Genomic DNA, 72,089 nt, shown 5'->3' with positions numbered 1-72,089 from the left:
CACCGCAGTTCGAAAGCATCAATTCTTTGGTGCTCAGCCTTCTTTATGGTCCAACTCTCACATCTGTACATGACTACTATAAAAACCATAGCTCTGTGATAACTTTCTTAAAAATAGGCAGAGAGCTGAAGGCATTTATCCCCTTTGAAAATGAGTTCACAGGTCAAATCCAGTGTCTTTCAGACTAATTTTCAATCACAACTCAGAATTTGTAGTCAGAGTGGATTCCGAAGGCCTAGGAAGAGTAAATGACTAGGGTGTGTGATCAACTAACTGTGAGCAGAACATACTCTGAGAATGTTCTGCATGTGGTAACATGTTTCCTAGATTGTTATCCACGTGCTGAAGACAAAATGAGGGTTTCCCTCATAGCTTAGTCGGTAGAGAATCTGCCTGCAATGCAGGAGACCCGGGTTTGATTCCTAGGTTGGGAAGATCAACCCAGGGGGACGATCCCCTGGAGAAGGAAATGGCAACCCACTCCAGTATCCTTGCCTGGAAAATCTCATGAACAGAGGAGCCTGGCAGGCTACAGTCTGTGGGGTCGCAAGAGTCAGACATGACTTAGTGACTAAACCACAACCACCAAGACAAAATGAACTGAGCTGGAACTTTTCAGTTCTGATCCTGACTGCTCACTCATCAATGTGGGTAAATCTTTGGATAAAACTTGGATAAATATTGTAATATCTTGAAAAGATTTCTGAAGTTCAGTGATGTTCTAAAATGCCATAATTCATTGATTATTTCATTCTCTAGGGATGGATAGAATATATTTTCAGGGTGGTTTTTTGCTTTTGAAAGCAGCCCACTGATATGAAACTGAATGCAACTAACTAGTGCTTACAGAGAATGAGACCATGATTCTGTCACTATGCTCTAACAGATTGTTTTCAAATATATCTGATAGTTCAAAGAAAGTCATTAATTGACTCTCAGATTTGTACCATAATCTCTGATTCCTCAGGCAACAATACTGTGGGTTGCTCAATTTTAAACTGGGGTGGGCAAAAAAGATGCCTTTGGGAAATTTAGTATTGTCATTTTTATGAAACTAAACAAAAAAATTTTTTTGTGGTATTAAATTTACAAACTGAACGTTTCATGCTCAACTCCAAATGCATTTATACTTGGTTTCAATAGATTCAGAGCCCACATGTGTCTCAGAGATAATTTAATACCATATTTCATTTAATGTTCGCTTACGCGGTCAGCTTTTGCCACACTTCCAAGTTAGCGTTCTAAATTGATTCAGAAGAATTAATCTTCAAACACTCTTGCCTCCTTCTGCCAGCTGGTCCCTTTGTAGGTTCTTTGGAAGATATTGGGCTGGTAAAGAATAAAGGTCTTACTTTGTTAAGTGGTTATCCTATCATCAGAAGATCAAAACAGACTGTAGTCAATTTTCAGACCAATCAATGGAAACTCCTTGGGTATAAATGGGCAATATGATAGCTATTTGAGAGTGAGAAAACTAAGGAATAATTTGTTTGGTTAAAGTTTCTTTACTTGTGAAAATGATTGTTTTTTCTTAGGCTATGAAATCAAGATAATATTTTTAAACATGTTTGTAAGATAACTGTTTACTCTGCTGGAAAAAGAATCCTTCTAAATCATCTTGAGTAGAAGATGTTTAGCATTAAGCATTCAGCATGGGTGTTCTCTTTTCTCTTTATATAGTCAGAACTACCATGCTAGGTCATGTGGAAAAAAATGTTCAAGATTTTATTTGTGCTCTAAGTGGCTCCTTTGAAATGAGTTGAATATTTTTCTTTTTGTGGAAAAAAGTTAGAATGAAGAATAATTCATCAATTTGTCTCCAACAAGCTCTTCCAGTCATACTGTTGCATATAATAAGACGTATTAACACTTGTACTCCAATGACAAATGTTTCTTGGAGAAAGGATTGGGAAATTATGTAATAAGGGCAGGCTTAGGCAAATGTGCCTGTCCTCAATTCTTTAAAAATTTCCTAGGAGTCCTGTTTTGTTCCTATTAAATTGGAACAAAACATTTAATTTGTAAATTAACAAAATATGAGGAATAAATGAGGGAAAATGAGCTTTGAGGATAAATATTGCCTGTGTTAATTAGGTCCAGTCAGGAAAACAGAAACCAACTTAGGTATTTCAAGTAGAGAGGAATTAATGCAGGGAGTTGGCCACAATTACAGGTTGGAAGGATGGACAAGCAAATAATAAAAGGGCATGTTACCCAGACTTCAGGTGCCACCCCTGTTAACTGCTAATGCAATGGCTGCTGGTGGGACCCTGATGCTGAACTGCTGCTGTTAATTCCAGAGATACTAGCAGGAGGTAAGAAGAGCTGCAATGTCCTAGTTGGGCATCCAAAGATCCACCAAAAGGCATATGTGCAGAGTGTGTTGGATGAGTTCTCTGATGAAGGACTAGGGCATGATGGCTCCGAATTTCTTATAGATGAGAAATACTAAAGGAGGTAGACTCAGTGGTGACTGAGTTCAGTTCAGTCGCTCAGCTCAGTTCAGTTCAGTTCAGTTGCTCAGTCGTATCCGACTCTTTGCCACCCCATGAACCGCAGCACGCCAGGCCTCCCAACTGGTGATGGAAGGATGGCCAACTGTTGGCCTCCATCACCAAATCTTGGAGTCCACCCAACCCATGTCCATCGAGTCGATGATGCCATCCAACCATCTCATCTTCTGTCATCCCCTTCTCCTCCTGCCCTTAATCTTTCCCAGCATTAGGGCCTTTTCAAATGAGTCAGCTCTTTGCATCAGGTGGCCAAAGTATCGGAATTTCAGTTTCAAGATCATTCCTTCCAATGAAAACCCAGGACTGATCTCCTTTAGGATGGACTGGTTGGATCTCCTTGCATTCCAAGGGACTCTCAGGAGGCTTCTCCAACACCACAATTCAAAAGCACCAATTCTTCAGTGCTCAGCTTTCTTTATAGTCCAACTCTCACATCCATACATGACCACTGGAAAAACCATAGCCTTGACTAGATGGACTTTTGTTTAAGTAATGTCTCTGCTTTTCAATACGCTGTCTAGGTTGGTCATAACTTTCCTTCTAAGGAGTAAGTGTCTTTTAATGTCATGGCTGCAATCACCATCTGCAGTGATTTTGGAGCCCAAAAAAGTAAAGTCAGCCACTATTTCCACTGTTTCCCCATATATCTGCCATGAAGTGATGGGACTGGACGCCATGATCTTCGTTTTCTTAATGTTGAGCTTTAAGCCAACTTTTTCACTCTCCTCTTTCACGTTCATCAAGAGGCTTTTGAGTTCCTCTTCACTTTCTGCCATAAGGGTGGTGTCATCTGCATATCTGAGGTTATTGATATTTCTCCTGGCAATCTTGATTCCAGCTTGTGATTCTTCCAGCCCAGCATTTCTCATGATGTACTCTGCATAGAAGTTAAATAAGCAGGGTGACAATATACAGCCTTGATGTACTCCTTTTCCTATTTGGAACCAGTCTGTTGTTCCATGTCCAGTTCTAACTGTTGCTTTTTGACCTGCATATAGGTTTCTCAAGAGGCAGGTCAGGTGGTCTAGTATTCCCATCTCTCTCAGAATTATCCACAGTTTATTGTGATCCACACAGTCAAAGGCTTTGGCATAGTCAATAAAGCAGAAGTCGACGTTTTTCTGGAACTCTCTTGCTTTTTCCATGATCCAGTGGATGTTAGCAATTTGATCTCTGGTTCCTCTGCCTTTTCTAAATCCAGCTTGAACATCTGGAAGTTCATGGTTCACGTATTGCTGAAGCCTGGCTTAGAGAATTTTGAGCATTACTTTACTAGCGTGTGAGATGAGTGCAATTGTGCAGTAGTTTGAGCATTCTTTTGCATTGCCTTTCTTTGGGAGTGGAATGAAACTGACCTTTTCCAGTCCTGTGGCCCCTGCTGAGTTTTCCAAATTTGCTGGCATATTGAGTGCAGCACTTTCACAGCATCATCTTTCAGGATTTGAAATAGCTCCACTGGAATGCCATCACCTCCACTAGCTTTGTTCATAGTGATGCTTTCTAAGGCCCACTTGACTTCACATTCCAGGATGTCTGGCTCTAGGTGAGTGATCACAGCATTGTGATTATCTTGGTCGTGAAGCTCTTCTTTGTACAGTTCTCCTGTGTATTCTTGCCACAGAATTGGCAATACATTCTTGTTAATCTCTTCTGCTTCTGTTAGGTGCATACCATTTCTGTCCTTTATCAAGCCCATCTTAGCATGAAATGTTCCCTTGGTATCTCTAGTTCTCTTGAAGAGATCTCTAGTCTTTCCCATTCTGTTTTTTTCCTCTATTTCTTTGCATTGATCACTGAGGAAGTTTTTCTTATCTCTCCTTGTTATTCTTTGGAACTCTGCATTCAAATGGGTATATCTTTCCTTTTCTCCTTTGCTTTTCACTTCTCGTCTTTTTGCAGCTATTTGTAAGGCCTCCTCAGACAACTATTTTGCTTTTTTGCATTTCTTTTTCTTGGGGATGGTCTTGATTCCTGTCTCCTGTACAATGTCACAGACCTCCATCCATAGTTCATCAGGTACTCTGTCTATTAGATCTAGTCCCTTAAATCTATTTCCGAGACATAATACATTTTTACTCAAACTGTTGAATCAACACTGTTGTAGCCCACCTGAAGAATTTGGAAAATTGATTTGCCTACTATAATCAAGATGTTTTCTTTCACCAGTGTGGGACTGATATATTTCCTTTAGTTACAGAATGCTAGCCTTCTCATGAATCCAAAGTCTAATCTTTTCTTAGAGTTTCAATCTTTATATAATTCAAAGCATAACTTATTGGTTTATGAATTAGTCCTTATTCATCTGCTGCAGCTGTTCAGGAGAGAAGAAACTCCAATACATCCTTGGAGACAAACAAACACATCTTTGAAGTCCTCATAACTGACTGGGCAACCTGCCTGCTGGTCCCTTCTGCCTCTAGAACCCTTTTCTATGAAAATCTCTCCTTCCTGGATTATTCCTTTTTCATTCCACGTATTGGTCCTGAAAAATTGGTGTGAACACCCCACATCCCTGCTCACACTTTGTAGAACTGGACCTAATACATCAGAAGTAAATGCTATGAAATGAACCCTTGCTTTCTTAATTTTTGGAGGTGGCCGAGAGACAGCTCTATGTAGAACAAAGGAATCAGCATTTAAACTGGCCTAATTAATTGAGCCAAATAACTACTTGTTTATTTTTCCTTTCAATAAATTGGCCAGATATTTGATAGAACTAAATGATAAATTCAGTAAAAATGCCCACTTCAACACATAACTTTTTTCTTCCCCTGTTTGTTACTTGAAAAGTATTTTTTATTGTAACCAGTGAATTGCTGGAAACTGGTTTGGAAACAGTTGCTTTATATGACAAGAGAACTACCTACCTGCCACTTAAACCACCTACCATTTAAAATGTATTCAAATATTTTTGCATCTCACAATAAAGTCTTTTAAATTTTGTTATTTATTTCCCATGTTTTATTATGTTCTTTTAAGTGTTCTTTTTAATTTTTCTCTATTTTATATTTTACAGCATAATTGCCTTTTGGCCAGCAAGTTACATGGCAAAAATTCTTGTGTCAAAGGTGCTCATGACAAAAGTACTGAGAACTACAGAGCTTGGCAGAAATCTACTTACTATGGAAGGCCAGGCATGGAGTCAGATGGAAAGTGGGGTAGTCTAATCAGAGGCTCAGTCAGACAAGTCTAAGCTAGTGATCCAGGAAGTTAGATTCTCAGCTGTGGTTTAAGCAAGCATTTGGCAAGTTATTTCCACACCAAAGAGGTAAGAGAAGCATGGTGATGGAGAATACATGTACAATCCCTAGTTGGTTGGTTTTTTTTTTTTTTGAGAAATTTATGTGAATAATTCACACTGAAGATAGGCCACTTCCAGCTAACTGAGACATGGCTATTGAGAGACAAAAGTTAAGAAGGCATGCTGTCACGTAGATGGTATTTTATGCTTTCTGAGTCTGTGCCTTGACCTGGGCTAAAATGTTATCATTGGAAATAAATTATTGCTGACATTTCATTTTTAGTCCCTACTCTGAAGTCTTACTCTATGTTCTTGAAACATCTTGATTTGGCAAATAAAAATTGGCAGCAAGCTCTTGTAGAAATCCATTCCCTTGAGGTGAAGTGTGGTGTTGGAGAAGACTCTTGAGAGTCCCTTGGACTGCAAGGAGATCCAACCAGTCCATCCTAAAGGAGATCAGTCCTGGGTGTTCATTGGTAGGACTGATGTTGAAGCTGAAACTCCAATACTTTGGCAACCTGATGCGAAGAGCTGACTCATTGGAAAAGACCCTGATGCTGGGAAAGATTGAGGGCAGGAGGAGAAGGGGATGACAGAGGATGAGATGGTGGGATGACAGAGGATGAGATGGTTGGATGACATCACTGACTCCATGGACATGGGTTTGGGTGAACTCCGGGAGTTGGTGATGGACAGGAAGGCCTGGTGTGCTGCAGTCCACGGGGTTGCAATGAGTTGGACACGACTGAGCGACTGAACTGAACTGAGCTAAGGTGAGGTTGACAGTGCCATCTAATACAAATCTTATTCTTCCATACAGGAGAGTTGTGAAGATTAATGAAGTCATTAAAAACATTTCTTTGATAGCATATGGTAGAAAACCTTTTTTAAAAAATATAATCATTTCTGGGTTGTGGTTTTATCAGTTGTATCAGTGTCACATATAGGGACAAAATCTATTCTTAAATGAGAATCTATCACTGTCTATCATCTATCTATCTAGTGTTTACTTAATCTATAAAAAATGTCTTTCAAACGTATTTGCTTTTGGGTTAGAATAAGAAATGTATTTTATATCACATACTGGTGTATGCATGTGTGCATACCACACACGTGTATATGCACAACTGTGGTATTTTCTAGACACTAAGGGAAAATAGAAAAACAACTCCTTGAGAGCTACTAACCTGGTTTCATGAATCTCTGATTATGTACAACCTGTAAAAAACAACCATTAAAAAACAATGTTAGTTCATATCCTAAATACACAGATGAGCATTAAAAAATCTGTTCCTCCAAACCTTTTATAAAAATACTTTAAAGCAGAGCACAAGACTCAGAAAAGTGTTTAACTAGAGCAAAATTTTTTGCGTTAGGGACCCAGAGATGGTAGTAAGTTCATCCTAATCCAGCACTGCTCTATGGAATTCTGATTGAAATTTCCTCACTTGATCATTGTGAGTGATGTAGAAATTAACAGGCTAATTCCCATATCTAGTCTCTATGTTATTTTTGGACAAACCACAAGGACATTATTTTAAAATAAGTATTTAAAGAGATAGAAGTTATTTCATATGTTTTGCATCCATAAGCATATTTATACTTGAAGATAGCTGCACATTCAGCCCTGCAGGCCTCACCCTCATTGCTTGATAGGAATCTAGCTGACAGTCCATTTTCTCAGTCACAATCTTGGGAGTATTTAGACGTTTGCTTGTGTTGGCAATGGGACATTTCTCCAAGTCAAAAAAGAGAATCTCTCTGCCCATGTGTTTAGCTTTGTTAAAATGACGGGACAGATTTGTAAAAATAGCAAGATCTTATGTCTTAATGATCACCTACACAGAAATTAGCTACTAGCCTTGTTTCCCCAAGTTAGGGGGTCTGAGCACTAGTACAGCTCATACTTTACAACATGCTTTTTGTAACTTAAATTCTGCCATGATCTTTAAGGAGTACCCTGTATTCAGAATCTCATAGTTTCATAAACCTTTCAGCAAGAATCTGTTAAGAGCAGCAACATGCTGTTTTGATTATGGCTCAGCTCATCCGTTTAAGGAGGCTGAAAAGTTGTTTCAGCAGATTTCCTGCAGGTGGATCCGATTACCTGGACTCCACTGTTTCAGTAAGATAAATGGAAAACTTAGATCTTCATGAAAGAAGGGCTGGAGGGAGAAATTCTGCAATGAATTGTCTCAAGAAGTAAAGAGTTCCCTCTCCCTAAAAATGTTTAATCATAGACTTGGTGATGGCTGTTGGAGAGATTTTTTGGAGAGGATTCTGATGTAAGACTAAAAGGCTTATAGGCTTGTAAGTTCTTAACCAATTGAGAAATTTTAGAAGTCTAGATTATGTTAAAAGGCTGACATAGGATTTATTGAATTTTTAATGACATATGCATGGGCTGGCATCCATGTAAGGCTGGCATCTGGTGTTCTAAGTTATCACTGGTAAAGTTTGGGTTCATCATGACAGCAACTTTAGTAAAGCTTGTGCTGAATTTATTCCTCAGCTTGAAATCTTCAGTCACTATTCTTTAGCCTATTCTTTCTTTTCATGGACTGTCAAGCTTTGGATTTGAAGGCAAGTCATTCAAGTTTAAAGACTGGGGAATCCAGATAGTCTCAGACATGAATGTTCTTTGACCAACTTCTAATGATTCTTAAGAATTTTAGAAGTACAAAATCCTCTCAGATCCTACCCAGGAAAGTGGAATATTAAATAGTATAGGCTCAGAGGATTCACCACAAATTAGGACTCCTTCTAAGGAAAAATGTATCCTCCCCAAAGTCTCACATTCTTACTTCTTAGGAGCTGGCAGAACACACCAAGTGATCTTTAAGTTATTCTCACTGGGCACTGAATCTCTTTGTGTAAGTTAAACACTTTAACAGATATAAAACCCATAACAAGGACCTACTGTACAGCACAGGAAACTCTACTTAATAGTGTATAAATGGCCTGTATGGGAAAAAAAAATCTAAAAAAGAGTAGGTATCTATATTCGTATAACTGATTACTTTGCTGTACATGTGAAACTAACACAATATTGTAAATCAAATATATTTTAATAAAATTTTTTTTAAAAAACCTCCATCACTTAAAAAAACCCACATTAACAGCAAGTAATAAATACCACGCCCCCAACAATAAAGGTGAATTATGTTTACATGAGAAAATCATCTCAGAATTGGTGACTCAGAGGTTAAAGCGTCTGCCTACAATGCAGGAGACCCAGGGTAGATCCCTGGATCAGGAAGATCCCCTGGAAAAGGAAATGGTAAACCACTCCAGTATTCTTGCCTGGAGAATCCCATGGACAGAGAAGCCTGGTAGGCTACAGTCCAGGGGGTCGCAAAGAGTTGGACACGATTGAGCGACTTCACTTTCATAAAACATAAAAGCAATGGATGAAGGTACTCTCAGAACTGTAAATAGAAATAGAATAAAAGAAAGTAAAAAGGCCAGTGGGCAATTACATAAAAATGAAAGACTGTTCACAAAAAAATACCATAAACAACATTAAAAGGAAAATGAGAAATTGGGGGAAAATAATTGCAATAAACATTTAGGATGAAAAAGGGTTTTAGAAGTCAGCAATAAAAACATTAAAAACCATTGTAACAAATGCTCAAAGTATATAAAAATATTATTCTTATAGCAGTTATTGAGTAATTATGATGTGACAGACAAGGGGTACCTTGGGACAGACAAACACTCTTGTTTTGAAGGAGCTTGCTGCTGCTAAGTTGCTTCAGTCGAGTCTGACTCTGTGTGACCCCATGGATGGCAGCCCACCAGGCTCCGCCGTCCCTGGGATTCTCCAGGCAAGAATACTGGAGTGGGTTGCCATTTCCTCCTCCAATACATGAAAGTGAAAAGTGAAGTCGCTCAGTTGTGTCTGACTCTTCGTGATCCCATGGACTGCAGCCTACCAGGCTCCTCGGTCCATGGGATTTTCCAGGCAAGAGTACTGGAGTGGGGTGCCATTGCCTTCTCCTCAAGGAGCTTAATTGACAATAAATAAAGAGCAAATGGTCAATTAACATGTGAAAAAATGCCCAACTTCACTTCATAATAAAAGAAATCACAAAACTGTTCAGAAACAACTTTGGCCTCTCATACTAAGAGAGATGAAAAATAATATTACTGAATATTATTGAGGAGATGGGAAACAGATGCTTTTATCTTTTGTAGTAGGATAGTCCATGGTGGCAAGTTTTTGGAAAGTACTTTTGCAACACGTGTTAAAAGTCTTCAAAAGTAAGTGCTTTTTTGATCTATTTATTTCTCTTCTATATCTGTTCCAAAACAGTAGTTGAAAACTCAAATACATAAAAGTCCACTGCAGTATTAATTATTATCTCAAAAAACTAGGAATAACCTAAATTCTGTTTACAAATATATACTATGGTACAAATTGTGTTAAAATAACATGCATACTTAGAAAATAATGTAGTAAAATTATCCTATGTTTTATTTTTTGCTTTTGTATTTCTAAATTTTTTATGTATATTATTTTTCTAATGAAACATTATTATGATAAAATATTAGCAATAATTACCTTAGACTGCTGAATTTGGGGTGATTTTTATTTTCTTTTAAAGAAAATTATTTATTTATTTTTCAAGAATCTCTACAATGAATGCTTTTATATCTTTTATAAGTTTAGAAAAAAACTAAATTTTATTTAAAAATACATCTTGACTGGAAGAATGTATTTAAATCCATCTTCAAATACCCATCAAATTATAAGAATTCTATGGAAGCAGGAAAGAAGTTACATAGAGAAAATACCAGGTAGAACTAGCTGTCTTTAGAAATTGTGGTTATTTGCTTGATTACATTTATGGGATTTTGATTTAAAAAGAAAAAGACAGAAATGAGTATTTTCCACTTGATACCTGATGTAATTGTATAATTTTGAAAAGGTCACTTGATCTTAAAATGTAGTAGACATTTTTGAAGTTTAGAAATTGGTTTGCAGGGTGCAAGCTTTAAGTTAAGCACTTATATATTTATTAAATATTATTCTCATAGATTTGCAGTAAGCCATTTAAAGTCACATTAAATCTTTTAATCTTATTTTTAAAAAATATTTTCCACATTTAATCTTGAGGGGTACAAATTAGTTGCTTTTTAGAAAACCCCTGCTAAGACCCAGCTAAAGATAAAATCTATTTTAACTGGAAGTAGTTTAACTCACAAGTAATATGGCAGTGTTTTATTACTATGTTCAGTTCAGTTCAGTCACTCAGTCATGTCTGACTCTTTGTGACCCCATGAATTGCAGCACGCAAGGCTCCCTGTCCATCACCAACTCCTGGAATTCACTCAAACTCATGTTCATCGAGTCGGTGATGCCATCCAACCATCTCATCCTCAGTCGTCCCCTTCTCCTCCTGCCCCCAATCCCTCCCAACATCAGAGTCTTTTCCAATGAGCCAACTCTTTGCATGAGGTGGCTAAAATATTGGAGTTTCAGCTTTAGCATCATTCCTTCCAATGAACACCCAGGACTTCAGAATGGACTGGTTGGCTCTCCCTGCAGTCCAAGTGACACTCAAGAGTCTTCTCCAACACCACAGTTCAAAAGCACCAATTCTTCGGCGCTCAGCTTTCTTCACAGTCCAACTTTTACATCCATACATGACCACTGGAAAAACCATAGCCTTGACTAGATGGACATTTGTTGGCAAAGTAATGTCTCTGCTTTTCAATATGTTATCTAGGTTGGTCATAACTTTCCTACCAAGGAGTAAGCGTCTTAATTTCATGGCTGCAATCACCATATGCAGTGATTTTGGAGCCCCCAAAAATAAAGTCTGACACTGTTTCCTCATCTATTTCCCATGAAATGATGGGACCAGATGCCATGATCTTCGTTTTCTGACTGTTGAACTTTAAGCCAACTTTTCACTCTCCTCTTTCACTTTCATCAAGAGGCTTTGTAGTTCCTCTTCACTTTCTGCCATAAGGGTGGTGTCATCTGCATATCTGAGGTGATTGATATTTCTCCTGGCAATCTTGATTCCACCTTGTGTTTCTTCCAGTCCAGTGTTTCTCATGATGTACTCTGCATAGAAGTTAAATAAGCAAGGTGACAATATATAGCCTTGATGTACTCCTTTTCCTATTTGGAACCAGTCTGTTGTTCCATGTCCAGTTCTAACTGTTGCTTCCTGACCTGCATATAGGTTTCTCAAGAGGCAGGTCAGGTGGTCTGGTATGCCCATCTCTTTCAGAATTTTCCACAGTTGATTGTGATCCACACAGTCAAAGGCTTTGGCATAGTCAACAAAGCAGAAATAGATGTTTTTCTGAACTCTCTTGCTTTTTCGATGATCCAATGGATGTTAGCAATTTGACCTCTGGTTCCTCTGCCTTTTCTAAAACCAGCTTGAACATCTGGAATTTCACAGTTCATGTATTGCTGAAGCCTGGCTTGGAGAATTTTGAGCATTACTTTACTAGCATTACTACTTTCAAATAAAAAAATTGTATTCTTGCTGTTTCTTTACTATACACAGCATGTGGATGAACTTCTTGGGGTTGGCACTATTCTGCAGGTTACAACACATGGATGCCAGGGGCGGGGGGAATCACATTCTTGAGTACACAAGACTTTGCATTTGGAACCCCCTCTGTTCTAGATTCTGCTGTATGTATCTCTTCTTATGATTCTAATTTGGATCCTTTCAGTGTAATAAAACTATAGTAATAAAAAAAAAGAAATGAAGAGGTTTAAAGAGCCATCTCAATCACAGAAGTCATCATATAGTTTGAGAAATCTTCCTACTTGTTAACAACTAGATATATTTCTTTCCATGCTATGGCTATGGATATAGATAGAAATATACACACTTAACACATGCACACAGAGATACATACCCAGCATTCCTTCAAGTGTTTTCCTTTCTCATCAATTACTTCATTTATTTATTCCATCAGTTGAATGTTTCTTGAATACCTATGTGATAGATACTTCAGTTCAGTTCAGTCACTCAGGCGTATCCAACTCTTTGCAACCCCGTGGACTGTAGCACGCCAGGTTTCCCTGTCCATCACCAACTCCCAGAGCCTACTCAAACTCATGTCTATCATGTCAGTGATGCCATCCAACCATGTCATCCTCTGTCATCCCCTTCTCCTCCTGCCTTCAATCTTTCCCAGCATCAGAGTCTTTTCTAATGAGTTGGTTCTTCATAGCAGGTGGCCAATGTATTGGACTTTCAGCTTCAGCATCAGATACTTAAGCACCATCAATACCAAAGATGAGTCAGACACATCTGAGGGGCTTACAGTGTCTGACAGATAGTGAAAGTTGCTCGGTTGTGTCCAACTCTTTTTGTCTCCATGGACTATACAGTGCATGGAATTTTCCAGGCCAGAATACTGGGGTGGGTAGCTGTTGCCTTCTCCAGGGGATCTTCCCAACTCAGGGATCAAACTCAGGCCTTCCAAATTGCAGGAGGATGTTTTTACCACCTGAGCCACCAGGGAATCCCCACAGTGTCTGAAGAATTTACGAAATAGTGAGTAAGACAAAATCGTAAGTGTTATTGCTGGTTATGCTATAGTAAAGAGAGCCACAGAGTAGCAAGTACTAACAAGAGGATGAGTAATTTGGCTTCCTTGGGGTGAGCATATAAAGAGATAACACTTAAGTTGGGTCTAAAGAGTGGGAGGTTTTGAGGTAGAAGAGACTAGGATATTCTAGGTAGCAGGAATTATTCATGTTAAAAAACCCTGGATTTGTGAATATCTACCCTATCCATCTAGTCAAGGCTATGGTTTTTCCAGTGGTCATGTATGGACGTGAAAGTTGGACTGTGAAGAAAGCTGAGTGCCAAAGAATTGATGCTTTTGAACTGTGGTGCTGGAGAAGACTCTTGAGACTCCCTTGGACTGCAAGGAGAGCCAACCAGTCCATTCTAAAGGAGATCAGCCCTGGGTGTTCTTTGGAAGGACTGATGCTAAAGCTGAAACTCCAATACTTTAGCCATCTCATGCGAAGAGTTGACTCACTGGAAAAGACTGATGCTGGGAGGGATTGGGGGCAGGAGGAGAAGGGGACAACAGAGGATGAGATGGCTGGATGGTATCACTGACTCACTGGACGTGAGTTTGAGTGAACTCCGGGAGTTGGTGATGGATAGGGAGGCCTGGTGTGCTGCAATTCATGGGGTCACAAAGAGTCAGACACGACTGAGCGACTGAGCTGAACTGAACCCTATGTGTAGGCATTTCCCCTTATGGCACAAAGAGAAGAGGAATTAAAGAGCCTCTTGATGAAAGTGAAAGAGGAGAGTGAAAAAGCTGGCTTAAAATTCAACATTCAAAAAATGAAGATCATGGTATCCAGTCACATCACTTCATGGCAAATAGATGGGGAAACAATGGAAACAATGACAGACTATTTTCTTGGGTTCCCAAATCACTGTGGATGGTGACTGCAGCCATGAAATTGAAAGACACTTGCTCCTAGGAAGAAAAGCTATGACAAACCTAAACAGCATATTAAAAAGCAGAGGCATTAACTTTGCTGACAAAGGTCTGTGTAGTCAAAGCTATGCTTTTTCCAGTAGTCATGTATGGATGTGAGAGCTAGACAATAAAAAAGTGTGAACCCGGAAGAATTGGTGCCTTTGAACTGTGATGTTGGAGAAGACTTTCGAGAGTCCTTTGGACAGCAAGGAGATCAAACCAGTCAATCCTTAAGGAAATGAATCCTGAATATTCATTGCAAGGAGTGAGGCCGAAGCTGAAGCTCCAATTCTTTGGCCACCTGATGTGAAAAGCTGACTCATTGGAAAAGACCCTGATGGTGGGAAAGATTGAAGGCGGGAGGAGAAGGGGACGACCGAGGATGAGATGGTTGGATGGCATCACCGACTCAGTGGACATGAGTTTGAGCAAGCTCTGGGAGATGGTGAAGGACAGCGAAGCCTAGAGCGCTGCAGTCCATGGGGTTGTAAAGAGCAGAAAATGACTGAGTGACTGAACAACAACGTATGTAGGGCTGATCAAATGAATTCTAAGTGGGTAATGGCTGCTGGGGTTCAAAGGTGAAGGACCTCATACTCCAGGCTCCATTTAAGTCTCAATCACCTGTGGCCTGGCACAGGCCATTATCAACCCCTTCAAGGCCAAGGATCATTTTGTTATCTGCCTGATCAGTTATCCCAGGGTGGTCTGTTTGGGTATGCAAATAAGGCCCGTCTGTGCATTAAGCAAACCTCCATTCTTGCTGAAGCAGTGCTTTGCTTAATTAAGCCCCTTTGTCTCTTCAGGTGTACTTCTTTCAGAATCTAATAGTTAACAACACCCAGATTGCTTCACAAGACCTCATTTGCAATGACCTAGGAAACCCAACTTTGCTAATCAGCAAGGAATAACTCCTCAGGCTGGCAACTGGGTCAAAATGTTAATTACTCCCCAGTTGTCACATTTTTTTTTCTTTTTTCATTTGCTCTTTCACCTTTTCAGAGACTTTAATGGAGTTTGAATTTTCCTTACTGCTGAAACTACTATGGTGTTAAAAATAAGTTAGCCCTTTGCCTGTCTCCTGGGCACCTATGATCTCAGCCATCCTTGTCTTCTCTTTCCAAGTTAATTATATTCAGTGTGAGCTTGAATTTTCAAATCCATCTGTTTTCTTCATATCTGTAGAAAATTTATTTATATCTACTCTTTTAAATAGAAAAGAGATGGAACAACAGTTTCCTCGTACTTTAAGCCTTTTGAGTTCTATGCCATAACCATTTCTTTTAGAATAAAATCAAGGGGAGAGAAATTATTTCACAGCTGCTCTGTGTCTAAGCACTGATGAAAAACTTCCCAATACAGCTAAGGTCTGTGTCTGTGATTCTCTTCTCTAAGCACCTATCACACTTTATAGTTAAGTATGTATTTATGTGTTAGCATTTTTAATGCTAGCTGGCTCATAAACATTGCAAAGGCAGGAAGATATTTTGTTTGTCAATCTATGTCTGAATCAATATATTACCTGGAATATGCTAGGTGCTCAATAAATATTTATAGAATGAAGGAAGAAAGGGAGGACTCAAGATTTATAATAACTAACACTTCAGAGACTCACACTTGTTTTTATCACCAAGTACCATTTTATTAATTTTTACTTTCATGGATGCTGTTTCGGTTACCTATTGCTTCAGAACAAATTGCCCCAAAGCTGATGGTTTAACATGTAAACAGTTTCTTATTTTTCACTGTTCTGTGGCTTGGCTGGATGCTTCCTCTGTTGCCCTCTTCTGGGTCACTCACTGTGAACGCTGGACAGTCAGCTGGGCTGTCAGATCCAAGATGGTTCGGTTGTGTCTGGCAGTTGGTGTTAGCTACCAGCTGGGTTATCTCAGTTGTGTTCTGGGTAGCCTCTCATCCTCCACTAGGCTAGATTGGCTCTCATACACAGTGTCTTGGTGCAGGATTCCAAGAGGGCAAATGTGGAAGTTTCAAGGCCTTTTGAGGCCTAGACTTTGGAAAACTTTTCCTCTAAGATTCAGTACAAGGATGTCCGCTCTGGCCACTTCTGTTTGACTTAGTACTAAAAGTCTAATTAGGCAAGAAAAAGGAATAAAAGACACCAACTAGGAAAGGAAGAAGTAAATTTTTTTCTGTTTGCAGATGACATGATCATATATGTAGAAAATCCTAGACTCAACAAAAAACTATTAGAACTAATAAATGAATTCAGTAGTCTCAGGAACATACAAAATCAATACACAAAAATGAGTGAAATTTCAATGCACTAACAACAAACTATCTGATGAAATTAAGAAAACAATCTCATTTATAATACCAACTGAAAGAAAAAAATAGGAATAAACTTAACCAAGGAGGTGAAAGGCTTGTATACTGTAAATTAAAAACATTGATGAAAGATATTAAATGAAACACCAATAGAAACATATCCTGGGTTCGTGAATTGGAAACAGTAATATTGTTAAAATATCCATATCACCCAAAGTGATCTATACATTCAGTGCAATTCCTACCAAAATCCCAATGACATTCTTTACAGAAATGGAAGAAACAACACTGAAATTCATATGGAAATACCAAAGATCCCCCATAGCTAAGGCACTCTTAAATAAGAACAAAGCTGGTGGCATCATAACTACTGATTTCAAAATATATTAAAGGCTATAATATTCAAAACAATATGGTACTTGTACCAATGAAACAGAATAGAGAACCCAGAAATAGATCTATGCATTTATTGTCAACTGATATTTGACAAGGTGCTGAGAATACACAGTGGGGAAAGGACAACCTCTTCAATAAATAGTATTGGAAAAGCTGGATACCTACATGCAGGAAAATGAAACTGGGCTCTTATCTCACACCATATACAAGTATCAACTCAAAATGGATTATAATTTAAATCTAAGACCTGAAGCTGTAAAACTAGAAGAAGAAAACATGCGGGAAAATTATCTTGACATTGGTCTTGGCATTGGTTTCATGGATATGACATCAAAAGCACAGGCAATTGATGACTGATTAAATAAAAATGCTTCTGCAAAGCAAACAAAATAAAAACAAACAAAAAACCACCACCACCAAAAAAAAAAAAAACACACAAAAAACAAAACACTCAAACCAACAAACCCAATCAATAGAGTGAAGAAACAACCTATTAAATGAGAGAGAACATTTTCAAACCATGTATCTAATGGGAGGGTTAATGTCCAAAATATATAAGGAATTCAAATAACTCAAAACAACCTGATTAAAAAATGAGCAATGGACCTGAATAGACATTTCTGCAAAGAAGACATACAAATAATTAACAGAGGATAAATTGCTCAACATCATTAGTCACCAGGGAAACCCAAATCCAAATGACAATGAGATAGCACTTCACACCTGTTAAAATGGCTATTACCAAATGATAAATGATAAATGTTGGCAAGAATGTGGCGAAAAGGGAACCCTTATACACTGTTGGTGGGAATGTTAATTGGTCCAGCCATTACGGACAGCAGTATGGTGATTCCTCAAAGTGAGATGGATGAACCTGGTGCCTCTTAATACAGAGTGAAAGAAGTCAGAAAAAGAAAAACAAGTATCATGTATTAACACATACATGTGGAATCTAGAAAAATGATACTGATTAATGTAGTAGAGAATGGACTTGTGGGCACAGTGGGGGAAGGTGAGGGTGGAATAAATTGAAAAAGTAGCATTGGCATATATACATGATCATGTGTAAAACAGATAATGGGAAGTTGCTGACTTACACAAGGAGCCAACCTGTTGCTCTGTGATGACCTAGAGGGGTGGGATGGGGAGAGGAGGGAGGCTTGGGAGGGAAGGGATATTTATATATAATTATGGCTGATCCACGTTGTATGGCAGAAACCAACACAAAATTGTAAAGCAATTTTCCACCAGTTAAAAAATAAACAAAATTTAAAAAAGAAATACAAAAAATAAAATTGTAATAAAGAAATAATAGAATTGCCACATGATCTATCAGTCCCACTTCTGAGTACATATCCAAAAAAACGAAGTGCTCAGGATTAATTAAATTTGTTAGCAAAAGATAGATATTTGCTTTGAAGTTTTTCAGGGAGGTAGCAAATGTATTCAGTTTTGTAAGTTAAGGAAAGCACCCCACTTTATTTAAGATGCTACAGAAACAAATGCATTCTCAGTAGAAATCAGGCAGTACTTTAGAATTGTTTTTTGCTTTTGATTAGGGGGTGACTTTACACTTTTAAATAGGATTTTGATAGAAGAGTATACCTTTAAAGCTGTATCCCAGAATTGCGTTCCTAATAATAGTGTGATGAAACCCAGGATAGCTTTTCATCCTCAAGAAACTCAAAGCTTTATTTTCAGGATGTAGTGTTAAGATTTTCAGTTGTTAAAGTAGCAAGTGCTTGTGGCTTTGTTGCTATAGAAATATAATTTATTTCAAAATTATTTACATTTTTTCCCTCAAACTTGTGCCTAAAAAAGTAAAACATTTTACGAGGTGTTTAAATCAATTTTGATCCTTTTATATGATTTATTTATGTGTTTGGATTGAGTATTTATTAGCAGCGAGGAAATCACTTGATGGACAGTTCTTTCATTGAGTAATAGAGATGAGCACACGTAATCTTAGAAGAAAATGCGTCAAATGTTAATTGTCAATCTTGTTTTTTTTCCCTCAACTTTGTGATGTGCGTTTTCCCATGTTAGTGTTTCTGATGGAGTGCAGTATACTAGTAATGTGAACATTTATTGTTGTATTTTAGTTTCCCAAAGGCACATCAATGGCACATTTTACAAATCCATTGAATTTTTAAATTTATTCTTGGCTGTGCTGGGACTTCACTGCTGTGTGGGCTTTTCTCTAGCTGCAGTGTGAGTGGAGGTTACTCTCTAGGTGTGGTGCACATGGGTTTCAGTAGTTGTGGTGTGTGGATTCAGTAGTTGCGGTTCCCAGTCTCTGGAGCACAGGCTCAAGAGTTGTAGCACACAGGCTTAGTTGCTCCACGGCATGTGGGATTGTCCCAAACTAGGAATAGAGCCAGTGTCTCCTGTATTGGCAGGGGGACTGTTCACCACTGAGCCACCAGGCATGCCCTTCCACTATAATTTAGAGTTGAGAAATTGCTGTAGATTGTTTTCTGGTTCACCCAGGAAGGTTGAGTTGATCTGCAGGAAACAGGAGACACTGGATATCCAGTCCTTGAGACTGGATGATGTCTTGCTGCTGCTGCTGCAACAAAGTCACTTCAGTCGTGTCCGACTCTGTGTGACCCCATAGATGGCAGCCCACCAGGCTCCCCCATCCCTGGGACTCTCCAGGCAAGAACACTGGAGTGGGTTGCCATTTCCTTCTCCAGTGCATGAAAGTGAAAAGTGAAAGTGAAGTTGCTCAGTCGTGTCCGACTCCTAGCAACCTCATGGACTGCAGCCTTCCAGGCTCCTCCGCCCATGGGATTTTCCAGGCAAGAGTACTGGAGTGGGGTGCCATTAAGCCATTACAAATTTTTTCATTTCATTGGAGCCCAACATGGGTGTAAATTGTTCTGTGAATGTTGTTGTTGTTTAGTTGTTAAGTCTATTGCAACCCCATGGACTGTAGCCAACCAAGTTCCTTTATACGTGAGATTTCCCAGGCAAGAATACTGGAGGGGGTTGCTATTTCCTTCTTCAGGGATCTTCCTGACCCAGGGATCGAACCTGCCTCTCCTGTGTTGGCAGGAGGATTCTTTACCACTGAGCTTCTAGGGAAGCCCCTCTGTAAATACATATTAAATGATAAATTTGCAAACACCAAAAATCAAAATACCAGTTTAGCCTAGTGTTTTGCATGGACTATAGCTGTGTATGAGCTAATAGCTAAAAGGGCAAATGAAACAATTTGCTACTATCCCTTGTGGGTGAAGTCAGAAAGGAGTTATAGCTGTAGGCTTAACCTTAGGTGAGGGAGGAGGCTACCTACAGAAGGAACCAAATTCTTGGGATAGAGAGGTGTCAACAAAAAATGGAATATTAAAAGAAAATATTGTTAAATTTTATATTTTGCTCTGGGCTTATTCCATTGAGCTCTTTGAAGTAAATGGAAAATTAATCTTTGCCTTCCTGACAAGAAGTCCAAAGCAATCAGGAAGACTTGGATATTTTTTAAAAAGTGTACAACTTCTAAAACATAATTCAATCCAGTCTTAATTCGCTCACTGAAGTCTCAGCAATTTGTTAAGCCCATTTGGTGTGGATTCTTTCTTACCAGTTCTGTGAAAATCTCAGGGCTGGTTTCTCTCTGCTCACATTAGGTACAGGCCTCTGGGCACACACTGCTGCTGCTGCTGCTGTGCCGCTTCAGTCGTGTCCGACTCCATGTGACCCTATAGACGGCAGCCCATCAGGCTCCTCCGTCTCTGGGATTCTTCAGGCAAGAACACCGGAGCTGGTTGCCATTTCCTTCTCCAATGCTTGAAAGGAAAAGTGAAAGTGAAGTCACTCAGTCGTGTCCGACTGTTAGTGACCCCATGGACTGCAGCGTTCCAGGTATCTCCATCCGTGGGATTTCCACTGTTGCTGCTACTGCTGCTAAGTCGCTTCAGTCGTGTCCAACTCTGTGCAACCCCAGAGATGGCAGCCCACCAGGCTCCCCCATCCCTGGGATTCTCCAGGCAAGAACACTGGAGTGGGTTGCATTTCCTTCTCCAGTGCATGAAAGTGAAAAGTGAAAGTGAAGTCCAACTCTGCGACCCCATGGACTGCAGCCTACCAGGCGCCTCCGTCCTTGGGATTTTCCAGGCAAGAGTACTGGAGTGGGGTGCCATTGCCTTCTCCAGAGTGCACTGGACTGTGTTAAAAATAATTTGATCTAACTGAGGTTCATTTGATAGTCTCTAAAATATCTTTCAGGTCCAAGGTTCCATGATCACTGTGATATCATACTTTTAAAAGGTAGGATTACTATACAGTAATTCCTGGGATGGCAAATGTAATGCAAGTGCCTAGGTTTCTGAGAATCTGGTGTGATGAGTGCCTTCAGACAATTAGCCATATTCTATACAGTCAGCAAAAACAAGACCGGGAGCTGACTGTGGCTCAGATCATGAACTCCTTATTGCCAAATTCAAATTTAAATGGAAGAAAGTAGGGAAAACCACTAGACCATTCAAGTATGACCTAAATCAAATCCCTTATGATTATACAGTGGAAGTGAGAAATAGATTTAAGGGACTAGATATGATAGACAGAGTGCCTGATAAATTATGGACGGAGATTCATCACACTGTACAGGAGATAGGGATCAAGACCATCCCCATGGAAAAGAAATGCAAAAAAGCAAAACGGCTGCCTGAGGAGGCCTTACAAATAGCTGTGAAAAGAAGAGAAGCAAAAAGCAAAGGAGAAAAGGAAAGATATAAGCATCTGAATGCAGAGTTCCAATAGCAAGGAGAGATAAGAAAGTCTTCCTCAACGATCAATGCAAGGAAATAGAGGAAGAAAAAACAGAATGGGAAAGATTAGAGATCTTTTCAAGAAAATTAGAGATACCAAGGGAACATTTCATGCAAAGATGGGCTCGATAAAGGACAGAAATGGTATGGACCTAACAGAAGCAGAAGAGATTAACAAGAGGTGGCAAGAATACACAGGAGAACTGTACAAAAAAAGCTTCAAGACCCGGATAATCCCGATGGTGTGATCACTCACCTAGAGCCAGACATCCTGGAATGTGAAGTCAAGTGGGCCTTAGAAAGCATCACTACGAACAAAGCTAGTGAAGGTGATGGAATTCCAGTTGAGCTATTTCAAATCCTGGAAGATGATGCTGTGAAAGTGCTGCACTCAATATGCCAGCAAGTTTGGAAAACTCAGCAGTGGCCACAGGACTGGAAAAGGTCAGTTTTCATTCTAATCCCAAAGAAAGGCAATGCCAAGGAATGCTCAAACTACCGCACAATTGCCCTCATCTCACATGCTAGTAATGTTCAAAATTCTCCAAGCCAGGCTTCAGCAATACGTGAACCGTGAACTTCCAGATGTTCAAGCTGGATTTAGAAAAGGCAGAGGAACCAGAGATCAAATTGCCAACATCCGCTGGATCATGGAAAAAGCAAGAGAGTTCCAGAAAAACGTCTATTTCTGCTTTATTGACTATGCCAAAGCCTTTGACTGTGTGGATCACAATAAACTGTGGAAAATTCTTCAAGAGATGGGCATACCAGACTCCCTGACCTGCCTCTTGAGAAACCTATATGCAGGTCAGGAAGCAACAGTTAGAACTGGACATGGAACAACAGACTCGTTCCAAATAGGAAAAGGAGTACATCAAGGCTGTATATTGTCACCCTGCGTATTTAACTTCTATGCAGAGTGAAAGTGAAAGTGAAAGTGAAGTCGCTTAGCCGTGTCTGACTTTTTGCGACCCCATGGACTGTAGCCTACCAGGCTCCTTGGTCCATGTGATTTTCCAGGCAAGAATACTGGAGTGGGTTGCCATTTCCTTCTCCAGGGTACATCATGAGAAATGCTGGGCTGGAAGAGGCACAAGCTGGAATCAAGATTGCCAGGAGAAATGTTAATAACCTCAGATATGCAGATGACAACACCCTTATGGTAGAAAGTGAAGGAGAACTAAAAAGCCTCTTGATGAAAGTGAAAGAGGAGAGTGGAAAAATTGACTTAAAGCTCAACGTTCAGAAAACTAAGGTCATGGCATCTGGGCCCATCACTTCATGGCAAATAGTTGGGGAAACAGTGGAAACAGTGACAGACTTTATTTTTTGGGGCTCCAAAATCACTGCGGATGGTGATTGCAGCCATGAAATTAAAAGACGCTTACTCCTTGGAAGGAAAGTTATGACCAACCTAGATAGCATATTGAAAAGCAGAGACATTACTTTGCCAACAAAAGACTGTCTAGTCAAGGCTATGGTTTTTCCAGTGGTCATGTATGGATGTGAGAGTTGGACTGTGAAAAAAGCTGAGAATCAGCAGAAAAAAGCTGATGCTTTTGAACTGTGGTGCTGGAGAAGACTCTTAAGAGTCTCTTGGACTGCAAGGAGATCCAACCAGTCCATTCTAAAGGAGATCAGTCCTGGGTATTCATTGGAAGGCATGATGCTAAAGCTGAAACTCCAATACTTTGGCCACCTCATGTGAAGAGTTGACTCATTGGAAAAGACTCTGATGCTGGGAGGAATTGAGGGCAGGAGGAGAAGGGGACGATAGAGGATGAGATAGCTGGATGGCATCACTGACTCGATGGATGTGAGTTTGAGTGAATTCCAGGAGTTGGTGATGGACAGGGAGGCCTGGCGTGCTGCGATTCATGGGCTTGCAAAGAGTCGGACACGACTGAGTGACTGAACTGAACTGAACTGACAACATATTTTACTAATTATTACATCTTTACTAATTCTTCATTTTTGTTCAGGAGAAACTATGTTAAGAAAATATGAAATATTTTTACGTAAGAAAATATTAAGAATAGAAGTGACAAACTACAAATAAATTAATACACAAGCAATTTTTATTCACAAATTGATTTGTATTAATCAAAATTTAAATGTTTCACCTAAAATAGAATAAGTATGGAGGAAGGATACAGTTATGAGTTTTTTTTTTTTACCTTTTTTTTCTAAGTCACTTCAGTCGTGTCCGACTCTGTGTGACCCCATAGACGGCAGCCCACCAGGCTCCCCCATCCCTGGGATTCTCCAGGCAAAAACACTGAAGTAGGTTGCCATTTCCTTCTCCAGTGCATGAAAGTGAAGTGAAAGTGAAGTCGATCAGATGTGTCCAACTCTTAGCGACCCCATGGACTGCAGCCTACCAGGCTCCTCCATCCATGGGATTTTCCAGGCAAGAGTACTGGAGTGGGTTGCCATTTCCTTCTCCAAGGTATGAGTTTACATAATGACAAATACCTAAATATTAATTAAATGAATGAAACTGATCATTGATTTCTCTTGAAAGGAAACATGTAAACATATCATGAACACAAATACAAAATACACAGAAAAATCTCTGTCAGACAATCTCTGCCAATCTGCATGTATATGTTTTTGCATAGAAAAGCTATGTAAATGCACAAAAATAAATTTAATAGTCACGCTTTTTCTTTTATACTTTGATTAAGTGCTCACTTTTTAAATATAATCATAATAAGTTTAAATTAAAATAATTCAGTGACCACTTTATATACTGGACTTATGTGAGGCATGTTGGTAATGTTATTAGAAAAATGTCTGTTGGTTTAAAGCCATTTACATTTTTAGAATCATATATTTTCCATATTAAAAAGACAACAGAGGTAAACTCTTCCATTGCTTTTCAGTCATCAAATAATAACTTCTGTTTATGGTGACAGACCCTGTCTATTTATAAGACCAATTGTGTTGGGTCTTCAGATGTCAGGGTTGTTCACTGAACCCTGATTGCTTAGAGAATGGGGAATGAAAGTTCCAGGCATTGTAGCCGTAGCACAGCTTTTGATGGAAACTATAAAAGAACACCCAGCCTTTGTGTGTGGCTCTCTAGATCTCAGTTACAGAACTGAAATAGCTCAGATATGACCTGTCTCCATTTGTAGTTCTCACACTGTTTATACAGCCTTTCATCCAGATATGCGTTTGGATATTGCCTTGTTCCAAAATGGTCTCTAAAAGATCTAGAACCAAGTACATTGGGTTAAAAGTCATCTGTCTTGATAACTGAGATATAAAAGTGGAGATCAGGTTATTAAAAATCTGGTTTCCATGACTCTTTTATATAAAGGGCTGATTATTATTAAAAATTAGCATCAGTTTTAAATGGCCATGAAGCAAGCAGTTTTAAGTATTTAGACAAAGGGGGTGGGCTTACAGATTCAGCCCCAAATAAAATAAAATATTTACCTTTGTTGAGAGTGTTGGCTTTAAAAGCATTTTTTCTTACTGTATCAAAGGACATATTTTATACAAATCAAAAAAGGAAAATACAGACATAATGAACATCTATGAGATTAAAAGCTCATTGCTTTCTGCAGTCTTGACCAAATATTCACTCTAACCTAAAGAGAATGTGCCTGAGTGGGCTTAATATCCTGAAAAGTGAAAGTGAAAGTTACTCAGTTGTGTCCGACTCTCTGCAATCCCATGGACTGTAGCCTGCCAGGCTCCTGTCTCCATGGAACTTTCCAGGCAAGAATATTGGAGTGGGCTGCCATTTCTTTCTCCGGGGGATTTTCCTGACCTAGGAATCAAACTGGGGTCTCCTGCATTGCAGGAAGATTCTTTACTGTCTGAGCCACTAGGGAAGCCCAAATATAATGCAGATGCTGGTCTCTATCACTTGTAGATAAGAGAACAAAGCTAAATACAAAATAATATGCATAAACTTATTTCTTTAAGAATATGAACTGATTTCTTTCAGACTTAGTTCTTTTCCTGTAGGGGTGTAGGAAAATGCAAAAAACCTAATAACAATAAAACCCAATTACTGGCTCTTTTCAAGATGATGGGTACAGGTTGCCAAGGGGTGCAGTAAGAAGAAACAGGTAGACTTGGATGTCAGTCTAGCTCTCATGTGCTGTGCAGTGTTACAACCATTGCTTAACCTTTCTGAGCCTGAGTAAACTGAGGTAATACTTAACTTCACAGGCGTGTCACATGTAATCTTACACATCAGGGTTTCCCAGGTGGCGCTAGTGGTAAAGACCCTTCCTGTCAATGCAGGAGATACAAGAGATGTGGGTTTGATCCCTGAGTCGGGAAGATTCCCTAGAGGAAGGGGTTGCAACCTGCCCCAGTATTCTTGCCTGGAGGATCCCATGGACAGAGGAGCTTGGCAGGCTATAGTTCATAGGGTCACAAAGAGTTGGATACAATTGAAGTGACTTAGCACAGATGCAATCTTACTTGTTATATGTGTTCATTACATGCTTATGGTCATGCTAACAGATACGGCTGATTATTGAAGGCATTAGATTAGACCACATGAAATTGACATTTTTATAGATTTTAAAAATGGCCAAATTTCAGGTCTCACTGTAAGGTGAGACCCTCTTAGGAACCTCAAGGGCACTGGTGCAGTGAGGCCATAGTGTACACGGCAAGGTCAGTTTCCTTGGTGAGTTTTCACCTGATGATCAGGGATGGCCATATCCATCAGTGACAAGTTTGTAAGATACTGGAAATAACGTTCACAGGCATGGAACTCTGGTCTCTTTGACTATCACACTTCCTAATGTCTACACAGACATTTATTTTATGTGTCACTAAGGTTATATTAAACTCACTGCATTTGAGTGGTTACAGCACTGTTTCTGAGTCGCAGGGACACAAGAATCATGGACCACAAGCACACTGTTTAACCTGCTCTTTCTAATAATACCAATGACACAGGCAAGCCTGTCTAGACTTTTTTTTTTCTATTTTTTAAAAAAAATTTAATTGGAGAATAATTGCTTTACAATATGGTGTTGGCTTCTGCCATACAACAGTATGAATCAGCCACAAGTATGCATATGTCCCTTCCCTCCTGAACCTCTCCCCCAACCCGCACCCCCATCCCACCCCTCTAGGTTGTCACAGACACCAGGCTGAGCTCCCTGCGCCTGTACAGCAGCTTCCCACTAGCTGGCTATTTTACACACAGCAGTACACATACGTCAGTGCTGCTCTCTCGGTTCGTCCTACCCTCTCCTTCCCCGGCTGTATCCAAAATCTGTTCTTTACATCTGTCTCTTCTCCTGCTGTGCAAACAGGTTCAACAGTACCCTAAAACACTAGGAATAAAACTACCATATGACCCAGCAATCTCACTACTGGGCATATACCCTAAGAAAACCATAACTGAAAAAGACACATGTACGCCAGTGTTCACAGCAGCACTGTTAACAATATCTGGGACATAGAAGCAAACGAGATGTTCAACAGCAGATGAATGGATAAAGCAGTTGTGGTACACAGATACAGTGGAATATTACTCAGTCGTAAAAAGGATGCGTTTGAGTCAGTTCTAGTGAGGTGGATGAAGCTGGAGTCTGTTATACAGAGTGAAGTAAGTCAGAAAGAGAAAAACAAGTTTTGTATACTAACACATATTACAGAATCTAAAAAATGGTACTGTCTAGACTTTTATGATCCATGTACTCTCCTCAAAACTCTGTTTCAAGATGTTTTCCATATTGTTGATTTCCCTCTCAGTCACTCTCCTTTGCAACTGAGACAGGCATTTCTGGAAATTTCCACTCAGAAGGATGTAGAGAAAAGGGCTGATGCTACTGCTGGCATAGCTGAGACAAATGGAGAGGTGATATTTCAGATAGAAAGCCAGTGAGGGCTGCTCCACCTGTAAGTTCGCCAGTTGTATCATGTGATAGGGGGCAGCACTCAGGATAAAGATCGCGGCCAGCACCATCGTGGCCAGCTTCGTCACTCTCTGCCTTGGAACACTGGGGTTGTAGCTGTAGAGGAAAAGTTTGGAAAGACAGAACATAACCATAGAAATTATGGGCAATGATTTCCCAGAACTCGTTGGACAGTCCATAGCAGCTCTGCAGTGAAATGCAAAGCTCGTTTTTCTTCCTACTTGTTCAGAGTGCTATAAAAATACCCTTTTTCATCCCATTAGAAATTTCCCTGATTTTCCAAAGCTGGAGAATTTTGAGAAACAAAATAAATAACATAGGACTTAATTATAATCCAAAGTATCAAATAAAGATGTATGAATCTACATTGATATAAATAATTGAATAATATGTGGGAGAAGAGACAAATCTTCTTTACAGAAAAATTCCAAATAATATATATAGATATTCCGCTTTCCAGGAGTCCAAGGTTAATTCTCTCCTTCCTTTAGGGTAGGCTATACTTAATGACTCATTTTCAAATAATAGAATAGAGGAAGAGATAAATACTAATTTTGTATCAGAGAAGCCTGGCAAATACCACCTTACCAGGTGATCAAGATTAACATCAACAGAGCTGTCGTGTAGTTATCACATACCCCCTGACATGTTGTGAGGAGACTTCTCCTAAAATACATAACTAAAGTCTGATCATGATACACTATCAGTCAAACCCAGATTGGGGGACATTCTGCAGAACACCTACTCAAGTGCTTACTTAAGATGATCAAGGTTATGAAAAACAAGGGAAGACCAGAGGAGACAGCTAAATGCAGTGTGATCTCTTGGATTGAGTCTTGGAGCAGAAAGAGGACTTTAATGGTAAAACTGGTGCAGTTCAATATAGAGTAGAGTTTAGTTAATAGTAACATACCAAGGGAGAAGGCAATGGCACCCCACTCCAGTACTCTTGCCTGGAAAATCCCATGGATGGAGGAGCCTGGTAGGCTGCAGTCCATGGGGTCGCTGAGTTGGATACGACTGAGCAACTTCACTTTCACTTTTCACTTTCATGCATTGGAGAAGGAAATGGCAACCCACTCCAGTGTTCTTGCCTGGAGAATCCCAGGGACGGGGGAGCCTGGTGGGCTGCCATCTACGGGGTCGCACAGAATTGGACACAACTGAAGCGACTTAGCAGCAGCAGCAACATACCAATGCCATTTTCTCTGTTTTGACAAATGCATCATGGTAAGATGTTAAAGGGGAAACTGGGTGAGGAATATATGGAAACTCTCTGTACTATTTTTGCAACTTTTCTGTAAATTTAAATTTATTCTAAAATTTAAGAATACTTAAAATTTCCTAATTTTGTCCTGTTCTGTCATATTTAGACATTTCATAGAGATTTCTCTGGGACATGACTGAAACAGATGACTAAGCCTGGAGAATATTATAAAATAAAAGCATGGTAGCTGAAAGCCATTCTAAGATAGTGATTCTTCTGCAGCTCATCAGAGTAGGCACCATTATTCCTCTAACTTATTGCATCTGAAGGGTAACTGGACAGTATGAACTTTGTTTCATAAGATGCTCTTAACATTTCTGAGAAAAGTGTTAGGAGCAAAGTGATCTGATTTGGAGAACTGTTTTAAAAGAGCTTGAGTATCCTCTCCACCTGTCAATGTTATAATATTCCATATGCTTCCATTTCAACCTTTTCACCAACTTAGCTCCCCATGATACATTTAGAAACTATTTTTTTTTCCTGTAACTGTGGCTGCTTCCTGTTCCCATTCTAAATAGTCTACTTATAAAATAATATAATATATCCAAAGAATTTAAAGAAGTCAATAAAACTGTCATGGGCCAACAGACCACCTAAACCTCTGGTTCCAGGTTCTGCCACAAATTTTGACTAATGGTGGTAAAATTGTTCACATATTCTTTTTTTAAAAAAATCTTCACCATGTTATGTATCGTGTAGGGGGAAACCCAGCAACTTGTCTTTTCAAAAGAAATACAATGATATATTCTAAAGACAAATTTTAATAATGATCTTTAACCTAACATACAATCACTGACTCATTTGAACAACTTGATATATACAATTTCAGTGGAAATAATTTAGATTTATTCGTATAGCTTTAGAGATAAGTTTATTTAAAGGTGGACTTCCCCAGTGGTTCAGTGGTAAAGAATCCACCTGCCAACGCAGGAGATGTGGGTTTGATGCCTGGGTTGTGAAGATCTCCTGGAGAAGGAAATGGCAATCTACTCCAGTATTCTTGCCTGGAAAATTTCATAGACAGAAGGAGCCTGGTGGGCTATAGTCCATGGGGTCACAAAAGAGCCAGACACAACTTAGTTATTAAATGGCAACAAATAATTAAAGATACTTCCTAAGTTTATTATCTTTAGGTTATCTTTAAGTTTTTGGCTTTATTTAGTCCTAATTGACTTTATTCTAAGTATTCAAATATTAATGCAATCCTGCTTCTCTACACTAAAAAGTCACAAAAGTGAAAAGGCTATAAATTATACACGATATCTAGGATCTTTACATATGTACACAAGTCTGTAAAATGTACAAAATAAAACATTTAAATAACAGTGCTGAAGACAAACATACATTTTAATGAAACCATTGCATCATTAATTTCAATATTTATCACTGAGAGATCCTCAAATCTCAGAACATGACTTATTTTCATGACTGAAAATAAGTCTTCAGAATATGACTTATTTTCTGCTTCAGAACATGACTTATTTTCTGAAAATGCCTTATATAGACATTAATGCCCGTATGTCTGAGCTTGGCATGTTTCAAGTGACTGTTGCTTGTTTCTTTTGTAGATATCTTAGATTTCTGAATTGTTCTTTTAACAAATAAGGCATACACTTACCATCTGACATCCTTATTCTGTTGATGTATGTCCCAAGTATAGATTAAATTAAAATATAAGACATCAAAATCAAGGGCCAAGGGAAAAAGAAACTTGTTATCATCAAATACAGAGTATACCTATAAAATGAGAGAGAGGACATGACAGTTACAGTCACAATGCTAGAACTGACTTTCACGGTTTATGATTCTCTGATTTTTCAGGGCCCAGAATAACAGTGCTTGGAGCAAAAGTTAAGGATCTCTGGGTCCTTTCATATCCAGAGGTGTGAAGTTATGCTTTTTATTATTCACAGACAATGACTCTTCCCTCGCCAGCCCTTCTCAGCAGCCAACGCTACTGAGTACAGAACTAGTGAGCGTGCTTATTGTTATTATATTTAGTGTTATTAACAACAAGAGGCCATAAGTGGCATTTGTTCTGTAGCAGGCACTGTTCTGGGTGCTTTACTTATTTGAACCCACTGAATCTGTGCATCCCCAAGAATACAATGCCAGTAACATCTTCATGTTGCAGAAGAGGAAACTAAGGCACAAGTTACTAGCTGAGTCAATTAGGTGGCTTGCCTAAGGTGACTCACATGGTAAGTGGCAGAGGTGAGATTTGAACCCAGTGGTAACTGAGGCTCCAGATGGCCTCTCCATGCTTACGTGCTCAGTCTTTCTTACTCTTGTGACAGCATGCACTGTAGCCTGCCAGGCTCCTCTGTCCACGGGATTCTCCAGTCAAGATTACTGGAGTGGGCTGCCATTCCCTTCTCCAGGGGAATCTTCTCTACCCAAGGAGTGAACCCAGGTCTCCTGCAGATTATCTTCTGAGCCACCAGGGAAGCCCCAGGAGGACCTGTTGTCAAATCCGCTGTTGCTTCCCTATTCTCCACGAGGGGGCGCTCTTGCGTGCGCCACTCCGTTTCTGCATAGACACCAGGTGTCCTTGCTGGCAGAACTCTAGTGTCCTGTGCTGTCTGCTGTGCTTGGTTGCTCAGTCATGTGCAACTCTTTGTGACCGCATGGACTGTAGCCCTCCAGGCTCCTCTGTCCATACAGGCATGAATAATGGAGTGGGTTGCCATGCCCTCCTCCAGGGGATCTTCCCGACCCAGGGATCAAACTCAGGTCTCCCACATTACAGGCAGATTCTTTACCGTCTGAGCCGCCAGGGAAGCCCAAGAACTCTGGGAGTGGATAACCTATCCCTTCTCCAGGGGATCTTCCCGACCCAGGAATTGAATCCTCCTGCGTTGCAGGCAGATTCTTTACCAGCTGAGCTACCAGGGAGGCTCTGGAAGAAGGCAACCCGGATTGGGTGGGTGTGGACAGGGTGGCAGAGAAAGAGCTCTGGGACCACAGGGCTTCTGAACACAGCACACTAGTCCCAGCCTTTTGTTCATCTTGAGGACTTAATTCTGAGAGAAACAATAGAGTCTGAAACCTCAGAATGTCCCTTACTATAACCAACATTAAGGAGCAGAAACAGCTGTAGGTGCAAAATAGTCTTTGTTTATTTGACATAGGCTGAAGTCTTGTAGTCGTATAGTGAGCTTCAGGTCCTGCCTTCCTTTTAGACAGGTGGGGCCCAGGTTAATCTATCAGCCCACCATGATTAAACATCACTTTACCTTGAGATGGGCTGATGGTTTCTGTCTGTGAGTGGAGCCAGTGCTGGTGTGAGAAATAGCAAATAAATAATCATGGTATTAATTTGACTGTTGCATTCCTCTGGAAATTTCTTGCTGCTGGATTCTTGGCCTTGTCAGGCCTCTGGCTCCATCCCTCTCAGGCTGTGTCTATGTGATGCAGAAATGACTTCTCTATTTGACAAGTGGTGGTATGGGAAAAAGGAATCTGCCAGGCTGACTTGCCATAATGTATGTAAAAAGCACCAGCACAATACCTGGCCCTTAGCAGGAGATCGAAACATTTCAGTTGGGGATTCCAAATGCTCTGTTAAAAGTTTCAACTAGAAAAATTTTGACCTGGGTTCGATCCCTGATGCAGGGAAATCCCACATACTTTGAAGCAACTAAGCCTGCTAGCCTCAACTATTGAGCCCTGTGCGTCTAGAGCCCATGGTCCTCAATGAGAAGCCACCACAGTGAGAAGCCTGCGCACCGCACCTAGAGAGTAGCCCCCACTCTCTGCAACTAAAGAAAGCCCGTGTGCAGCAACAAAGACCCAGCACAGCCAAAAATAAATACATGAATCAATAAAAAATTAACACATAAGAAGTGCCTATGGTGGTTGCTGTATTGGTTTCCTAGAACTGCCTGTAACAAATTACCACACACTGGATGGCTTAAAAGGACAGAAATTTGTCTCTCAGTTCTAGAAGCTGGAAGTCTTAAATCAAGGTGATGGCAGAGCTGTTCCTTTTTGAGGTTTTGAGCATGTGATCTCCCAGCCTCCCTGGAGTTTTATGGTCATGCCTGGTGTTCCTGGCTTACAGACACATCACTCCAGTCCCTGCCTCTGTCTTCACCTGCATGCTCTCTGTGTGTCTCTGTAAATCTTCCTCTCCTTATCAGGCCTCAGTCATTGTATTTAGGGCCCACCCTAATCCAGTAAAACGTCGTCTCAAATTGATCATATCTGCAAAGACCCCATTTCTATGTAAGATCATATCCACAAGTGCTGGGAATTAGCACTCAGATAGATCTTTTCCAGGGACCCAACCAAACTCCAGCTGCATGTTGACAAGGATTGAGTCTCAGAACTCTAGACGCTTTTGTGATGTCCACCTGTCCCTTGATTGCTATTTTCCCGCTGAAACTGGCTTCCATGGATCTTTAAAATGCATATTTAAATAGAGTTGCACCTATTGAGGTTACATGATTAAGTGCAAAATTTTTTTCTAAAGGTTGCTGCTGCTGCTGCTGCTAAGTCACTTCAGTTGTGTCCGACTCTGTGTGACCCCATAGACGGCAGCCCACCAGGCTCCCCCGTCCCTGGGATTCTCCAGGCAAGAACACTGGAGTGGGTTGCCATTTCCTTCTCCAATGCATGAAAGTGAAAAGTGAAAGTGAAGTTGCTCAGTCGTGTCCAACCCTCAGCGACCCCATGGACTGCAGCCTTCCAGGCTCCTCCTTCCATGGGATTTTCCAGGCAAGAGTACTGGAGTGGGGTGCCATTGCCTTCTCCGTTTTCTAAAGGTTACCCTATCCTTAAAAATCAAACTATCGACTTAATGGTGGGAAGCAGAGAACTTAAGTGGAGACACTGGCCCGGAGAGGCTCCCCAAGGACACTCCCCAAGGAACATGTGTGGCTGCTCACATGTTCACAAGGAGGATGAAGTACTTCACAACTTAATTCAACTCTATTTTTCTTAAGTTTTAACAGCCTACCAGAGTACATCATGAGGGGATGTTAAATCAAAAGCACAACTCTCAGCGCTGTCTTTAAATTTGATGACCTTCGAGTAGACCCAGACAGGCAACACCAGAATGAAGGAAGCTGCCCAGAGGCCCAGATTGATGCAGATTGTCTTGTACCTGGTTCTCTAGCTTGTCAGTTGAAATGGCTGGACAAGAGCCAAGTACCTGCAAAGCCAGTGGAGAAGGGTTTGGGAACAATCAATAAAAGCACTGAGCTCTAAGGATGAAAGGTTCATGACAAGAGTAAATTATTAGTATTATGATCCTCCCTGAAGCACACCTCTATCAGGGTGAAAGAAAGTTATATTTTTAAAGAGCTGGCCGGTACTTGTAGAGAAAACAATTCTTGATCCTGTAAGTCTGAATAAACCACTCACTGATACACAGCAGTCACTTCCATAAAGACCCTGAAAATGGTACATTGCTATGCAAACTTTTTTAGGTTTGCTGACCCTTTTATATTTATTTACTTATTTGGCTGTACTGGGTTTTAGTTGTGGTCTTAGTTGTGGCACATGGGATGTGGCATGCAAGATCTTTAGTTACAGCATCCAAAATCCTCAATTGCAGCATGTGGGGTCTAGTTCCCCGACTAGGGATCGAACCCTGGCCCCCTGTGTTGGGAGCACGGAGTCTCAGCCATTGGGACCACCAGGGAAGTCCCACAACCCTTTTCTTTACAAAGGTGCTTCCCTTGTGCAAGAGGCTCTGGAAAACTGTCTCTGAACGAGGGTAGGGAGATTCCCTCCAGATGGGAGTGGCCTACTTCCCAGGAGGGTGTATGGATATAGGACAGGAAGGAGGCTGGTGGGAGGATCCCCAGCAGCTTGAGGTTCGGGCACCCAGGACAGACATCCTGCTTAGATGTCATTAGAGTCAGGGCCAAAGGTTCTTAGAGGTTCAGGTCACAGAATTAACAGAATAATCAAACATGACTAGTACAGACAATGCAAATTCCTCAGAGAACTGAGGCTTGAGGCTGATGGGGGTGCAGAAATGGACTAATTTCATGGGGAAAGAGTTCTATTTTTCTTTCTTTCCCCCATTTTGATCCAGAAAAAAAGATAATCATTAATTAGACTTGAAAATCCTGATAGAACAAGCATGTTTAGTCCTCCGGCAAATCCAAGAATAATTTTTCAGAGACAAGCTAAAGCATGAAAAAGAGAGCTCAGACCCAAAGGAGGGGATTTGAGAAAGCACAGTTTTGAGGGGGCCGGGGGCTGTAGGAAAGCAGGATTAGTGGACGTTCAATAAATGTGAAATGTGGTCTATGGTCCATTAATTTTCTCCAAGATTTTGTAGAGCTACTTAATGAAGATTTATGAAAATGGAAAAGTCTCTGTCTCCTCGCTTTTCAGTTTTGCACTCAGTTAAGGGAGCCCTTGGCATGCAGGGACAGGCTTGTGGCCCCGGGTGCCTCAGTCACCCGCCTTCTCTACACTGCCCCTGCGTTACCAGCCACCTGTCGCTAACGAGACGAAGCCCTCTTCCCTCCCTGCTGAAGAAGGGAATAGGCAGTGATTGTGCGGCAGCCCCGCCATCTTTCTGTCTGGGATTAAAGACTGTGAGTCGTGGCATCAGTGGGCTAGGGAATCGTCTCTGATGACCTTCCCAGCTGAAAACCCTTCCGTGACTTTTCTTTGCCTTCAGATAAAATTCAGAATTCTCACCATGAGCCTTGAGGTCTTTTCCCACCTGGCCTTCCTGTCACTCAGGCTGAAGTTTGTGCTCGTCTCTGACCTTCCCCCAAGTTCTGTGTCTTTCAGTACCAGGTACCTGCTCTTCAGCCCATCTGGCAGGACCTGCCTCTAGTTCCTCCTTTCCTCTGATCCGCATTAGATCTCCCTCTTGGAGAAGCTTCCCCTGACCATTCACTCTATACGAGGGCCCACGACTATAAATTTGGATATTAGGGGACTCTACTTTTCCTTCCTAGGATGTATCATTGTGCGGAAATAATAATACACATTTACCCATGTGACTTTTCACAGAATGTCTGCCTACACCTCCAGAATGGAAGCACCACGAAGGCAGGAGCCTTGGCTATTAGTTTAATGCTGCTGTATCTCATGTGTCTTACATGGTTCCTGGCATAGGGTCCACGCTCAAGAAATATTTGTTAAATGAATGAATAGGGAATTTTGGCTTCTATTTACTGACTTGGTTGTTGGTCCAGAAAATTTAATTTAAAAAGTAACCACTAACAAAAGTCTAGGTAGCTTTCACCTGGAGGCAAATATTTTTAATATTTTGGGTGTCTAAAAATTTTTTCATATGGCTTTCAAGATAGGAACCCACTATTGAAATATTTCACATACTTGCAATTATTAACTAATCAGAGAAAGGAAAATGAAAGAGTTTGGGGAAACACTTGATATTTATGGTCTACTAAATTGGAGATCAAACCAGTCAACCCTAAAGGAAGTCAGCTGTGAATATCCATTGGAAGCACTGATGGCTGAAGCTGAAGCTCCAACAATTTGGCCATCTGATGCCAAGAGCTGACTCATTGGAAGAGACACTGACGCTTAGGAAAAATTGAGGGCAGGAGGAGAAGAGGAGAGAGGAGAAGAGGAGAGAGGACAAGATGGTTGCATAGCATCATTGGCTCAATGGATATGAGTTTGAGCAAACTCCAGGAGATGGTTAAGGACAGGCAAGCCTGGCACACTGCATTCCATAGGGTCACAAAGAGTTGGACATGGACTTAGGGACTGAACAAGTTGAAAATTAAAATAAATGTATAAATAATATCACATACTGATGCACTGACATTTAGCTTTGGAATTACAGAGAAAACTTCATTTCTGTTTTACAAAATTACACATTTTCTTGAGTTTTTATGAATTTAGTAGAGTTAGAACTACAAGAAATTCCAGAGGCTGGGAAAAAAGTCCAGTGTTACAAAATCTTCATTTGTCTCTGGCTATATGATCCTCTGGGAGAAAGATAAAGGCCTGAGTGTCTTTATTTGAAAGTAAAATTTTAGCATTTTGTGGCCGTAAGGTTAAAAAAAATACATGCTATTCAATTGTGTAAGATACACACACACACATATACACACTCAGAAAAACCCTGTGAAGATTCTGTGGTCTGTTCTAAGGCAGACAATGTGCTTTCACTTTAGTTGCAGTGAGAGGTTTACAGAAGAGGTTTGGTTTCCCCCTCTTAAAAGAAAAAGCCAGTACTCTTCTTCCTTCGTGGTACGTACGTGGTATGGAGAAGCTTTTATTCAGCCGAGAATGGGATCACAACAGTGAGGCTCGTATTTTAAGCTGCTTCTCTGCAGTGGTTCCTGCCCAGCACAGGGCCCTGGCCCCAGTGTTGGAACCCTAAACTTACCAGGCTTTATTCCACACACTGTGAGCTTTGGTGGCATCAGCTGAACTAACCAGATATACCTACCTAGCATGTAGATTAGAAAATGTGATGTTAATTATAAGTTGAGAAATATACTCTACATATTCTGAGAATTCTTTTGTAGAAAAGCAGCAGGATTTAAAAAATACATTAAACATTACCATCATTATTCATGCTTGAATAATAATGATCCAGCAAATTTGATTTATATGAACACTGCTATTCCTTTGTTCAGCTGTCTGATGAACTGCTCATCACTTCCCAACCCTAAAAGGCCCTGTTGGAAGGGTAAAAGAGGCAGAGTTCAAGAAAGAGTCCTCCATGGACTCAGAGGAATTCAAGACTAGCATTCATTCATTCATAATAGCGTTTAAGTGCCCATATGCCAGGCACTGTTACACAGACACTCGGAATGTACTGGTGATCAAAGACCCTGCTTTTGTGTAATTCACGTTCGATGCATGGGGAAAGTTAGACAATAAACAACACACACTTATCTCTGTATACCAAAGAAATTAAAGTCTGTAATATGTTTAAAGCAAGAGAGAAATAAAAAGTAGAGCAGAGCAAGAGGGACTAAGTGTGCTGGGTTGGGACTGGGGTGGAAAGAAGGTGAATGAAGATTTTACATGGGTTTTTCTCTGAGTGGGCATATTACTATTGTGCTTTTTACTGTTGTCTTCAGGATTTGTTTCTGTTTGGGGCTTGCTGCTAAGACCTGGTGTGAAAGTCCATACTATCTAGATGCCACAGGGAACATCCTAACATCCTAGTTCACATACTTCCTAAAAGAAGCCAGAGGGTGAGGTAGTTGCCAGCTACCTACCATCTCTAGAGTTGGACAGCCTGGCTCTGAACTGGTCTTCACCATTCACTGGCTCCATAAACATCTCACCATCACCATCATCTCCTTGAGTAACATTAGCTTGTGAGCTTGGTAAACATGGCTATGACATGTTCTGGGATTGTTGTTCAGTTGCTAAGTCGGGTCCAACTCTTGGCAACCCCATGGACTGCAGCAGTCCAGGCTTCCCTCTCCTTCACTATCTCCCCAACTTTGCTCAAATTCATATCCATTCAGCTGGTGATACAAGCTAATCATCTCATCCTCTGTTGTTCCCTTCTCCTTTTGCCTTCAATCAATGTTCCGGGATATGTCTGATGATGTAAAATGGCAGCATTTGCATTAATTGATCCTAACAGTGAGTGCAAAGGATGGTCTTCTTGTAACTCTGACTTCTCTTCATAGCGGTAAAGGAGCCCTCTTCTTCAGGTATTCTCTAAAGGTGCTAGGTGATAACAAGGGTATTGAGATATGAAACTTACCAAAAAGAACCCTGAACAGGGAGGGAGTGAGGAGAGCCACTTCAGTTCTCAGCTCTGCCACTGGCTCTGTGTCTTTAGCCCTTTCCTTTACTTCTTAGGACTTTGGCTTCCTTCTTGGAATAATGATGGGCAGGGGCTGGGGGAGTGAATTCATTCTGGTTTCTGGTATGTCATGAGTTTGTGGGCTTTTTTCTTGCAGTCAATTGTAAATAAAACTGAGTTGGAAAGAATGATTGGGGAAGAGGAAATGTTCAGTGTTTTAAGTTTTCCATTAAAAAATGGACCTCTGTGAAAGTTAGAAAATATTAACTAATTTGTCCTACAATGAAACAAATGAATGGAGAGGAGCTTTGCTATTACAAACCAGCACTGATGTTGCTGAAATTGGGCTGAGCTCGGGGAAGTACAGGAACCTCTAAATTAGGTTGAGATATTTCAGAATCTCTTCACTTACCTGTCCACACTCATGACAGTCATGATGGCAATACAGGCAAGCTGGTTGCAGGTATCCAGGGATGTGATGGTCCTGCAGAGAGGCCCCCCAAACACCCACTGTCCTCCTTGGGCCCACTGGTGAATAAGAAATGGCATTCCAGTGATGTGGACCAGACCAGCCACAGCCAGGCTGCAAATAAAAATGTCATGAATCGTTTATTTCCTGGACCCAAAAGATACGGAGGGAAAGCTGAGGATTGACATTGAGAGGGCACACCTTCAGTTTACGCCATCTGTTAACAGATTTTCAACTGCTAAACTTAAGTTTAAAAGTTAAAAGGAAACTGCCACATATGCACATATGAATGCCTTGTCTTGTGTATATTCAAAAGTTTTAAACTATTTGTTTGATAACTGCCCACCGTGGTTTAAAAATATGTCTACAAATCAAATTCTTTGATATTGCTTTCAGGACGGCATGGCCTAATTCCCTCCCTTTGAGTGTGGGTTGAACTTAATAACTCACTTTTAGTGAATAGGATATGGTGGAATGGACAGTATGACATTCGAAATTTGGACATAAAGGCATGGAGGGGTAGTCTCCTTGCTGTCTCTTGGATTGCTTTCTCTGGGGTAAGCCAGCTGCCATCTTGTGAGATAATTCAAGTATCACTATAAAGAGGTCCACGTGGAAAGGAACTGAGGTCTCCTGCCACCAACCAGCACCAGCTTGCCAGATCTGTAAGGGAGCTACCTGGGAATGGATGCTCCAGTTGCAGCCAAGCCTGTGGATAGTCATCTAAAGATGCACAGCTCGACTGCAACAGCAAGAGAGACCCTGAGCCAGAGTCAACCAGCTAGGTTGTTCTTGACCCTCAAAACTGTGTGAGATAACAATGTTGATTGTTTTAAGCCACTACGCTTTTTTTTTTTTTAATATAACCATGTTTATTTAAGAATGCATTCCAGTATCAAATGGCAAAGTTCAACAATGCAAAATTGAAATTATTTTTGCACCAACCTAATAATTTTACACATGGTAATACATATGTTTCTGTGCTACTCTCTCAGTTCTTCCCACCCTCTCCTTCCCCCGCTGTATCCATTAGTCCATTCTCTATGTCTACGGTCTCCACTGCTGCCTCGAAGATCGGTTCATCAGTACCATCTTCCTAAATTCCATAAACAATATTTGTCTTTCTCTTTCTGATTTACTTCACTCTGTATAATACGCTCTAAGTTCATCCAGCTCTTTAGAACTGACTCAAATGTATTCCTTTTTATGGCTGAGATATTCCATTGTGTATATATATATGTATGTATATATATATACACACACACACCACAACCTCTTTATTCATTAATCTGTCAATGGACATCTAGCTTGCCTCCATGTCTTAGTTATTGTAAACAGTGCTGCAGTGAACATTGGAGTACATGTGTCTTTTTCAGTTATGGTTTCTTCAGGGTATATGCCCCATAGTGGGACTGTTGTCATATGGTAGTTTTATTCCTAGTTTTTTAAGGAGTCTCCGTACTGTTCTCCATAGTAAGCCACTAAGTGTTGAAGTAATTTCTACACAGCATCAAATTATACCAACTCTAAACTTACTCATGCAATAGGCTGTCTTTACCTATCCCTAGCATCAAATACAACTAAACAGGAAAAATACATGTTTCCACTGTGCAATGCCATTTTTTTCCCCTCCACTGAAGCTGTTAAGTTCAAATCTTAACTGAAGCCATTGTTAAAAAAATTTCAACCATGACTTAAAAATATTCCAATAAAATCTAACTCAAAGAAAAGCCTATTAATTAAGATCTTGAAATGCAGACAGTGTAGAGAAGACATATGAAATGACTGAACTGGTGGAGGGCACTGAGAGAGATCTCCTCTGTCCTGTTTTGGGAAATGAAAGCAAAAGAATTTTCTGAGAGCGGAAATTTTAATGTAAAATTCACTTGATCCCTATCATCAGAGTTGGGACATTCAGTAATAAACATGTATCATCTTTATCTGGGAGATATTATTCATTAATTCAACAAATATGTTATTGAACACCAGTTATATGTCAGGCATAATATTGTGCTTTGGGATGCAAAGCTAAATAACCTATAAACCCTAATATCAAGAAGCTTATAGTCTGCTACCGCTAAGTCACTTCAGTCGTGTCTGACTCTGTGCGACCCCATAGATGGCAGCCCACCAGGCTCCCCCATCCCTGGGATTCTCCAGGCAAGAACACTGGAGTGGGTTGCTTATAGTCTGCTGCTGCTGCTGCTAAGTCGCTTCAGTCGTGTCCGACTCTGTGCAACCCCATAGACGGCAACCCACTGGGCTCCCCCATCCCTAGACATAGGTAAATAAATGATGACTTTACAGTGTTATGAAAGAAAGCTAGAAAAAGCACAAGGAGCACATAAAAATAGTCTCTCCTCTCTCCTCTGGGGGTGGTCAAGGCATATTTCTTGGAAGAAGTGGCATATGTACTAAGAATATATAAAGATTTAAATAGCACAGGAGAATTAGCCTTAAGATTATACCACAATTACTAGTTCTGGGGCTATTGCTCTGTTGTTTGAGAGCTAGTGGGTATCTTCGTTATTCAGGGACTGCAAATTCTACAGCCTGTGAACTTTATGTCTAAGCCGTCAAAGCCTCATGTGAGGCATCAGTCAGGGCCAGGATATTTTACCCAGGCCCTGGCCCCACACACCATGTGAAGAAGTTTCTGCCTTCAAATCCTTACTCAGCAACACACACTCTGGGCCTTGTTGAGTGACTCATATCAGGAAAGCCAAGAAGAGTGTTGAGGAAAAGACCATGTCAGCCGAAAGAGCTGCCAAGTGGCTTCTCTCAGTCTCTGCTTCTTTGTCCTCCCCAGGTCTTCCTCCAGGAGAAGCGTCAGTGGGGAGGAACTGACACTAGAGGTCAGCTGGGAAAAACAGCAGAAACACGATAATATAAAGTCCTATAAATCTTAGTCTGTTAAATAGATATTATTTCCATGTGAATTGGGATATAACCCATAAGTGGTGGCATAGGTCCTAATTGCAGCAATTAGACTTGTTACCCTTGCTCTCCTTCAGACAGGTGCCCAGCATTGACTGTTTAGGAATTATGGTAATTCCCTTGTTGAGGATGGTACAGGTCATTACCTGGCAATTCAAAAGAATTGAAGTGATTCTAGATGACACTGTCTATAGCAAAAGAGAATTCTGAAGCAAGTGATATATTTATCTGGTCATAGATACTAGGGCAACAAGTATAACATTCTATTATTGCTTTTTGTTTTTTACTGAAAGTAATAACATACAAACTAAAAGTAATTAAATAGGAACGGTAAATTTTCCAAGTATATAACTTGTATTCTCTTTTTAGGTCTAATTAATCTTCAGATTTCCTGTTGCCAGACTTCATTAGATTTTTGTTTCTTATGAACCAAACATTTAAAATAAAAAGATGTAAACCAATGATCATTTCAGCTAACACGTTTTCCATATGGTTATTATGACTGTGTCTAAATATGATGATACACAAAGGTATACCACAATACCACGCAATAAATGATATTGTTGTTGTTCAGTCGCTCAGTCGTGCCTGACTCTTGCCACCCCATGGACTGCAGCACTCCAGGCTTCCCTGTCCTTCACTGTTTCCCAGAGTTTGCTCAAACTCATGTCCATTGAGTCAAGGATGCCATCCAACCATCTCATCCTCTGTCACCCTCTTCTCCTGCCTTTAATTTTTTCCAGCATCAGGGTCATTTCCAGTGAGTTGGTTCTTCACATCAGTTGGCCAAAGGATTGGAGCTTCAGCTTCGGCATCAGTCCTTCCAGTGAATATTCAGGGTTGATTTCCTTTAAGATTGACTGGTTTGATCTCCTTGCTGTCCAAGGGACTCTCAAGAGTCTTCTCCAGTATCACAATTTGAAAGAATCAATTCTTTGGCGCTCAGCCTTCTTTATTGTCCAGCTCTCACATCCATACATGATTATGGGAAAAACCATAGCTTTGACAATATGGACCTTTGTTGGCAAAGTAATATCTCTGCTTTTTAATACACTGTCTAGGTTTATCATAGCTTTTCTAGCATGTGTCTTTTAATTTCATGACTGCAGTCATGATATAGTTGTTACAAATCATACTTTGGAAGAATATTTAATCAAATAGGAAAATGAAAATGAAAATGTTAGTTGTTCAGACATGTCTGACTGTGACCCAATGGACTGTAGCCCGCTAGGCTCCGCTGTCCTTGGAACTTCCCAGGCAGGAATATTGGAGTGGATTGCCATTCCCTCCTCCACAGATCTTCCCAACCTAGAGATCTAATCTGGGTCTCCTGCACTGCAGGCAGATTCTTTACTGTCTGAGCCACAGGGAAGCCCAAATGGGAAAACACTTATTGAGTAAAAAAAAAAAATCAACTATGTAACTAGTTATGACCCCAAACTTATTTAAATATTAGTTTAAAAGTACACTGAAATAGTATGTCTGAGTAATCACAGTAATTATCTGTTTGGTAGTAGTTGTATGATTGATTTTTGACTTATTCTTTATATGTTTAATGTATAAGAGAAATTCTATTAAAGACATGTTTTCTTTTTGCAGCCAGGAATAACCATATATCAGTTCAGTTCAGTTGCTCAGACATGTCTGACTCTTTGTGAACCCATGGACTACAGCATGCCAGGCTTCTCTGTCCATCACCAACTCTTGGAGTTTACTCAAACTCATGTCCGTTGAGTTGGTGATACCATCCAACCATCTCATCCTCTGTCATCCCCTTCTTCTCCTGCCTTCAATCTTTCCCAGCATCAGGGTCTTTTCAAATAAGTTAGTTCTTCACATCAGGTGGCCAAAGTATTGGAGTTCCAGCTTCAGCATCAGTCCTTCAGATGAATATTCAGGACTGATACCGGTTGGATCTCCTTGCTGTCCAAGGGACTCTCAAGAGTCTTCTCCAACACCAAGGTTCAAAAGAATCAGTGCTCCGGCACTCAGCTTTCTTTATAGTCCAACTCTCACATCCATACATGGCTACTAGAAAAACCATACCTTTGACAAGATGGACCTTTGTTGGCAAAGTAATGTCTCTGCTTTTTAACATGCTGTCTAGGTTGGTCATAACTTTTCTTAGAAGGAACAAGTATCTTTTAATTTCATGCCTACAGTCACCATCTACAGTGATTTTGGAGCCCCCCAAAATGAAGTCTATCACTATTTCCACTGTTTCCCCATCTATTTGCCATGAAGTGATGGGACCAGATGCCATGATCTTAGTTTTCTGAATGTTGAGTCTTAAGCCAACTTTTTCACTCTCCTCTTTCACTTTCATCAAGAGGCTCTTATTTCCTCTTTGCTTTCTGCTGTAAGGGTGGTGTCATCTGCATATCTGAGGTTATTAATATTTCTCTTGCAATCTTGATTCCAGCTTGTGCTTCATCCAGCCTGGCATTTCACATTATGTACTCTGAATATAAATTAAATAAACAGGGTGACAATATACAGCCTTGACGTACTCCTTTCCTGATTTGGAACCAGTCTGTTGTTCTATGTCCAGTTCTAACTGTTGCTTCCTGACCTGCATACGGATTTCTCAGGAGGCAAGGTGGTCTGGTATTCTCATCTCTTGAAGAATTTTCCACAGTTTGTTGTGATCCACACAGTGAAAGGCTTTGGCACTGTCAATAAAGCAGAAGTCAATGTTTTTCTGGAACTCTCTTGCTTTTTCGATGATCCAGTGGATATTGGCAATTTGATCTCTGGTTCCTCTGCCTTTTCTAAACTTGAACATCTGGAAGTTCATGGTTCACGTACTGTTGAAGCCTGGCTTGGAGAATTTAGAGCGTTACTTTACTAGCTTGTGAGATGAGTGCAATTGTATGGTAGTTTGAGATTCTTTGGCGTTGCCTTTCTTTGGGATTGGAATGAAAACTGACCTTTTCCAGTCCTGTGGCCACTGCTGAATTGTCCAAATTTGCTCTCATACTGAGTGCAGCACTTTCACAGCATCATCTTTTAGGATTTGAAATAGCTCAACTGGAATTCCATCCCTTCCACTAGCTTTGTAGTGATGCTTCTTAAGGCCCACTTTACTTTGCATTCCAGGATGTCTGACTCTAGGTAAATGATCACACCATCGTGGTTATCTGGGTCATGAGGAGATCTTTTTTGTACAGTTCTTCTGTGTATTCTTGCCACCTCTTCTTAATATCTTCCGCCTCTATTAGGTCCACACCGTTTCTGTCCTTTATTGAGCCCATATTTGCATGAAATGTCCCCTTGGTATCTCTAATTTTCTTGAAGAGATCTTTAGTCTTTCCCATTCTATTGTTTTCCTCTATTTCTTTGCACTGGTCACTGAGGAAGACTTTCTTATCTCTCCTCGCTATTCTTTGAAACTCTGCATTCAAATCGGTATATCTTTCCTTTTCTCCTTTGCGTTTCATTTCTCTTCTTTTCACAGCTATTTGTAAGGCCTTCTCAGACAACCATTCTGCCTTTTTGCATTTCTTTTTCTTGGAAATGGTCTTGATCAGTGCCTCCTGTACAGTGTCATGAACTTCCGTCCATAGTTCTTCAGGCGCTCTCTCTATCAGATCTAATCCCTTGAATCTATTTCTCACTTCCACTGTATAAGCATAAGGGATTTGATTTAGGTCGTACCTGAATGGTCTAGTGGTTTTCCCTCCTTTCTTCATTTTAAGTCTGAATTTGGCAATAAGGGGTTCATGATCTGAGCACATATATGCAAGTTAAATAAAACCAGAAAATCATGTAACATCACACATGTAGGATGATGCCTTGCTAATCAGCTTATTCTGCCCTTTATTTTTAGGTCTCCTTTGCTAACTGGCATTTGGTTTATTTGGCCAATAGGAAGCACTGTTGGAGGGAAACTGGAGGGTGAGAAGAGAGGATAGGTGTAATATTTCCTTCCCCTTTGTGCTGTTGGCACCTGTGGCAGTGGCTGCCTCCCTCCCATGGCTCCACCTCCTCCCCTGCAGACTCTGTTCCTTAGGCCCAGATCCCACTGTGGTTGAAGCCCCCAGGAGGCAGCCCACATTTCCAGGATTTGTTAAGCCACTTTTTCCCCCTTCCATCCAGCCTAGGGCCAGGAATGGGGTGGTGGCCTTGGGGTAGCTTTCTAATTTTGTTTATTTTTGAGTATCGTCACCAGTCCCTATTTGGCGTTTAACTCTCATTGAATTAAATTCCTCCTGTGAGTGTAAAAATTAATAAATTGAAACCTCAATTAAAATGGAGTCAGGGAGCCGGAAGGGGATGCTCTCATGCTCTGCAATAGCAGAGCTTGAAGAGAAGAAAGACTTCCTCTTCTTGCCTGGCAAAAGCTTAGCTAATGAGAGACTATTCTTCCCTTGTTGGATGGGTCTTGCCCATGGCTTGCCATGGCTGCAGATTCCAAATTACTGTACTTTGGTGAGCCCGAGCAAAAACTCCAGCAAAACTCTCCAGCAAAAACTCCACTTTTGCTGGAGAAATAAATGGCAGTCCATTTGTTTTGAGGTCAGCATGCGCCAACTCCAATGGATTAGCAGTGATTTCATAAAGAACTGAGCTGAAAAAGAATTTTGAGTCATCATATAGGCCCTAGGAAAGGACAGAGCTGTGTGATTAGAGATGACTGCCAAGGATGGGAGAGTTTAGAGCAGAGTGACTTATTTGCTAACTCTGCATAAAGAGAACCTAATTGGAAATTCCAGTTTCATTTCTGTGCCATTTATTGTGTCCTTGGGGAAGACATTCAACCCCTTTAAGTTCCAGAGCTGTCTTGATGCATTGGACCATAGCAGCGAGGGTCTCCAGCCACATTTCCAGTTTATTTAAACAGATGTGGCTGTGAGGTTCGTAGCATCTAAACATATCATTACGTGTGCAGCCTGGTGGGGGTCAACCCCAACAACAGCTTACATATGGCTGATACTCGGAGAGCAGTAGAGGGCTGGGTTAGAGGGGGCTTTAGTTATTATTTCAGCTGAGTGGGAAAAAGGAGGAGGCTTCTTTTAAGCATTTCCCATCTTTGTCTTAGCAACTGGAATTCCATCACTGGGACATTAGTATTCCTTCAGGAACACTCACTATCCTACTTGTAACCTCTGTGTAAATGTAGACATCACTGGGGGGAGGTGGTTAAAAAGTAAGATGTTTCAGTAATTCATGATTAAGTGTAAATTAGTTGACTTGACATCCAGTTGAGGGCAGGGGATGACAGAATGGGAACATTTTATTTATAGGGAGACAAAGCATGCTTGAGAGCGTCTCTGCCCACTGGGTAACAGTCTGTCGGTAGACAAGAGAAGGATGTATTCAGGACATTGAGGGTGGTGGGGGAGGACCGTGGAGAAAAATGGCTTCTCCTTTATCGAAGTAGTTCCCCAGGACCCACTGTAGCTATGGAGAATTGTTGAGTAATGGGGCCAAGTTCATAAGTCCCTCTCCCAAGAATAAAAGGAGAAAGTCTTATGTTATAATTGGCCCAATTTTCCTCCTACATTTTAAAATCTGGCTCCCTTTTGACCCGCTATGAATTTAAAATATGACAGACCAATACTGATCTGGCCTTATTACTTAATAGTTACACTCCTAAAGCACAAATCAATTAGTTTTTAAGAAAGCCACATTAGATATCTTATTCCAGAAGCTCCATCTTCTTTAAATCTATTATTTTCGTACATGTTTGTAGTCTTCCATCGGCAAAGTCAGAAGTTAGGTTATTTCTTGCTTCCTAGTGTCACTAATGATCTGACTATTCTATTCATTCTCTTCTGATACAATATTTATCATAATTGAGAAAGTCCTAAATCTTCTTTAAGTGTATCCATTTCTCCTTATTTTTAGTGTAGTACTGATAATATTTAGTGTAGTCTTTAATTGAGCTATCTTCTGTTAAGAAGGTAACAAGTAAAACATCACGGCAAAGCAGGATTAAAAACATTAATGCAAATTGCCTTAAAAATTTTGGAGATTAATTAACAAAAACTGTTAAATTTTAAGCCAAAAATATTAAAACTAATTTACTTTCAAATGACTTTGGACTGATTAATAAATTTTTGGAGAAAAGTTTACAAAGAAAAATATTAACAATTTAGCAATAAAAATAAAAACTAAGTTGCCTTCAAATGATTTTTGAACAAGTAAAAGATTTATCTTAAAAGCTCTATTAATATATATCTTCTCACATGTTGTCTATAAAATGGTGATATATGAAGAAGTAATAGATTTTTCACAATCATTGCAAATAGTTTATAAGGGTGACAGCTCAGGTTTTCCTTCTTTCCTTCTTTTTTTTTTTCACTTTAATGGCAGTTTACTTACTGAGAATCTGTTTCTAGGAGTTACAGCTCAATATTGACTTTAAGAAGAGTTCAAGTTCCAAATTTCTTCTTTTTGCCAGGTTGGTCTCCATGTGGGTGGATGGAATCAGGTCCATTGTCTATTGGTGTGATTTGAGAGCGACTAAGAAATTTCTCTGGCTCCAAATGTTTCTTTGCTTGTCATGGGGCCTGAATTTCACTCGAGTCTTTGCAAATAAAAGTTATCTGTAAAAATGCAACCATTTCTGGAGGACTAACACCTTATAAGAATTTGGCTTCTCAACTGTGGGACCAAGGCTCCAGAGGCACGAGGCACAGAATTTGTATCCTTAGGAGTGAGTGAAAGGTGCTCAGTCATGTCTGACTCTATGATACCCATGGACTATTCAGTCCATAGAATTCTCCAGGCCAGGATAGTGGAGTGGGTAGCCTTTCCCTTCTCCAAGGGATCTTCCCAAACCCAGGGACTGAACCTAGGTCTCCCACATTGCAGGTGGATTCTTTACCAGCAGAGCAGCTAGGGAGGCCTAAGAATACTGGAGTGGGTATCTTATCCCTTTTCCAGTGGATCATCCCAACCCAGGAATCGAACTGGGGGTCTCCCTCATTGCAGGTGGATTCTTTATCAGCTGAGCTACCAGGAGATCTTTAGGACAGGATGGCAGAAATTCTAAGGGGCATGAGGAAAGATGGAAGGAGAAGTGATCAGGTGCAACAGGCAAACAGAGTGAGCTGGAAACCGCACCCCCAACCCTAGGTCTCTATTAACTTTCTTTCATTTTAAAAATTTTATTTTATTTACTTATTTTTGGCTGTGCTGGGTCTTTGTTGCTTTGCCCAGATTTTCTCCAGTTGCAGGAAGTTGGGGCTACTATTCATTGTGGTGCTCAGGCTACTCAAACTGGCTTCTCTTGTTGCAGAGCGTGGGCTCTGGGGCTCCTGAGCTTCAGTAGTTGTGGCACACTGGCTTGGTGGTTGCAGCTCGTAGGCTCTAGAGTGTGGTTCAGTAGTTGTGGTACATGGGCTTAGTTGCCCCGAGGCAGGTGGGATCTTCCTGGACCAGGGATCAAACCCGTGTCCCCTGCATTGGCAGGCAGATTCTTATCCACTGTACCACCAGGAAAGTCCTCTGACTGTTAACTTTCTACTCCATGCTATTGCCTCCTTAAAGTTTTCTGAGACTATTTGATTACTTTCATCTCCCTTCCTGGAACTTATTATTTGAACTACCTCTCCCCCTCCTATTTGATTGTTTTTAATACCTTGTATTATTTTTCAAATGGGTTCATGTATTTGAATCTTATCTCCTCCACTAAGTCATGAACTTTTAGAGACAGATGCTGCCATATTTCTTTGGTATTTACATAACACTTATAAAAGTGCTGGGCATGCAGCAGGTATTTAGTAATACATATTGAGTTGAACTGCTTCCAGAACTTAAGAAATAATTTTAAATGCTTCATATTCACAAATGGTTTTACAGGACACAATAAAGAATGCCTGAATTTATTAGAAGTAGAATTCCAGTATACCAAATAAACCTTCAATTATGGATGGTATAAAAATACCATTGATATGCAATTTTTAACTACAGAGATAATGACAATAAAAATTTGCAAGTGGCCTGGCTGATAAGCCGAATGGGGAAGTGACTAGTGATGGGCTTTCTTAAGGGATAGTGTCATTCATATTACCATCCTGAGGGCTGCTCTTGTTTTCAGTTGGTCCTGTGAGGATTCTTCCATGCACATGGGAAATTCACCATCTTTCTAGTTTTAACGATAGTTTTGATGATTTGTCTCATGTGCACTTCCTGCGTACTATGTCCCTTCAGTTGTGTCTGACTCTTTGCGATCCTATAGACTGTAACTCTCCAGACTCCTTTGTTCACGGAATTCTTCAGGCACAAATACTGGAGTGGGGTTGCCATCTCCTTCTCCAGTTTGATGTCATTAATGTGGGGTCAGTAGCCTGAAATTTGGAATCATGGATCTGAATTCAAGTGCCAGGACTGTTACTTTACAGCTGTGTGATGCTGGATAGGTTATTTCGTCTCCTGAGCCTTTTTCTTCAAATGAGTATAATAATAATAATACTGCTGTTTGGGGGGAGTAAATGAGTTTATAACGTGCTTTGTAGTGTAACGTACTACACAACATTTTGTTGTAGTCATGTGTTATTATAATGCTGAAAAAACCTTTTCTTTAGAAATCTAGAAGGTGGTTTTTTAAAAAAATAATTTTATTTAACTTTGGCTGTGCTGGGTCTGCAAGTGGGGCTACGTTTTGCTGTGGTGCACTGGCTTCTCATTGTGGTGCCTTCCCTTGCTGTGGAGCACAGCTCCAGGATGTGTGGACTTCAGTAGTCGCAGGACATGGGCTCTAGAGCGCAGGCTCCATAGCTGTGACACGTGGGCTGAGTTGCTCCACAGCATGTGTGATCTTCCCGAACCAGGGTTGGAACCCATGTCTCCTGCACTGGCAGGCGGATTCTTTACCCCCGAGGCACAAGGGAAGCCCTAAAATTGTTTTATAATATATAAATAAGGACAAAAAGATTGAAGGCAGGAGGAGAAGGGGACGAGAGGATGAGATGTTTGGATGCCATCACCGACTCAATGGACATGATCTTGAGTAAACTCCGGGAGTTGGTGATGGACAGGGAGGCCTGGCATGCTGCAGTGCATGGGGTCACAAAGAGTTGGACATGACTGAGTGACTGAACTGAACTGAGGACAAAAATCTTTTAAAGTGGTGGCTATAAGCATGATCATAGACCAGGACAAAAACGTTTTAACATCTTGTATGTATTAAAACAAGTAAAACTTAAATGCGAAAATAATCAGTAGAGCAAAGATAATCATGTAATAATCCGGCTGCTGCTGCTAAGACGCTTCAGTCGTGTCCGACTTTGTGCGACCCCACAGACGGCAGCCCACCAGGCTCCCCCGTCCCTGGGATTCTGCAGGCAAGAACACTGGAGTGGGTTGCCATTTCCTTCTCCAATGCATGAAAGTGAAAAGTGAAAGTGAAGTCGCTCAGTCGTGTCTGACTCTTTGCGACCCCATGGACTGCAGCCTACCAGACTCCTCCATCCATGGGATTTTCCAGGCAAGAGTACTAGAGTGGGGTGCCATTGCCTTCTCCAATAATGCAGCGTGTGTATACAAACTCTAAATCCATTTTCTGAAGCTGGTAGAGAACAAGTACAATTGTCCCTCTATATCCACAAGGGATCATTTCTAGGACAGCCATTGCCCCCACCCCCCATACCAACATCTGAAGATGCGCAAGTCCCTTACATAAAATGGTGCCGTGTTCTTTATAACCAACACATATTCTCCCTAATACATTGAATCATCTCTAGATTACTTATAGTACCTAATGCTATGAAAATACTATGTAGACAGTATTAAGTACAATGTAAATGCTATGGAAATAGCTGCCAGAGCATGGTCAATTCAAGTTTTGCTTTTTTTGAACTTTCTGGACATTTTTTCAAGATATTTTTGAAATTGTTTGAATCTGCAGGTGTGGGACCTGCAGATACTGAGCCCATGGATACTGGGGGCCAACTGTAACTTGTTCTTCATGTTCCAAGTTAAACCTTATGCTGTAGGTTTGAGAGGAAGCAAGAAATTAGCTGAATTAGGTGGGGGTTGTGACAGAAATGCAGGAGGTGATAGGGAGCAGATGCCTCTCAGCTTGGCCCACACTGGGGTGGTCTGTATTGTAGGGAACAGCCAACCACGCATGACTGCCTGAATGTTTGGGTGATTGGGGTAGAGTCTCTCTCTTGCCCAAATGAGTGCAAGAAGAGTCTCTTTTACCAGCCAAACCAGATCAGCCTCTTAGGATAACTCTTTTTTTAAAAAATTTAAATTTATTTATTTTAATTGGAGGCTAATTAGTTTACAATATTGTATTGGTTTTGCCATACATCAACATGAATCCGCCACAGGTATACACGTGTTCCCCATCCTGAACCCCCCTCCCTCCTCCCTCCCCGTACCATCCCTCTGGGTCATCCCAGTGCACCAGCCCCAAGCATCCTGTATCTTGAATCAAACCTGGACTGGCGATTCATTTCTTATATGATATTATACATGTTTCAATGCCATTCTCCCAAATCATCCCACCCTCTCCCTCTCCCACAGAGTCCAAAAGACTGTTCTATACATCTGCGTCTCTTGCTGTCTCGCATGCAGGGTTATCGTTACCATCTTTCTAAATTCCATATATATGTGTTAGTATACTGTATTGGCATTTTTCTTTCTGGCTTACTTCACTCTGTATAATCGGCTCCAGTTTCATCCACCTCACTAGAACTGATTCAAATGTATTCTTTTTAATGGCTGAGGACAACTCATTGCCAGAAAATAAAACAGTTGCCTTGAAATAGTTTCAATCCTTGCCTGGGCTCTGTTGCCTGAGATTCAGAGTTAATTTGTTTGGGGGAGAAACTGTGTATTAGGATTTTTATAAGCTCCATCATGGTTCTAATATGTGGCTAAGAGTAAGAATTGCTGCTCTAAAAATGGACTGACTCAGCAGTCAGCATTGGCCTAGGTTTTTTCATTTTGAAATCTGTGACTCAGCATTTACTTGATGAAGATATTTACATGATGAAAATATTTATAGATCCTCTTTAAGTATATTAAACAAATGTTTCCAAAATCTGATTTCATTAGGAAAAATTCTACAAGGGAGAAAGGATTCATTTAGGAAGTATAGAATGAAGTTAATTATGGAAAAGAAAAAAAAGCCCTTTCCTTATTATAGTGAATACAATGAGTATGTTGCCAACCAGCCCTGTTGAACAGAGAATCCCAACCATGGAAGGAAGGATGACCGTATCCACCATGCTGAGGGTTTGATAAGCAAACTCTCCATTCCGTGATTTGTTCAAAAGTGCAGCAGAGGATGAGTGAAGTAAATTCATTGTCCACGAACTCCCAGTAGTTAAAGCTGTGAAGGAATAGGATGTGACTTATTTAATGAAATTTTGAGGTAATTTCTCCCATATAAGTTTTTGTTAATTCCAAAAATATTTATTGGGGCTTTCTTTGCACCAAGAATTCATGCAACATAAGATTCCAGGGTGAGTACGATTGCTTCATGTCCATGTGATGTGATGAATTACCAGAGGAGATATGGAAACAGTAAATTATTGAACAGTATATTAGGATAGTGTGCACGTCTTCTCCACCTGATTGTAGTACACGCTTCAGTCACAGCTAATATTTATTCAGGACATACTGGTACTGGTTGTTTACAGCTGGCATCTGTTCTTATTGACTTGCATGTCAATCGTATTGGCTAGAACCCCCGCAGTGCCTAGGTTGTTAAGTATATCTTCTCTATCTCTGATAAAAATGAATGGGAGACTCCAACTCTGCTTAGAAGAGCAGTGGGATAAGACTTCCCAAGATGATTCCTGGTCTGTCTTGAGGGATGAGGAAAAGTTAGATCAGTAAAGGACAGTGTGGGAAGGGAAGTGTTGTAGCAACTCAGGGGACCATGTTCAAAGCAGAATTATGGCACAGGAAAAAATGTCCAGAAACCAACTTGAAAATAAAAAGTAAACAAACAAAACCAATGGAGCCGGGAAATTATTTGCTTGGTCAACCATCTTGATAAAAGACATTGAAAAAATGCCATCTAAGTGTTGTTTCTGGTAATAGTAAACTGAGTAACTCAGATTAACCCTCTCACTGAAAGCAATAAAATATCATGAGCAAAATGTATATATGGGTGTGTGTGTGTGTGTGTGTGTGTGTGTGTGTATACATAGCAATTTAAAAATATTCAAGATCTGAAAAATTAGTGGGCCCTCCTTGGCTAGTTTTTAGATGAGATCCAGTAACTACAAGGTAAGAGGAGTATTGAATCATCAAGGCTATCTTTCTCCAGAAGGTGCTTAATGCCACAACAATTTGAGCTCTGGTTGAATGTCTGTATTTTGTCCAGAGGGATGTCAAGGCTCTCAGCTTATTGAAGGTGGGGAAGTTTGCAGAAGAACCCTTCTTCTGAGCTGGAGCCCCAGAGGCAACGTCCTTAGCTATGAATGAACCTGATTTACATTTTCCTTTCTTACCTCCACAACCATTGGGAACTCTGAGAGAGCGGCCTTGGTGACTTTGGAATGGAGAGGAGAAAGAGAAGGAAAAGAAAAGCAAATTTTCACTGGGAAGCTCCAGAGGAATCCTTGCAGATTTAGACCATGAGTAGGCAGGCCATGGACTCTCAAGGCCTGAACTTAATCTTAGGTGGTCCAGGTCTGCAAAGCCCCCTACATACTGGGTAGATAGAAATGCAAATCCTTTTTAAAGGGAAAAACAGCTATCCTAAGGTATCAGAAAATCCTCAAAATATTTTTGAGGGCAATGACTAGCAAGCATGCAAAGACACAAGCATTGCTTATATGCTGATTTAAATGCACTCAAGACTTAAATGTAAGACCATACACTATAAAACTAAAAGAAGAAAACGGAAAATGTCCATTGACACCTGTCTTGGCAATGATTTTTTGGACATGACATCAAAATGAAGGAACAAATGCAAAAATAAACAAATGGGGCTATATCAAACTAAAAAGTGTCTGTACAATAAAAGAAATAATCAGCAAAAGCAAAAGACAACCTACCGAATGGGAGAAAATATTTTCAAACCAGCCATCTGATAAGTGATTTATATCCAAAATACATAAGGAACTTATACAACTCACTAGCAAAATACAAGCAATCCAGTTGGCTCGGATGGTAAAGAATCTGCCTCCAATGTGGGAGACCTGGGTTTGATCCCTGGGTTGGGAAGATCGTCTGGAGGAGGGTATGGCAAACCACTCCAGTGTTCTTTCGTGGAGAATCCTCATGGACAGAGGAACCTGGTGCACTACAGTCCGTGGGGTCTCAAAGAGTCGGACACGACTGAGCCACTAAACACAAAGGAGTTGAATAGACATTTTTTTCCAAAGGAGACAGACAAATGGCCAACAGGTATATGACAAGATGTCAACAAAACTAACTGTCAGGGAAATGCAAATCAAACTACAACGTGTTATCTTCTCATACCTGTTGGGATGGCCATTATAAAAAAAGAAAAGAACAAGTGTCAAAGATGTGGAGAAAAGTGAATCATTTTGCACTATTTGTAGGCATGTAAATTAGTGCAGCCACTATGGAAATCAGAATGGACTTTCCTCAAAAAATTAAAAACTACTAGTTTTTATGTATCACTACTAGTTTTAATGTATCACTCCTGGGTATACATCTGAAAGAAATGAATCAGTTCAGTCAGTCAGTTCAGTCACTCAGTCGTGTCCAACTCTTTGCGAACCAATGAATCATAGCATGCCAGGCCTCCCTGTCCATCACCAACTCCCAGAGTTTACCCAAACTCATGTCCATCGAGTCGGTGATGCCATCCAGCCACCTCATCCTCTGTTGTCCCCTTCTCCTCCTGCCCCCAGTCCCTCCCAGCATCAGGGTCTGAATACATCAGTATCATAGGATACGTGTATTCCTATGTTCATTGTAGCATTATTGACATTTGCCAAGACATAGAGATAATCTCAGTGTGCACTAATGGGAAAAAGAAAATGTGATACACAAACACACAGGAATAATATTGAGCCATAGAAAAGCGTGAAATCTTGTCTTTTGTGATAACATGGATGAGCCTCAAGGGCATTGTGCTAAGTGAAATAAGATGGGAAGGACAAATACTGTATGTTCTCATCTACAAGTGGAGTCTAAAAATGCTGATCTTATAGAAACAGAGTAAAATGATGATTATCAGAAGTGATAAACTGACATAAGGAAATATTGTATAGCACTAGAAGGGAACTGATACAATATATAACAGATACCATATATACAGACACAATAACATGAGTGAATCTACACAGCTTAAGGTTGGATAAAAAGCAAAAGTCCATTGCCGGGGTCCAGCCCCGGTGGATCCAGGGAATTCGAAGTGGGGATGGCGTTGGCGAGGAGAACTTATTTATTTATTAATATAGAAATATAAGATTAGATTAGGGAGAAATAATGTAGTAGGAAAATTAAGTGGAGAAAGAAGGCTGAATAACTTGGTTTACGTGGGACACCAAAAAAGTTCCAGACAAGGAGCTTGCACCACCTACGTTAGGCCACCGGCGTCCTCTTGAATATCGGGGGGGTGCCCCGCCTTGGGCTCCCCCTTGCATGGATCTTAAAAGCTGGGACAAGTAAGTGGACATGGTGAGCCTCCACGCCACAGATGGGAATTCAGCCAGAAATTAGAGAGGAGACACGGGGGAAACCAGTCCAGCGACTGGCCCGGCCTCTATTGTTCAGAGGGCCTTTTATACTTCTTGATTATACATACAGATCAATGGGTAACACAAAGTTATGCAGTGTTAGCAGCCCAGACTCTTATCAAAACCAGGCTTTTCTCTCTGCATACCTAGTTGTATACACAAGTCTTAGGTAATTTACATCATCTTCTGGCCAAAAGGGCCAATTAACATTTTACAGCCTTTTTTCTGATAAGGGTTTGTCAACCAGAAGACTTATTTGTGTTGATTTTCCCAAAGTCTGGTGCCACTCTCAGAAAGCGCTAAATAAAGTTACATTCTTACATAGCAAGGACACAAGAGGAGTGCAGTGATATATAACAAAGAGAAAAGTAATTAACTCAAAAGTCTAGTGTTGCCAACATCAAAACTATTATATATCTTTTTCCATATCCTGTTTACATTGATTAACATCCTCCCAGGTGCCTAAAAGATAAAGAATATGGAGGCCTGGAAGCAATCATTGAGTCAACAGTGAAAACCCATCACCAATATGATTTTTAGCTCTTTAGAAAAGGCTCTCTATCTTTAAGATGCTTTAAGCTTTATGCCTCTCGCGGTTGGGGGGCTGTAAGCAATTCACAAGCTGTAAGAGGTCCGGGGGACCTGTTAGGCAAGCTAGAGAGCTATCAGAGGGGGGGTTAACTGAAACATCCCTTTCAAATGCAGAAGACTAAAGCCCTGATTTGACTTTTTCCAGAGAATATCAGAAGAGCAGAGTACAAAAGCCGGCAGATTTTTGGTTTTGGGGGTACATGCTTGGGAAATACCAGGGGGAGCCCCTGAAGCCTCATCACGTCCTTGCATTTTGTTAGGCTTCCTTCCTCATGACCTTGTCACGGGCAGGATTCCTCACACTGGCTCCCAGCAGTTCATATAGTATGATTTCATTTAGGTAGAATTTTAAAACACAGGAAAAACTAATCTATATTGTTCAGTTCAGTTCAGTTCAGTCGCTCAGCTGTGTCCAACTCTTTGTGACCCCATGAACCGCAGCACACCAGGCCTCCCTGTCCATCACCAACTCCCGGAGTTCACTCACCCCCATGTCCATTGAGTCGGTGATGCCATCCAACCATCTCATCCTCTGTTGTCCCCTTCTCCTCCTCAATCTTTCCCAGCATCAGGGTCTTTTCCAATGAGTCAGCTCTTCACATTAGGTGGCCAAAGTATATTCAGCTTCAACATCAGTCCTTCCAAAGAACACCCAGAACTGATCTCCTTTAGGATGGACTGGTTGTTTCTCCTTGCAGTCCAAGGGACTCTCAAGAGTCTTCTTCAACAACACAGTTCAAAAGCATCAATTCTTTGGTGCTCAGCCTTCTTTATGGCCCAACTTTCACATCCTTACATGACTACTGGAAAAACCATAGCTCTGACTATATGGGCTTTTGTTGGCAAAGTGTTGTTTCTGCTTCATGGCTGTAGTCACTATCTGCTGTGATTTTGGAGCCCAAGAAAATAGTCTGTCACTGTTTCCACTGTTTCCCCATCTATTTGCCATGAAGTGATGTGACTGGTTGCCATGATCTTAGTTTTCTGAATGTTGAGTTTTAAGCTGGCTTTTTCATTCTCCTGTTTCACCTTTGTCAAGAGGCTCTTCAATTCCTCTTTGCTTTCTGCCATAAGGGTGGTGTCATCTGCATATCTGAGGTTATTGATATTTCTTCCAGCAGTCTTGAGTCCAGCTTGTGCTTCATCCAGCCCAGCATTTCTCATGATGTACTCTGCATATAAGTTAAATAAGCAGGATGACCACATACATCCTTTCCTGATTTGGAACCAGTCTGTTGTTCCATGTCTGGTTCTAACTATTGCTTCTTGACCTGCATACAGGTCAGGTTTCTTAGGAGGCAGGTCAGGTGGTCTGGTAGTCCCATCTCTTTAATAATTTTCCACAGATACATATAATAACAGTAAAAATATAAAGAAAAACAACGAAGCGATAACTAGAAAAGTCAGATTGATGGTCACCGCTAAAGAGAGGGTTTTATATATGGCTCTGCAGGTAATATTGATAGTAAAAATAGTTTTTACAAAGCAGTCTGATATTGACCATGTAGTTTCAAGGCAATAACCTAAATTTACATTCATTCTTCTTTTTTAATATTAGTACCTATTTTCATCTTAATTTTCCCACTTTTCTATTCAGTTACTTTAAACTTTAAAAATCAGCTAATATAAATGTTAACTTTGTGCTTTTGTTATGCTGAAATTTGATGCCTAAATATATGCAAAAACTTAGCAAAAGAAGTATTTTCAGGCAAAACAGTTATATATGACTAACTGAACTCTGAAAAATATCATGCAGAAAAACAGTCACACTCAGTGACCTCATGTTGTCTTTGAAACAACAAATGCGGCTATTTGAAAAAGTCTAGATGATTAGTTTATTTCAGTTTTCATTCTGTTATTAGGTCACGAAAAAATATGATGTTTAAGAATGATTTAAGGAGATACACAAAAATCTAGCGTTCAAGATAAGAGGTGAAAATTTAACTTTTATGACAACTTCTTTTTAGCATTTTCACAAAGTTAAAAAAGAAAATATGGATTATATATTCAAATTAATAGGCTTGGCAAACATATGTACTTTTGGAAACAGTGATTTAAGTTTAAGACATATGCAAACTTTTTTCAATGAATTATGTATAGCATATCCATCATCTCCCAAATCATTTATGTATTTCAATATCTCTCCTACAAATAGAATCTACAGGAATGTAACTCCCCAAGTTTTAGCCAACGTTCACACTGTGTGTTTCCAAGACTAACAGTCTCACGTATAAAATTTGGGAGTGTAATCTATATGGCTATACATTAATTTTTTAAAACATTTAACCAATGTTAAAAATGTTAGTGACAACTCCTGGGCTATTTAAATCTCACCTCAAATCTCTTCATCTTCATCCTTCTATCTCTCTGTACCTCTTGCTTTATTTTATCTCCCAGCTGTAAACTTCTCTGAGGAAGATGGGGACTTCAGAGAGTGGGGAAGGAACTTATCTGTGAAATAGTACTATGTGTAGAAAGAGCTCTGAAAGTAAACTGCAACGTTTAATCTAAAATTTTCACTCATATCGGTAAAAATCTGACAGAGTAAGAGTCCTGGTATCTTGGCTGTGACTGTTTACCTGTTGTCAATCAAAACCAAATACTTAGCATCTGCTGACAATGTTAGAATTCTAAGTAAAGGCAAATTGATGCATCTGTGAAAATTCTAAGTAAAATTTTGTGAATCCGTCGTATTTTTAAGAAATTTCTTACTTGATCAATTCACTTAATTTCAAACTGCAGAAATCCATCAGTTGAATAATAAATTCATGTCAAGGAAAATACTCTCCTTGTTCTTCATCTTGTCTTGTTAGCTATTGCAGGTGGTGGCCTGCTTGCCCTCTAGGTATATGACTGCCAAACATGAAAAGCTAGTGTCCAGTAATATTTAGTGTTTCACAAGGTTCACAAAGTAACATATTCCTGTTCTTTATAGACACTATTCATTAGTTAAATATATAGGAAGAAAATATGAATTCACTGATGGCTGGTAAATATTAGCTGTTGAAAACTTTTAAGCATTATTTTAAATTGTTCATATTTTAAATATTATTAATATTTACTCAGGAGGTTATTTTAAAGAACTTTTTATATAAACAGTGTCTCAATTGTTAAATATGATTTCATTATATCTAAGGGCCATTTTTATCCAGGTCATCTCCCTCTAATATTACAACAAAAGCCAATGCTTAAGGAATTCCCCGGAAGTCCAGAGGCTAAGACTCCCTGTTTCCACCGCAAGGGACTTGGGTCCTATCCCTTGTCAGGGAACTAAGATCCTGCATGCTACATGGTGCAACCAAAAAAAAAAGCCAACGCTCAAATAAGACTAACTTAATATAAAACTGCTTTGCAGGAAACACCCTGCCCTATCCCTGTCTTTCTTCATGTGGTACCTCTGGAGTGACTCCATCCACTCAGGTAATCAATACTTTCCCTGGAAACTTTTCTGGGTAGAAAACTTTCTCATTTATTAAATTGCAAGTTTTGACACTGACTTGGAATATAACCCCAGAAAACTGGTCTTAAGTAGTTGAGAATGTCATTTTGTAAGAAGATTTTTTTTTAAAAAGGAAATTTATGCTTGTGAGATTGGTGTTGAAAGAAGACTGACAGTGTCAGTTTAATGTATTCTGATACACATCGTTCATCTATATACACTGACACCTTCATACATACACAATTTATTCATGATGACTAGGACAAGCAAAACGAGGAATGAGTTTCAAGGAAATTAGACTTTTTTAAAGAAAAAAAGAAAGTGTTAAGAAGTCTGAAAAGTGATAAGGATATGTACATGGCAAAGAGGAGCATGTTGTGGAGAATAAATCAAAAGAACAGATGATGAGTTTATTTACATCTGAATGACAGTTTCACACAGTTTTGATTATTTTTAGAAATAAATCCTGAAATAATAATCCTCAACTATTTTTCAGTAACCATAGTCATGAATCTAACGAACCAGGTTTATGGCTACCTGTTACTATTTTCAAGTTAAATATCAGAAAAAAAAAATCATCTGGGGAAAAAATCTGCTGCTAACAAGTCGTAAATTCATTAAGAATGCTTCAATAGCCACAAAGCACAAAATAAAACAATTGTATATACCTGTCTCCACCCCGTCCATACACACATGCACACGTCCCTATGAGGTCCAGTGTGTAGATTTTCTCTCCAAGTTGTGGCCCAACTAACTGGGAGATCTCATTATTTTTCACCTGATTCACTCATCTCCTTCCATTCTACTGAACCTGTCTTTGGGCAATCTCTATTTTAATGATTAGGTATGCTCAACTTTAAGTCATCCATTCACTCATTGCATTACAGTGTCTATAGCAAAGAACAAAACCAATAAGATTTCTACTTCCTGGAGTTACATCCTAATATTTAAGAGTTTATGGTTATATAAATTGTACTGCATTCTGCCACTTGCAATGTGTAACTTCGGTTGAGGAATCTAAGTCTCAGTTTCCCCCTTGGTAAAAAGAGTAATAAGAACAGTACCTATCTCAAAGTATGGGGGAAACTGAGACTTAGATAATTTTCTGACAGATGGGAGTGAAGTGACTTGGGGAGGGAGAGAGTCTCTAATTTGGAGAAAGGTGAAAGTGAAAGTGAAGTCGCTCAGCCGTGTCCGACTCTTTGAAAGGTACATATAGGCTAATAGTCCTGGACCCCCTAGGAAGATTCCTAGCTCAAAAGACTTCCTACACATTGCCTTCACTGAGGACAGGGGCCATGTTTTATTCATCATTTTTTCCCTATCACCTAATATAGTAGCACAGTGTGCATGTGAAATTGACCTTTGCGTAGCACCTCAGCAGCCACTAGCTACATGTGGCTTATTGAACGCATGAAAAATGGCTTGTCTGAACTGAGATGCACTGTAGATATAGAATATACACAACATTTTGAATTTGACTAAATATAAAAAATAAATCAGTGCCTTAATTACAAGTTTATGTTGATTACATATGGAAATGATCATTTTTATATAATGGTTAAATAAAATATGTTATTAAAATTAAGCTTACCTGTTCCTTTTGGCTTTCTAAATGTGGCTACTAGAAAATTTATAATTACATATGTGGTTTTTTTCTCATTTTTCTGTTGGACAGAGCTGCCTTAGAATGCTGATTAGAGAAAATGTCCTTGATAACATACAATAATTATTTATATTGCTATTAATTTAATTTCATTAATATAATTCTAAGCCATCTCATATCCTTTTTAGCTTGCCTCAGTTTATCTCTTATTTCATATCCTTTTAAAGGATCATATGGGGTATAATCCTAAGTAAGATTAAAGGAGAAAATTTCTGAAAAATTTATATTCCTTCTTGGCAAAAACAGTTAAATTTAAAATATATATATATATATTTAATCACTTGACTCTTTGCCCACCTAATCTATAAGCTTTTTATTTTAAGAAGAGTCCATTGCTGAAAATCTGCTAGCGTTAAATAGTCTCATATGAATATAGTGGCTTATGTTTGGTACATATTTTGATCAATTTGATAATTTCAATTTCTATACTGATTATTATGTTTTATAGTTTGTCTATAAATTAGACACTATAAATGAGAAAGTAAGCATTCCAAAAGCACACTGGCAAGCTTTATTCAATCAATGGTGGAGCTTTGTTAAATACTACTTTCCAGGTGTATGAGTTTTCCTCAGTACCACAAACTCTCCTACGTGGATGAGTGAGATGGACCAAAGGAAGGTCAGTATACTTCATTATCCTCTACTAATCTGAACTGTTCTCATGCTAAGGAGAGGTCACCTTACCTGGGAACATCTGATTGTCAGGGCTGGGCAGGGCACACTGAAACAGGCTGCTTTTGTATGGAAGTGTGTGGGTATATTTGTATGTATGTTTGTGTGTGTGTTTATTGGAATAAGTAATCATGCCAAATACTTGGATCTGTGATCCACGTTATTTCACTTGAGTATACAGAAAGAGTTAAGAATTTTATTAATTAAATAAAATGTACCCAAGTTATTCTGAAATTTAATGAAATACAGCTGTTACTGTGATGCATGGTAATTAGTGCTAAGTCACAGGAAATTTGTAAAAGACTGTCATTGTGTCAACATTAATTTTTACACAGTTGAATCTAATTTTTAAAAACTTCTCTATAAAGTCTTCCCTGCATCAGAATCATTCTCTCTCTCCCTCTCCATCTCCTCCCTTTCCGTTTCCTTCTGGCCTTTCCAAAGAGAGAGACCCCCAAGTCCGCCTAAGCGTCTCCAGTCATCTGCCCTCTCGGGCGTCCCACCCTTGGCAGGGGGGGGTCCCCACACGCTTCACACCTTGAAGCCACACTTAGTTTGGGCCTTAGATGTGCATCTGCTGCTATATTTCAAGGGATTTTTATTTTTTAAATTTTTATTGGGCTTTAGGGGATGGAATAGGCAATATACCTCTGTAAGTTATGCCCCCCTAGGAAGATGTCCATTCTAACTTTCCTGGGATAGCTTTTGGAGCTTTTTCTTTTTCTTGGAGCTGCTGCTTTTGGGGGCAGTAAGTAGCCTCTTCAGGTCCACTGCTGAGTGGTTCCTCCTTGGAAGACACTTTCTGCTTTTTCTTGGGGACCTTTTGTTTTCTGACTCATTAGGGTCACTAACTGGTTCTTCTTTGGGAAAAGATTTCTTCCTCTTGGGAAGACTTCCAGTGCCAGCTGTCCCTTCAAGATCACTACTAACTAGTTCTTCCTTGGAAAAAGATTTCTTTTTCTTGGGTTTGGAGAAAGAGACAGATGGGTCTTCCATTCCATTCTCCTGGGGAGCCTCCTGGGGCTTTTGCTTTTGCTTCTTTTTGGGTCTTTCACTTGTCTCCTCACACTCCTCCGGGGCACTACTATTTTCTGAAGAAGCCAGGGCAATTGCAGCCAGCCTTTTTGAACTTCTTCAGGCGTTTCTTCTCCTGTTTCTCAAGCGTCCTAGTAATCTCAGCCGCCGCTTCCTCTGCCTGAACCATTGCCTCCTTCATAACATCCAGATTCTTTCGGGAAATCTCTCCAGTCTCATAGAAGGACAGCCGCTCCTCAACTTGTTCTTGAAGCTTTGCCCCCCAAACACTGGTGGGCACCTCAGAGAATGATTCATGAGACAATACTGAATTTGTTTGCCAAGTATTGGGAGATGTGGCCTTTGTTCTTGGCAGCTGCTCAGCCAATGAAGGTAGAGTGGAAAATGAGTCCGTATTTTGGGGTGTTAGCCCTTATCTTCAAGGCTCTGGAAACTTGGTCCCTTTGCTGGACCCAGGGAATCACTCAGACACCAGGACTAGTCAAGGGATCTTTGTAACATCCCCAATTCTGTTAGCATGGGATAGAAAGAAGAAACCCAGGTATGGTGTGAAAAGGTGGTACCCAGGGAGAGAAAGGATACCTGTCAGTGGTTCTGGAACCCTAGCATTTGGGGTTCCCTAGCATTTGACCCCTAGTTGGGGGTCAGAGGAATGAGAGAATGTAGACATGGAGACAAAGGACGGGGAGAGAAGCGGAGCAGATCACCTGTGAGGCCCAGCACCTCTGTAAGAGACCCGGGTGTCTCTTTATATCCCTGGGGCACAGCTTTTGATCATTTTATTCCAAGTTCCCCCTCTTCAGGGTAGCCAGGAGCTAGACACACAGAGAGGACAGAGGCACATGGGCTTTCCTCCTCCACTCTCACAGGTCAAGCATGCTACCTTCCTGGAGGAATCTGACAGTTTAGGGCCTAATCCGAACCCTGTTACTTTCTAGCTGTGTGACTTCAAGTAGTCACCAACCTCTCTGAGCCTCATTTTTCTCACCTGTGGTTTCCCCATTGGTGAAGTGGGAGAATGATACTCTCTATCATCGCACTTGTGGGAGTTTAATACAATGAAGCACCCAAACATTGCTTAAAGCAGAGTAGGCTCTTGACAAAAGTTCTTTCTTTTCCTCAGGCCTGAGGCATGAACAAGTCTTTCTCCCTCTTTCCCCAATTTCCTGCTCTCTCCAATTTCCCCCACCTGGATTTATTTCATTTCACTTCTGAGGGCCGGAATGGTAAAAATAAATGCAGAGGGGACTAGCAGTGGGTGAGTGTGGGACACTTGCTTCCTTCCAGGTGGCATGCAGGAGGGAGTGTCATGGTGACAGCTAGAAGTGTCCCAGTGTCTTCGGGGCATGTCCCATCATTTGTCCTTTGTGGATTGGGAGCTGCGACTCTCCCTCCCAGGGCCCCTAGCACCTCTGACCAGACACTGCCCTGACCACTGGATCTAGTGGGCTTTCAAAGGTTCTGTAGAGGGAACCCCCATGTTGTACTCAGGGGCCAGTCTAGTTAACTGGGAGATTTGATGTCTGGTGGAACAATTGCTGCACCTTACACATTTAGCCCGTCACCTGTGTTAAGAGGTACAGGCTCAACTCAAATGAGATGCTAGACTTATCACTAGATTGCAGTAATCCTCTCCCCAAATCCACTTCTGGGGTTTGAGGAAAGCAGGCTGACACTAAACATGAAATTTGTTCCCTCGTAGCATCTTGGACTCATAGGACTATGCCAGGTTCCTCTTTAAAGTGCCTGATGGTGTTCCTACTCGATTTCAATTTCTGTTTAACAATCAACACTAATATTTCAGAAACTGGGTGGGCTGCACACTGATTGTTCTTTATTCCCCAAGCTCTTTTCTGGGAATATATTACTCTGTGCAGTTTAACAAGCTGTGCTAGGCTAGGAGTCAAGCAATCCTGACCTTATAACTATCTTGTCATAGCCACGAGGCAATAGATGAGGGCATGTCTGCTCTGCAAAAGGCCAATTCAATTGTGACATAAAACAGATGTCATGATCCAAACGAAAAACAAATAGTGGGCTCCCCATCCTGTCATACCAGTCAGGTGGTACCCCCTTTCCACATCTCTACCCACAAGTTATATTAGGAAACAGGTTAAATAGAAAATGCAACATTAGAAAAATTAGAAAACATTCATTGAAAACACCTGGCCCCCACATTTGCAGTGAGCTAAATTCTGTGAAATTTCTGTGCATACAGGAAATAAAGACAATTGCACATTTATGCCTGTTTCTTTTTAGTAGTAGCTTCAGGGGCCTTTTAATAAGATTCCACTACAAATAAAGATACAAAACTTTGGGGGCAAAACCTTACTAAGAAGTTTAAGAGAGCGCATTTCTCTCTCTTTGCTAAAGAAAGAACTTTTAGAAAGAATTTCTCAAGGACTCTGAGAAGCTCTGGGCTAATGTGCAAAAGCCCACATTCCCTTCTCCTTGCGCTCTGCGGTTCCCTGACAGCTACTAACTTCTTAAGGGCATCGGCAGAGTTCTGACAACCTTGCACGCGTCATGTGACAGATGAGTAATGCAAGGTTAACCAAGAGACCAGAGGCTCGAACACGGTATGGGCTGAGGGGGCGAGGACATCAACTTGGGTGAGGAACTCTGGCTTTTTTAGTTTAGAGAAGGCACCCTGCACCCCTGATTGGGGAAGCATAACCCAGCGATCCACGCCTCGCCTTCGCGGTTCTGATTTAGCATTTTTCCTCTCGGAAAGACGCCGGATGCGTGAGCTCCGCGCGCTCCAGCTTTCTGAGCTGCGGAGGCTGCTTCTCTGAAAGCCATTCTGCCTTTCTTTTCCCATCTGTGTTTCCATTTTCTTTCCTGTGTATGAAACCCACTGGCCACCCGCCCTTCTCTGCTCCGTCCCGCCGGTGCCTCCGCAGAAGTCCACTCTATACCTTGGGGGTGGAGAGAAGATGCTCAGTGCGATGCGACACCTGTCGGTCAACCCGCCCCTGGGAGGAGCGGCGGGTGGAGCCCGGCCTGTCGGTCCCCCGAGCGGGCCCCGAGCCCCCAGCGGGCCCAGTGCTGCCGCCCTGGCCCTGGAGCTCCGGCCCCGCGGAAACCTGAGTGCTCTCTGTCCTCCCCTCGAACGCACTTCTTTTCTGCAAGACTGGAGTCCTACCAGACAAGCTCTGGTGGCCAGACCGCGCACAGCTGCCTCCAGCTGCGGAGAGGTGGGGAGGAGAGGGAGGTTCTGGAACCCAGAGCATGGTCTAAAACTGGTAGGGAGCCCACCCCGTCTCCATTTCTAAAGGGAGTGTCAGGATCAAGAAGCAGGCCGGAGTCCCAGAGGGCCAGCTCACTCACACTTGCCGCTTAAAGTTGGCTTCATCCAATCAGAGCATCTTTATTGAGCGCCTGCTGTGTGCTTGGTGCCCGTCTAGGAGCTTGGGAGGCTGTAGGGAATAAAATATTAAAACATCTCTGCTCTCGCGGAGCTTGTGTTGTTATAAGTCACTCTGATAGTCACACAAGTTCCTGTGAACATTTCTGGATGTTTTCAGCTAAAGTGTGAAGGAACAGAAATCCGAGATTGTTTTTATTTCGACAAATGTTTGCTGATGTCCCAAGGGTTTAAAGAGAAGGAAGGAGGGAGGGGAGGAGGAAAGAAGAAACTTGCAGTGTCTCCAAGGAGTTAGTCCCTTTTTAGGAACTTTGGCTTAACCAGTTTAAATCTCCAAAAAAGAGCCAAAAAAAGAAAAACAAAACAAAACCCAAACCACCACCACCAACAAAAACCAACAACAAAGCAAACAAAACCAAACCACAAAAAGAACCCCTATTAACTCAACTCAGAAAAACTGCTTGAGCTTCATGTTTTCTCTTTGATTAAATCTACTGACCTCAGTTGTTACTTAGAAAAGAAGCTGGCTTTTATAAAGCTGAGGCTGGACCACTTCTTGCCCAAGAGAGCCTCACCGGGTTCTGAAGACAGGCAGCCCCAATTCCATTCCAGTGTCGTCATTTACTATTAAGCATATATCCTTGGGCAGGTTCCTTAATGTCTCTAATCCTCAACTGCTCCTTCTGTAAAATGAGGGTTCTGTCCATAATAGTTCCCTCTGCTGGATGCTGGAAGGCTTCTTGGGGATGACATGTGCAAGAGCATTTAAACCAGACCTGCTTGTAGTAAGTGCTCCACAAGTGATATGATGGGAGTTACAGCACCTTTTACCATCTTTCCTCCTTCTCTAATCTGAGTGGTCAGAATGACGTGATGAAATGTCATGTGTCTACACATTAAATTAGAAGAATCAGAAAACTTGAAAGATTAAAGAAACTCACTCAGAAATTCAACAGATCAGACTTTTATAAAAACACGTGTAGTGTTACTGATTATACATTTTAGAACTGGAAGTGACCTTAGAGTTAGTGCTGTATGCAAAAAGAAAAAAAAAAAGTGTTGCCTTTAAATGAGTACATGCCCTAAAATCTCTCATAGAAAACCAAAGGAATGAAAATGAGAAAAAGGATTTAAAGAGAACTTTAAGAGAATTTAAAGTGGGAGACATAGTGGCCAAGATTTTACAAGAAGGTGAGGATTGTTAGTATGATAAACAAGATTTCATCACAACATCTTTGAGAAGAAAGAAAAGAAACCAGCCACCTGATTTGTCTCTTAGGTTGGTTCTTAGCTGTTATCAAAACGTCTACGGCAGTAGCCTTGTTGACAAACATATTCTATTTCTCTGATAATATAAAAATGTAGTCCACTATGAGTTTGTAAATCTTACATTTTCTCCAAGTTAAATTCTTGAAGTTTATTTCTCTGTTCCACTTTTCTATTCCTGACAAGATTTTGTCTTTTCCGTGTAAACTCAAGGGTAGCTTGTCTTATAGTTCTTACCTGGAAGCATCTCTCTTAAAAAAAACAGGGGCCTCTGCTATAATATTTGCCACTCCAATTCTTTGTTTCCAGTGATTGATAATAATGATGACAATCAAAGTCTATCTGACTGTGTACTCTAAATGAGGGATGAATAAATCTTTTTGTTGTTGACATATTGTAAAAGTGAAGAAACCATTAAAAAAAAATTGCCCAATATGTTGCATTGTGCTTTACTTGGCCTTGGTAGCTAAAAGGCCTGTGTGAGAGACCAGTATTCAGGAAAACATCACCATATGATATTTAATTGGACCTTTGTTTATGTTTGACAGTTCCATAGATGTTGATGGTGGATATGTGACCTTATCTAACATTATGGTGGCACTTTTATATATACTTTGAAAAGTGTCATTACATATATTATTTATTTTTGTAACAATGCTGGAAGGTGCACAGAATAAGTGTTACCCATTTTGCTAATAAAGAAAGTGAGCTTAAAGTTAAATAGACAATAAGCAGTGAAGTAGAATAGAATCCCATGTGGTTGTTACCCTAAACTGTGAGTTCTTTTGATGGTATTACTTCCTTTAAAGAGCAGGAGGGGAGCTGGGATTCAGAGTTAAAACCTGGCCCCTGGATATTAGTGCCTTTTTTTCTAAGCTGGAAACTGAACTGGTGATTATTGTAGGAGCTGCTGCTGTGCTGATTTTGTCCCACTGTTTTTTGTCCCAGAAGGACACAGACTTCTGACTATGCTTATCATCTGATTCAGAAATTTTTGGTGTGGTCTATTGATTTTGGTCTTATAAAAATGATGAAAGAAATGAATGAGATGATAGACCATACATGCTAATGCAAAAGAGGTTCAATTTACTCCACACATGTATGCATGGATTGCAAGGGCACACAAGGGGTCCTGGGGTCTCTTCCTCCACATTAAGGGACTATTCATAGACCCAGTGTGGCTTTCTTCTGAGGACCCTGGCCTGGGCTGGGATGTCCCTTCTCTCCTAGATCCACCTGCTGTCAACTTAGTCTTTGACTTTACACTTACTTGAGCACAGCTTCTGAGAAGTGAGTCGTAATCATCCACTCCTATAGGAGGATCTGCCTCCCTCCAAAGCCTTGATGGTGTTCTGGATGGTGCTATCGAGAAGCGCCGTCTCCCAACTGAACGTATTGTGTTCATATTCACATTTGGGGTTGAGTTCCTAGTGAGTTGAGACAGTAGGAGGGATTTTAAAGTCCCATTAGATGGAAGAATTCTTTCCTGTTAGGAATCTAACAGATGCCCGTTTAGACTGTGAGATTTAAAAGCATTTCTCAGATGGCTGCATCTCAGGATGATGCTGTGTTTTGTTCCCACTAACAGGAACATTGCACAAACACCACTGAGATACCGCAGTGTTTCTGAAAGTGTGTTCTGTGGAACTCTCCTGCCACGAGATGATCTATAAACAAAGGGTTCTGTGATTATGATAGGTTGGATGGTTGGTTTCAGATCTTTTACTCCTCTTCAGATCCACTTCCTTGCAATGATGTCATCACGGACAGAGCATATTTTATCACCTCTTGACTTTGGGCTTGGTTGCGTGAACTTGCTTTGTCCGGTTGAATGTAGATTAGAGAGATACTGTGATGATCCTCAGACTGGGACTTAGGTGCTTTTTCACTACGTCATTTGAACCTCTGCTATTGCCTGAGGAGAAGGCTGCTGGGCTGAGGAGAGCAAGAGGAGTATGGAACACCAGATCCACAGACCTGCAACTTGAATCAGAGCTGCTTCAAACTGCTGGTCTATGAGCACAAATAATGGCTGTTTTAAGCCACTGAGTGTAGAACGGCTCATCCAGAATTATTGTGGAAATAGATAGCTGTTACTGTGGTCAAAAGAGTTTGAGACACATTGTAGATCATGTAATGCCCTCACTCCTTCTTTCAGAGTCATAATCCACAGTGATAGATTAAAGGCTCTGAGAAGGACTGCATTAACCCATGTCTTCCAAAACTCATTTTATTTTTGTATGAATAAATAAAATGGCTTCCCAGGGGGTGCAGTGGTAAAAAAATTCACCTGCCAGTGCAGGAGACACAAAGGATGCGGGTTTGGTGCCTGGATTGGGATGATCCCATGGAGGAGGGCATGCCAACCCACTCCAGGATTCTTGCCTGGGAAATTCTATGGACAGAGAAGCTTGTTGGACTACAGTCATGGGGTTGCAAAGAGTTGGACATGACTGAGCAGAAAGGAGAGTCCTAATTAATACCCTGTACAACAGTTGTCCCCAACCTTTTTGGCACCAAGGACTGGTTTTGTGGAAAACAAGTCTTCCATGGGCCGGGGCAGGGGGATGGTTTCGTGATGATTCAAGTGCATCACATTTATTGTGCACTTTATTTCTGTTATTATTACTTCAGCTTCACCTCAGGTCATCAGGCATTAGATCCTGGAGGTTGGAGATTCCTGCTATAGAAAGTACACTTTGGAATTCTTTTAAGTTATTCAGGGCAGTTTTTGTAAATCCTAGACTTGCTATAAACCTGAAATGAACTCTTAGAACAGTTGACAATGACTTTTAAGCCTTACCAATCAATTGGACTCTCTCAAACTTTGCCTATTTATTTATTTTTATGTATTTGTGTGTGTGTGTGTGTGTGTGTGTGTGTGTAAATGAGAGTTTATTGACAAAGACAAAGTCAAGCTTCTCCTGCCCCCCACCTTCCCCCAGAACAGATCCCAACAACAAAAGAATGATAAGTATTTTTAGGGGAACACTTAGCCCCCTCCTCCTTCTCCCCAGTCCCAAGGTTCGCAATGCAGACACACGCAAAAGCTCAGGTGAGGACAGACACTCAGTGAATCTCTACCAGCAAGAGTTCTGGGTGGGTGTGTGCGTTTCCCGTGCCCTTTGTGAGACACCAGCTGACATTACAGAGACAGCCTGCGGTGGTGAATAGGGGACTGCAGGGCAATCTCCACTCGTTCCGCAGTTCGGCCAAGCTCGAAATGGGCCCCGAGGGACACTGCGGTGGAGGCAACAGGCTCTGTCTCTTCAGGAGAGAGGTCCTTTCGGTGGAGCAGAATCCCTCCCCAGCTGCTCAGAAGCAGACTGGGAGGGAGCCTCTCCAAGGAGCGAAGGGCTGGCAGACCAGCTCTGCCAGGTCAGCTGACTACTCCAGCTGTTGCCCATGACTGCCATGACTGCTGGGGAGGCTGAGAGACA

At 40.6% G+C, this 72,089-nt stretch overlaps 1 protein-coding gene and 1 pseudogene across 1 annotated transcript; both read right to left on the bottom strand.

The window, feature by feature from the left end:
* Window positions 1–27,351: 27,351 nt before the first annotated feature.
* Window positions 27,352–53,253, bottom strand: MCHR2 (melanin concentrating hormone receptor 2). Its single transcript, XM_069597980.1, is given in 6 exon segments — window positions 27,352–27,688; window positions 30,478–30,526; window positions 30,529–30,596; window positions 33,820–34,014; window positions 38,993–39,196; window positions 53,078–53,253. Coding segments are annotated over 6 exon segments (1,029 nt in total).
* Window positions 53,254–63,665: 10,412 nt separating this feature from the next.
* On the bottom strand, window positions 63,666–66,818 carry LOC138444634 (nucleolar protein 56 pseudogene; annotated as a pseudogene).
* Window positions 66,819–72,089: the final 5,271 nt, after the last annotated feature.

Source organism: Ovis canadensis, chromosome 8, assembly GCF_042477335.2.
Source record: "Ovis canadensis isolate MfBH-ARS-UI-01 breed Bighorn chromosome 8, ARS-UI_OviCan_v2, whole genome shotgun sequence".
NCBI lineage: Eukaryota > Metazoa > Chordata > Mammalia > Artiodactyla > Bovidae > Ovis > Ovis canadensis.
This window is presented reverse-complemented; position numbering and strand designations above follow the sequence as displayed.